Source organism: Culex pipiens, chromosome 2 (assembly GCF_016801865.2).
Source record: "Culex pipiens pallens isolate TS chromosome 2, TS_CPP_V2, whole genome shotgun sequence".
Taxonomy (NCBI): domain Eukaryota; kingdom Metazoa; phylum Arthropoda; class Insecta; order Diptera; family Culicidae; genus Culex; species Culex pipiens.
The window spans coordinates 27255409-27327497 of NC_068938.1; the positions used below are offsets into that span (position 1 = coordinate 27255409).

The 72089-nt window shown below is 36.4% G+C and overlaps 1 protein-coding gene and 3 non-coding genes across 4 annotated transcripts; 1 reads left to right on the forward strand and 3 right to left on the reverse strand.

Annotated features, from left to right (window-relative positions):
* Positions 1-22782: 22782 nt before the first annotated feature.
* On the forward strand, positions 22783-22865 carry Trnal-cag (transfer RNA leucine (anticodon CAG)). Its single transcript has one exon. It is a non-coding gene; the product is annotated as a tRNA-Leu (tRNA).
* A 102-nt stretch (positions 22866-22967) lies between these two features.
* Positions 22968-23040, reverse strand: Trnar-acg (transfer RNA arginine (anticodon ACG)). The gene has a single exon. It is a non-coding gene; the product is annotated as a tRNA-Arg (tRNA).
* A 488-nt stretch (positions 23041-23528) lies between these two features.
* Positions 23529-23600, reverse strand: Trnaq-cug (transfer RNA glutamine (anticodon CUG)). The gene has a single exon. It is a non-coding gene; the product is annotated as a tRNA-Gln (tRNA).
* A 113-nt stretch (positions 23601-23713) lies between these two features.
* Positions 23714-28691, reverse strand: LOC120421293 (uncharacterized). Its single transcript, XM_039584484.2, has 4 exons — positions 28000-28691; positions 24913-25038; positions 24336-24843; positions 23714-24280 (listed from the first exon to the last, which is right to left on the reverse strand). Exons 1-4 carry the CDS (start codon positions 28527-28529, stop codon positions 23834-23836), a joined length of 1611 nt encoding a protein of 536 aa, XP_039440418.1. The 5' UTR covers positions 28530-28691; the 3' UTR covers positions 23714-23833.
* Positions 28692-72089: the final 43398 nt, after the last annotated feature.

Below are 72089 nucleotides of genomic sequence, written 5' to 3' on the forward strand. Positions count from 1 at the left end.
AATATTGTTATTCTATCTAAAAAGGAAAGATACGTTTCAAATACAATCTAATCTGATGTGTCTTAGTGATAACAGTTCAATTGATAACAAATTAACATGTTGTTTCATGCATTGTACCTCTTGCCCCAACGGGTTGTTTGTCTTGCCCCACTAGTTGAGTAGAACGTACGGAAAATTTTAAAATCAATTTTTTACATTAAAACACAGGATTTTTTCAAAACTTGTTCTATCAAGGTCTTAGCCAAGACCTGGAATAAGATGATTATAAAAAAAAATCCGACAGATTTTTTAACGATTTTAACGGGTTTTAACGAGCATTTCCTTAGCTTGTTACACTTGCCCCACTTTCCCCTAGAAAACTTTTACTGAAATTGATTTCAGTTGGTTAGACTTTTATATGCATAAAAAATTAAAATTAAAATTATCTCTTTAACTTTTCAAGACAATTTTGAATGGAAAGAGGAGGAGGCGACATAAACATTGGAAAAGACTTGCGAAGGACTCATTACAAAAAAAATGTTTTAAAAAGCTTAACCACCTTAGATTTTTTCGATTTAAAATCAAAAAATATTTGGTTGAATTTTTTAACTAGGAGTACCTACCGTGTACATGGTAAAACCATTTTTATGTTTTTTTTTTCGCTGTTTTCGAAAAAAGTCCACTTTTCACTTTTTTAACTTTTCATCCTCTGCAATCTTGCTGAGATATGGTTTTCAAATAATTTAAATTAGAAAAATTATATCATACGAAACAGAATTTAAACAGTTTAAAAAGAATTAAGGTTTTTTTTGCCGATATTCATGTATGCAACCCCTTAATCAAAGCTTTTCATGCAAAAATAATTTGAATAAGAAATTAAACACATCATTTGAATTTCTGTAATACAACAATTTAAAACACAGTTTCAATCATTTATTATCAAATTTATCATGCTAAGGCTCAATTGAGAAAAAATATTGACGATGTACATTACACCAAAAAGATTTTTCCACGAAAAAATTCTATGTATAGATATGAGATACTGAAAAACACTGATTTCAAAATAAGCATTTTAAAACAAACTTTTCATCTTATTATTAAAATCATGGCTTGCAATTTGAATTTATTTATTTTTTATTTGGGCTGAGTTGAGGGGCATAAACATCAAAAAATTGTTGCCATTTTATTGAATAAAATGATTTCGGAAAAAATGTTAGCTCTCCTCCCCTATCCAATCATTTTCCAGCTGGTCGAACGCACAATTTTTCACAGCTGGGCCCGGCACGGCCCGACCAGCACGTGGGGACCAGCGGCAAGGGTCCCATTTTTTCCAGTTCAGCAAACGTACACAAAAGTGTCATTATTCACGCTTCATTACGCCGTGGCATCAAAATCACGCGCCAAACATGGTTTATTATAATAATTTTTCACATCACCATAAATCACGACGGAGCTTTTTTGCCCGGAAAAAATGGAGGCGTTGAAGTGTGCGAAAAATCGAATCGTTATAATTTGCTGTAGTCTGAAAATTGCACAGACTTTTGTCCACACCTTCTAGAAGGCCGACAACTGGAACTTGCAGTACCTCTTCCCATCGGATGTATATCTTAATGAGCGGGCAAATTTATGGAAGCTTGTATTTCTTTAATTTTATTGCTTTCACTATTATTTGGAACACATTTTAGTCCCGACCGGGAGCGGAAAACGAAAAGTGGAAAATTGTGGCTGCAATTTTGTTGTGACCTATAAAAAAAGATGCTGGTACTTGTGCAGTTTCCTCATTAGGAAAGTTTGAAGATTTTTAATTAAAATAAAAAAAAGTTTACAAATGTTAACCTGTCAAAACAACAAAGATGTTGAAGACTACATCGAAAAAAATTAAAAATTCAAGACAGTCCAAATATCACCCGAATGCAAATGTTACATCGCGAAAAACAACCAAATTTTCCATCCCCCCCAAACCAGCGGAACATTTCGTAATTATTTTGTTTCCATTTCCGTTCATTTACACTGCTGGGGCCTGGCACCAGACCAAACCGCGCCATGGGTTGCAATCTTACGACCGTCAGAGAGCGAGAGTCCCAAATGAAGTGCAATTTTTTGCTCCCGGTCCAAATTACGATTTTTCCGACACCCTTCTACACCTCTTTTCCTCCCCAAATAAGAGACTGTATGAACGCTGCAAACCAGAAAGCGAAAACCAATTTTTGGTGGGGAATTGAAATGAGCTTTTCTTTCCAGAATTTTGCAAACGGAAAAAAGAAAGCATTCGTCTGGTGGTTGGCAACACTTGCATAATGCATTTTTCTTCACTGCTGCAAATGATTTCTTTTTTTGCGGTGGAAAAAAAAACTATCTCTACTAATAAGTCATTATCTATTATCTGGTGTAGTAGTAGATTAAGAGTTGAGCATTTAGTGATATTGAATCAAAATATGTTAATATTTATCAAGAGCACAATTTTTTTTTGAAAACAATATAAAACTTTATTTGGTGCCGAATTAAAATCTGGTTCAAACTAATTTCCTGATATTTTTTTTCGGCGGGGCAGTTTTGAAAGATTAAAACAAACAAAAAATGTTCAAAGGCGATAAAGTGCTCCAAATTTAAATTATGGCTATAAGGGAGACATTGGCTATAATCCTATAAAAATCATCCAAACATAAAACAGTTATATTGTTTTAGAACCAGGATAATGTCAATCATCCATTGCAATTATATTTACATGGATATTATCACAAAAAAACGTATTTTATCTGTGTTTTGAAAATGCATTTTTTTCTCGAAAAATACTCAAAATTATTGCTACTGCAAATTAAAATAATAACACACATTTTTGAAAAAAATCAAAATTTTCACAAAACTATGTATTTTCGAAAATACTAAAACAAATCACAAAACAATGTATTTTCAGAAAAAAAAACAAAAATATAAGTTTTTCACAATATGGATATCAAATGATCGAGATTTTTTCAAATATTTCTTAATTTATTGCACAAATTTATGAAATATTCAAAAATTTAACAAAGCTACATGTTTTTGAAAAAATACTCAACATTTATTTGTTTTTCAATGTAGATATCAAATGAATATTTTCATATAATTCGATACTATTTTTTGTAAAATGCTTAACATTTTCCTCAAAACTATGGAATTTTGAAAAATACTATTTATTTTTTTGTTTTTTACCAAATGGGTATACAATGATTAGAAATTTTTCCATGCATTTCGATGGATGTTTTTTTTAATTACTCAAAATTTTCACAAAACTAGGTTTTTTTTTAAATAGTAAAAGTTCCAGTTCTAAGGCATCAAACTATGAGAATTTTTTTGTAAAAAAATTATGTATTTTTTTAATGCTTTGTTTTGTAAGCATTTTGTTTGCTTTCAAAAATTTGTATATATTTTTAGAAATGTATGAAAATTACCGATCATTTGATACCCATATTTAAAAAAAAAAACTGAAATTTTGAGTATATTTTTGCGAAAAACGTAGTTTTGTGAAATTTTTTGTAATTTCAAATATTTTGTTATTACTATATAAATTTTTAAGATAATCCCATGCTATGAAACCCGTATTGTTAAATCTTTAAATTTGGATTTTTTTTTAAATACGTAATTTTGTGAACAACATGGAGTGTTTTCAAAAATGATGGTATTTCTTCAAAATGTATAAAAAACTCCCAACCATTTAAGACTCATATTGTGAAATACTTTGTATTTTTTTTTTTGAAAAACATAACTTTTTCAAATTACAGGAAAAAAACGAATTTTAATTGTAATTGTTTTATTTGGCTACGATATCCTGTTAGTAAGACTTTTTATCAAGGCGTATTATTATATTACGTATATTTGTGAAAATTGTCATGAAAATAAATTGCAGTGGGTAGTTGACACTATCTCGATTCCAAAGGATTCAAAGGATACAAGAAACAACAAAATTGAATTTTGTTAAGTCTTATCCAAACATTCTCACATTTTCTAATACCAATATCTCAGCAACCACTGGTTTAATTTGCAATGATGAAAAATGAAAAATTCGCAAAATTTTGTGATCTTTTGAAAAAATAATCTTATGAAAATTGTGGAATCAAGACTAACATTTCAAATGGGCGTTATATTGAATCCTCGGCCCTTTTTTGACTGAAATTTCTATTTCTGCAAAAAAAAACACAATTAAAAAAAGATCCTGACTCGACAGCAAAGTTTTTGTCCCTTCCCTTGTATGGCTCAAATGTGGCATATTTTATCGCCTATAACATAGTAAAAAAATATTTTGGGGAATTGAGGTTTAGTGACAAAAATAATTTAAAAAATTCAATTTTTTCCGTGCACCTATTTTTTCTGATAGTCCTAATCAATACCTACAATTTTGCTCAAGATACCAAATCAACCAGAAAATTCCTTCAAAAGTTACACATTTTCGAATATTGACGTACCATTTTTGTATGGACAGCTGCCAAAATTGTATAGATGAACCAATGGCTTATTTTGCCATAAGGAAACATCCAACAAAGTTTGAATCAAATTAAAAAAATACAAATTAAATCAATTTCCGGTTCCACTTTCTCTCTCTCGCACAAATTCCACCCACTGGCAGTTGTACTCAAATATCTGGAAAGAAAAAGTTTGAAACAAATTTCACAGACACAATAACCCACTATTTTCAAGTAGAAAAGTTTAATTCTTGGCCTTATTTGCTTTTTATGTGATGATGCACGAATAGTTTCATGCGAATCATTTGGAAGGTTTCGTTCAAAATAAACCTTTGGTAATAATTAAATAGAATTATTGAAGTAATCGACTACCACCCAAAAATTCATGCAATCCTTTTTGCATGTCACCCAAAATCTTCATCAGTTAAAAAAAACTCGTTTTTCATTTGCCCCCTTCTGCATCCAGCGTGCAGTGCACTCTAGAAAAACTTAAACAGAAACTTAATTAGTTTTTGAAGACAATCAAGAGTCCTGCTCGGACCCCGGCCGTTGCTCTGCTCTGGACTTCCGAATTTCCTGTGAACGCCGGGTATCCCCGGTACACCACGACGACGCACAAGACAGCCCAATTCCGGGCAGAGTGTCACACTATTGTACAGCATAAAATGGGATTTTTCCGCATTTCTGACTTCTGTCCGGTTCGTTTTTCAATTTGCCACCACTCCGGAAGCTGGACCAGCTTCGCGTGGCGGCCTCGGCAGGGTTCCCAGATGGTTTGGTTTATTTTTTGTTCTGAAGTTTAACTTTTTTTTTCCCAATGACCTAACTCAAACCAATTTGGGGAAGTCTGGCGTGGGCTGGTGGTGGCGGTGGCACTCCGACAGAAATCCGAAGTGAACTTTCGGTCATCAATCTTGGCTGCGCGTCCCCAAAGTATAATCTATCCCGGACGAGTGTCGATAAATTTTGCTAGTTCGACTTTGGATTTGGAGCCCTCGCGCGGGCGGAATTTTCACCGGAGCGGAAAGCGCGCGGTGATGTTGAAGTTTGGGAGGCGCATTTGGTTGGAAAATCTGGAACCGGAACACGAAGTTGGTCATAAATCGCTTAGGCAGAAGATAGTTTGCGCTATTTTTCGAGTCAACATTTGTCGATTATTTCGAATATTTATTTAAAAATGTACATTCATCATTTTTTTTTTTTTTTTTGCTGTAGCTAATAAAAATATGGTAATTTTACAGATTCCCTGAGATTTCGGTCATTCGATTTTTTTTTGTATTTTTTAATCCGACTGAAACTTTTGTGATGCCTTCGGTATGCCCAAAGAAGCCAATTTACATCATTAGTTTGTCCATATAATTTTCCATACAAATTTGGGGAGCGGCCGTGGCTGACTGGTTACGGTGTTTGCTTTGCAAGCGAATGGTTCTGGGTTCGATTTCCATCTGCTCCCAACGAGAATGTTAAGAACACAGACATTTGAAATGATGAATATAAACGAAAAACCAAAGTCCGAGGCGGGGTTCGATCCCCCGTCCTTTGGATTGGTAAGCAAAAATGCTAACCACTAGGCCATGACGACTTGGTGAGTATAAACTGGAATTAGGAATACTGTTACATCCAACCCGCAACGCCTTTCGAGGTGTATCCTAGGGATTTACCTCTCCTACTAAGTCCAACACCTCCCTACAAACATCTATACCACTAAGGTGACGTAGGGGTCCTTGTGCACTTTAGATAGGTGTTTACTAACGATCCTTCTCATCCCTGAGGATAGCTTGGACCCGGCCAGAACCCCCTTATGCCCTGGGTTGTATTACACTCTCATCAAAAGATGAAGACATGGTATCTTCCGTGTTGGATTATTGTTCCGGATGAGGGTCTAACACAACAACACCCAACAGTGGGATAAACGTTGTGGAGCCTTCCGGTGGTGGGGCGTCCTCCAAATAAATGCTAATGCTAATGCTAATAATTTTCCATACAAATTTGGCAAAGGCCCATACAAAAATGATTCATCAAAATTCAAAAATCTGTATCTTTTGAAGGAATTCTTGATCGATTTGGTATTTTCGGCAAAGTTGTATGTATGGATAAGGACTTCACTAAAAAAAATGATACACGGTAACTTTTTTTGGTGATTTTAAATTTCTCTTATTGTCACTAAAAATAAAAAAAAAATTGCAAAAAAAACACTATCAAATACTAACTTTTCAGAAATTTCCATAACGTGCAAAAAATCTTTGACCGAGTTATAATTTTTTTAAACAATACCGATTTTTTTCAAAAATCTAAATGGCCGCAAAAATTTTTTAACTTAATTTTTCGATGCAAAATCAAATTTGCAATCAAAAAGTACTTCAGTGAAATTTTGATAAAGTGCACTGTTTTCAAGTTATAGCCATTTTTGGGTAAAATTTTTAAAAATAGTCGCAGTTTTCATTTCTTTTAAATAAGTGCCCATGTTGCCCACTTTTGAAAAAATATTTTTGAAAAGCTGAGAAAATTTTCTATATTTTGCTTTATGGAACTTTGTTGATACGACCCTTAGTTGCTTAGTTATTGCCATACAAAGATTTAAAAACAGGAAAATTGATGTTTTCTAAGTCTCACTCAAACAACCCACCATTTTTTAATGTCGATATATCAGCAACTAAAGGTCCGATTTACAATGTACAAATATGAAACATTCTTATAAATTCGATCCTTTCGAAAATAATATTTTCAAAATTTTGAAATCAAGTCTAACATTTTAAGAGGGCCAAACATTCAATATTGCGCCCTTTGAAATGTTAGTCTTGATTTCAATAGCTTCTCATAATTTTTTTTTAAATTGGGCAAACTTACCTGATAATGGCTAAAACTTAAAAACTTTGCACATCATCCAAATTTCACTGAAGTACTTTTGGATTGCAAATTCGGTTTTACATTGAAAAATGAAGTTGAAAAATGTTTACGACCAATATTACATTTTATTGTTTTTAAATCAGTGTTGATTCCAAAATTCAAAAGGCTGATTCAAATATTTTTTGAAGTTTATGTCCCTCGACTTTGACCAATGTCAAAGGGGTGGCAAAAAAAAAGTATGAAAATTGAAATACAGAGCCACGGTTTCAACATTTTGATGAAAAAAGTGTTTTATAATGCGTTATACGGCTGTCCAGTTGTTTTGCAATCATAAGTTTTCAAAAAATCAAAGTTTTGACGAAAATTTTATACTTTGTAAAAAAACAATTTAAACGAGCACAAACATCCTAAATATGATTATAATTGCAGATAGTTGCATTTTTGATTGTTTTCAGTTGATTACAATTCTATTTTATTGGAAATGTTGAAGTTTTTCGGATACGAAATATTTTTGCTCTTTTATTTTTCGGACTATTTTTGAAGAGGAGGGGGCACATAAAATTTTTAAAATATTTTCAACGGCCTAACTCGGTCAAAGATTTTTTGACCGTTCTAGAAATTTCTGAAAAGTTGGTTGCTTATCAAAATATGATTTCAATAAATAGTTATATAACAAATGGGTAATTCTCTACCAACTCACACGAAATCGGGAAAAGTTGCCCCGACCCCGCTTCGATTTGCGTAAAACTTTGTTCTAAGGGGTAACTTTTGTCCCTGATCACGAATCCGAGGTCCGTTTTTTTATATCTCGTGACGGAGGGGCGGTACGACCCCTTCCATTTTTGAACATGCGATAAAAGAGGTGCTTTTCAATAATTTGCTGCCTAAAACGGTGATGAGATAGACATTTGGTGTTCATCGAAAAAAACACTAAAAAAGTTTTAAAAATTCTCCCATTTTCGGTTACGACTGTAAAAAATTTTGGAACATGTTTTTTAATGGAAAATTTAATGTACTTTTCGAATTTACATTGACCCAGAAGGGTCATTTTTTCATTTAGAACAAAATTTTTCATTTTAAAATTTCGTGTTTTTTCTAACTTTTCAGGGTTATTTTTTAGAGTGTAACAATGTTCTACAAAGTTGTAGAGCAAACAATTACAAAAATTTTGATATATAGACATAAGGGGTTTGCTTATAAACATCACGAGTTATCGCGATTTTACAAAAAAAAAGTTTTCTGAAGACACCAAATCGATAAAAAAATTTCTTCAAAAGGTACAGATTTTTTAATTTTCATAAATCATTTTTGTATGGACAGCTGTCAAATTTGTATGGAAAATTATATGGACGAACTGATGATGCTAAATGGTTTTTTTGAGCGTAAAGAAGGTATCACAAAAGTTGCAGCTGGATTAACAAAAAACAAGTATTAAAATAAAAAAAACGATTTCGTAGCGAATTACTCCGATGAGAAATACCGGTTAAAATACCTTTATCGTACCCAAAAACACTATCCGCTAACCTTATGGTCACATGTGCAAAAAGATTCAACCGAATCTTTTTCCCCTTCAACTCACTTCCCTCCTCCACCAGAAACAGAAATCGATTCCCAAATTAAGTTGTAAAACTTTGTCTCGCGTGGAAAAACAACGCGAAAACGGTTCAACTTGAGCAATCCGGAAAACAAAGTTTGCATCCCCTTCTGTCATGACTTACCAAATCTGCAGAAAAAGGAAAAAGAAGGGAGGGAGCAGCGAGTTAAATCCAGTTTTTCCACCCGGTTACCACTTGTCGGATTTTCCAGGGGGCAGCTTTCCCCGCATTGGTTCTTTGAGCATGTGAGGATTTGAAAGTTTTTTTGCTCTCTTTCTGTTGGATGCTTTCCAACCAGAAGGTGCCCCCGCCAGCATCTTCCATAACTCACTGGCTCCATTCACCGTTGAAGCAGTTTAAAATAAATAAATTTTTCGCTTGTGAAGTGTGATTTTGTGTAGGAATTGAAAAAAAATGTTTGTTTTGACAAAAACTTCGTTTGAGATTAATTGAAGTTGCACAGAATTTAAATTTGTTAGTTAAAATTAAATTAAATTGAATCGAATGCTGGATACTGCCCAATACCTCCTATCTAAATGTGCCAAAATGTGCAAATGTGTAATTGGAAATGGCGAAAGTTGGCTACGAAAGTGTCGTAAGCTTACGATAGCGATTTATAACGAATGAATGCAGGGGAAATTTCTGTTTGAATTTAGATTACTGCAATAAGGTAAACTTTGCACACCTTGAATGTCAACGATTGCAGAAAAAAAAGTTATTTATAGCGCTACATGTAAAACAATGATAAAATTAAATTACGATTTTTTTACAATCTCTAGAAATCAACACACTTCTTTCAACGATGCAACGATTTATTATGATTTGAAACCACTTTCAAGAATTTTCCATTCAATTTGAGTTAATCCAACCAGATTGCCAAATAAGCAGCACCAATCAAAATATTTACCAAAAACACCATGCATCCAAAAGATTCACCCAAACATTCCTAGAAAAGCCTTTAATTACCACCATAAAACGAAGCTCGGAAAGAGAAAAAAATGCGCACACAAACACTTTGCCCCGGCATGAAAAGCGATCCAAATTAGTAGCACAAACAAAATGCCGGAGCAAATTCAGGGGGGTTTTCTTCTTCTTATTCCTCCCCATGCCATGACAACCGCCGTCACGACGAGCGAAAGCTTTCAAGCAAAAGTTTGCTTCCAGCCAGCGGGAAAACTTTTTCCGACTTTTCTTATCCGATTTCGCACCGCTTGCTGCTTGTTTCCGCTAATTTTTCCTCCTCGTCCTTTGTCATCGTCGTGACGAAAATGAGTAAAATAAACACAACTTGCACGCAACTGGTGAAGAAAGTGTGAAAAGGAGTGGAGGGTGGGGGGAAAAAGTGGAGCTAAATTGCCCCTGCCCAGATTTTTGGGACATGACCCACGCCAGTGGAAAAGTGAGGAGCAGGGTGGGGTTGAAAATGCATAAAATTACTATTATTTTTTTTTTGAATTAAAAATTAGTGTTACATCGAACGAATTTATTGAATTCTAAATCTAACAGTCTGGGTGTCAGATTGATAAAGATAATTTGATTTTTATACGGCATTTTGAGAGATTATTAAAGCTGTTTACTAATATTCTTTAAAAAAAATTATCTTCTCCTTAAATAAAAAAAAGTTTAATCAAGAAGCAAAATTTTGAAAAATCTAAATCATCAAATACATACAAATTATTATTTAAACCTTTAACAAAAACTCTATTCAAATTTAAGGCATGATTTTCTAAATATCGAAACAAAAAGTATCACAAAATGCTTTAAACATCATTACAGTTATGCATGTACAGTATACTGGCTCGTCGTTAAATGGAAAAATTAAAAAATGATCAAATCAAACCAGAACAATGTTTTTTTGATGCCTTTTGGGCCTTAAAACAACCCCCTAAAATTTGGGAGCGATTGGTTGCGTCCACACTTTGCGCATTGCACTTTAATTTTGTATGGGAATTTGTATAAAAAACCTTCTTTTTTACATAAATTTAGATTTTTATCATTTTTATTTTCCACTCAATTTTTCAAACCAACACAAAAGCGTTAAAATTGAGACGTGTTTATTCTCGGAAATCACGTTTTAGACCAGTTTTGAGCAGGCTTTATATTTTGACAGAAGCAAGATAGCACAATACTTTCTTCGGGAAAGTATTAGTGAATTTTCTCAATTTTAACGCTATTGCGTTAGTTTGAAAAATTTAGTACAAAATAAAAATGATAAAACTCAAAATGTAAAAAAGAGGGTTTTTCCATACTAATTCCCATACAAAATTGAAATGCAATGCGCACAGTGTGTACGCAATCAATCGCTTCAAAATTTTGGATAGTTGTTTAGGGGCCTAAAAAACAGAAAAAAAACATGTTCTGAGAAATCGACCATCCTGAGCCAGACTCGATTATCCAAAGTCCTGGCAAAATTTCACTTCGGATAATCGAATCACGAAAAAAATATGTAGCTTTATTATGACCCCCAAACAACTCTAAAGTGATTTATAATTTTTAAATCCAAGATGGCGGATAAAATGGTGGCGATAAAACATTGAAATGCATTTTTAATTTAATAGGCAATCAAACAGATAAATTTGACTGAAATGGGTTCACAGAACTCGAATTTTATGTTAAAAGTAAAAAAAAAAATAATAAAAATATGAAAAAAAATGTTCATGATTCCATTATCCGAAGTCCCATACAAACCTTCGGATAATCGAACTCCAGATAATCGAGTCTTGACTGTATCAAAAATTTGCAAAATTTCAATGAATTTATGGAAATATTATTAATTAGTTAATAGTAGTTTATGCAACAAGTTGCAAAAAGAGGATTTTGTTCAGCACGAGTCGTACATTTATCCAACGAGGTTTACCAAGTTGGATAAATACGAACAGTGCTGAAAAAATCAAGTTTTGCAACGAGTTCCATACAACATTTTTTGCAATTCCAAAAAACACACACTGAGTGAAATTTTATGTCAAATTTTCATGTATTCTGTCAATAAATCGTTCAAATCAAAAAAATTGTTGAAAAGTGTTACTTTTCTAAACAAGTGCTGAAAAGTGTTGCTATTCGATTCTGTTATTTTTGGTTCAGAAAAGTAGGCTATTTCGTCGTTCAATAATGACAGGAAAAGTAAGTAGTTTCACGACAGAATTGCAAAAAAAAGTCTTATATGATTCAAATTTCGTGAATAAACGATATGAGCATTTCGTACACGAAAAAAATGCCGATTTTTGAATTAACTTTTTTCACAGAACTTCAACTTCTTAGAATCTTTTCTTTTTAAGGGAACAAAAAACAGCATCTATTGAGCCATAGAAAAGTATGTTCAAAAATTGTTGCCAATTTTTTAACAAAATTGTATTTTTTTATTTTTTGAAAGTTTAATATTTTACTCGATTTTTATTTTAATTAAGTTTTCAATGTAAAATTAAATTATTGATCGAAATGTCATTAACAGATTTTTTGGTAAAGTGAACGTTTACGAGATAAAACCACAAAAAGTAAAACTTTCACTAAAAAAAATCAGTTTTTAAGTTTTTTTTAAAGTGTCCATGATTCTCCATGATCATGACTACATTTCAAATTAGCATAATATTAAATACTTGGCCCTTTTAACATGTTGATTCGAAAATTGGACCGTATGTACACTCAAAGTAAAAAGTATCCTTTTTTCAAGTTCTTCCGTCGTCACCCTTTAAAAGGGTATCGAAAATGTACTGATTTTGACGTACCCTTTTAAAAGGGTGACGCCGTGTGAACTTAAAAAAAAGATTGAAAGTATCCTTTTTGAGGATTGAAAGTACCCTTTTGAGGGATACTTCTGATTGTGAGTGTAGCTGAAATATTACCATTAGAAAATTGGGGGCTGTTTGGACGAGACCTAAAAAACATCAATTTTCTAGATTTCTTTCCTTTTATTCGCTGTATATCAGCAACCAGAGGTCCAATCATTAATATCTGTTGTGAAATTTTATACACAATATTTACAGAAATTGACAATTATGGACACAACATAAAAACATCAAAAACTGGATTGTTAAAGCTTAAATTAATATTTGAGTGGCTTTTTCTTGAACACCGTGCACTTTACCAAAAAATCTGTAAAAACATTTCAATTGCAAATTCGAGTTTACATTATAATGGGAAGTAAGAATAAATCGAGTAAACTTTATATTTTTTCAAAAAACAATGTATTCTAAATTGATAACAATCAATTTTACAAGATTTGTGGATAGGACAAAAACTTGAAATAAATTTTGCACTGGCCTACACAGAAAAAAAGTGAATTTACTCGAATCACATGTAAACTCAGTTGATGTTAACTTGAGATTCGACGTAAACGGTTGAATCACACGTAAAATCATGCTTTTACGTATAGATTTGCGTTGAAACAAACCTTGATTTCCTCAATTCCACAAAAAATCTTTTGTTGTTATGAAAAAGTTGCTTTAACGTTTAGCGTTAATTCAACAAAAATCTTGATTTTAAAATCAACAAAAAATTTTATTGAATCAAATATGCATTATTTTTATGCGTGTATATAAATGTTGAGACACATTTGATTTAGATCAAAAATTACTTCAGTGGCTTAAATAAAGCAACAACCGGCACATGCTGGTTCAATTTGGTGCAGAAATTCGTTTAATTGAATTTTGTACAAAATTTTTTAGAGTGTTGATCAATTATCTCCGAAAATGATCAAAATCATAATGCATCTGAAAAAAATCAGAGAAATATTGAAGTTGAAAAGTTTAAGATTATTGAAAAACACAGAATATTTCAATTTTCACAATTTCGAGGTTCGTTTTTTTTTATATTTCGTGACAGAAGGGTGGTACGACCCCTTCCAATTTGAACATGCGAAAAATACGTGTTTTTCAATAATTTGCAGCCTGAAATGGTGATGAGATGGAAATTTGGTATCAAAGAGACTTTTATGTAAAATTGGACGCCCGATTTTATGGCGTACCCAATTCTAAAAAACGTATATTCGAGAAAAACACTAAAAATGGTTGAAAACCACTGCCATTTTCCATTACATGATATTCTACAAGGTTTTAGAGCAGATAATTACAAAAAAATGATTAATAAACATTAGAAGTTTGCTTGTAATCATCACGAATTATCGCGAAGAATGTAATTTAAACCCACCCTGAACCTTGTTGGCCTCAAGTCTAGCCCAAACACCTCCCCTTCTTCCTACTTTCCCTCTTCAAATCTGTGCGTCTCCTCCCCCGCAAAAGGTGTCGGAATTAACTGTTGATCCCATTAAGCCGTATTTTTGTTTCACTTTTGCCTTATCGGATTACTGCTGCTTTGGTGAGTTTTGTTTTCGCGACCCTCCCTCGCCCCCTAAAAGAGGGTGGAAAATTCTCACCATGGTGGAAAATGATCCCCAAATTTGTCTAGAGATCATCGATTTGAAAGTTTGCCGTTTTTCGGAAATTCGGAAATATTTGCGGGAGGGAAGGGGAGAGGGTGAACTCAAGTGGCGTTATGATTTATGTTCAATTTGTACTTGGAATAATTTTCCGCGCCCGCGGCTCGCGCGAATCGAGTTGCACAAGCAGCTGTAAATTATTGCAAATTAAAATAAATTTTTAATTTTACGCTTTGCTGAGTTTTTGACAAGTTAGGGCGAAAGGGCGCCAGCGAACGAGTTGTGGGGCCCAAAAGGGGTTGGGGAGGGTTGGGTAAATTTGTCCGACAAAAAAGGGATAGCTTTTAATTATGAATTTCACATTTGATATGGTTTGCGAGCTGTGAGAGTCTGGGCACAGGTATTGCAGTTTCATGCAAAACTGACCACCGTAAATTGATGCAGTGATGCCAAATCAACTATTTTTCTTACTCTACCGATTGATGTTTATTAAAATTATTGAAGATTTTAAAATGGACGCGGTAATTGAAATTCGTACTATTTGAAACCTGTTGCTCCTACAAATTTGGCAACACTGTCAAAAAGGTGTTTAGCACTGGTGGCAAATATTTCGGCAAAAAACAGGAATCAACTGGCGGAAAGTTTATAAATAATAGAACACATGCATGGGAATGTTTCTATACGATTTGTAGCTTTCAACGTAAAATTGCCCCTAGTACACCATTAAATTGAACTGTTTACGCCAGAATGGCTACAATCAGAGCAGTTTGAAATATATGAATCAACTGCATCCCACTTTATTACACTATTTTTGTTTTCATCCAGTTGAGCTAATCAGACAACCCTCCACCGAAAATAGCTCAATTTCTCCACGTCCAATTATCCCCGATAAATCTCACCCACTTAAAGGGGAGTGGAGCCCTAATCAACCCCAATCAATCAGGTCGAGGGCCCCGGACTAAAAGCTTTGCATAGAGTACCTACTGTGAGTACATCGATGGTGCCAAAAATGAGCTTTCAATCTGGGAATAAAAAAAATATTCATCGTTGGGCAACATGGAACGTCGAAACTCGCCGCAGGACTCCGGGATTGATTAGTTATACATCACCCGGACCGTTCTATAGAAGGGAGGTGTTGTGGAATTTGGTTCGAACCCATTTTTTCTGTTTTGTTTACATCACCTGTCTGTAGTTGGCACCTGTGCAGAAGACACTGTGATGCAAATAAAAATCAATTCAACATTTGAAATTCTCCCAAAAAAAATCAAATGGAAAAAATCTAAAAATAAATAACTCAGTTCAGGGTTGTTAAAATATGCAAAGAACAGCTCTCAGCAATTACAATTGTCCCGCCTAAATATTCATGCCTCAAATACAACTGCTCTTCTCTCCTTATTGAAACTCTCAGCGCCGAAAATAGCCGAACACGTTTTCGTGTTTACACACTCGCGATTGACAAAATTCGCAAACGCAGTTTAACGGGACGTCTTGTGTGGTCGACTCCAAATCTCCATCTCGCATTTTCTCATTGCAGTTTTCGGAAAGATGGAAATACTCAGCGGTGAGAGCGCATTGTCGAGGAAAGGGGGAGGAGTGATAGAGAAAGAATGACATCGGAAACACGAGACACAAGAAGAGATCTCACAAGCTATTGTGACGGCCGCTATACTCTCGGATGTTTTTGGTGCAGAGATTATCAATTGATAGCTTTTCTATCACTCATTTGCAACACTGAATTTCAGTTACAAAAAAGCACAACAAATCCACAAATCGAAAAAGACGAAATATTTTAACAAATGCCTTGTAAATTTTCTGTTTTGCCAGACGCATGACTGTTGTGCTACTTGTTGCTATTTTTTAAATGAGCCTAACATTTAGAATTTTTGTCTATTTTGCTCATTTGAATTAATCCAGAGCCGTGGGAAAAAACTTCAATTTAAATTTATTTTGTGAAATTAAATAGCCTTACACTTGAGAAGGATATAGACATTTCAATTGTTTCAATGATAAAAAAAGATTTTTTTTTTTCAACGTCAATTCTATTTAAAAACTTTTTATTGCATCTGAGCGATTCCCTAAATTTTCGCAAATCTATTTTTCATTATTTTTTATACGGGTGGACACTGACCATCGATTCTTACACCCAAATAAGCAATTTTGCATCATTGGCTTTTCCATACAAGTCTCCATACTTAAGTGCTGGAAAAATGTTAAAAGCCCGTATCTTGAAAAGAGCCTTTCTGATCGATTTGGTATTGTTAGCAAAGTGGAAGTTAATGGTTAGGTAAGGACTTTTTAGATCAAGTTACCAAAGAGCAATTCCAGCTAAAATCAGGAATTTGTCTGGTACTTTTGTACCCGACCTTATCCGATTTCAAGTTAAAAATTACTGCATTTCGAAGTCGTTGCATCGTACCAAAAAGTGGTCAAAGGCAAACTTGTAGGAAATTGAACGGGCTTTCTGGAAAAAACACACAGAAATAAAAATACACGCCACTTTTATGTTTTTTTTTATTTTTAAGTTTAAAGGTGAAATTTAAAGGTGATGTCACGATTTTTTTCGTTCAAATTTTTTGAGGAAATAGCCTATGATGTTGCAAAAAGACTCACAAAATATGCAGGATGGTATGTCTCTCCTAAAAAATACAAAAATCATTTACTAAAACTTTTTTTTTTCGAAAAGTGGTCTAAACGTCATTTTTTTTTAAATCGATAGTGGGAATCGATTCCCCAGACAATTTTACATAAAAGACTCCATATTGACCATTGTCCTATGTCCAATCCTTGCGTGTTAAAAATAAAAATGTCGAAAAAATAGGATTTTTTTGTAGTTTTTGGCAATTTCTATGTGACAGACTTGATTTATCAGTCTCGTAAAATTGTATCCACACAAGGGTTGGACATAGGACAATGGTAAATATGGAGTATTTTATGTAAAATTGTCTTGGGAATCGATTCCCACTATCGGTCTTAACAAAAATTACGTTTGGACCAATTTTCAAAAAAAAAACATTTTTAGTAAAAGATTTTTGTATTTTTTTAGAAAAGACATACCATCCTGCATTTTTCGTCAGTCTTTTTGTAACATTATAGGCAATTTCCTTAAAAAAAATTTGAACGAATAAAAATCGTGACATCACCTTTGAACTTAAAAATCAAAAAATCTCATAGAAGTGGCGTGTATTTTTATTACAGTGTCTTTTTTTCAGAAAGCCCGTCCAATTTCTCACAAGTTTGTCTTTGACCAATTTTTGATATGATGCAACGGCTTCGAGTTACAGTAATTTTACAAGTAAAATTGCAGGGTCAAAAATTTTTACAGTCGAGTAACGGAAAATGGGGGGATTTTTAAAACTTTTTTAGTGTTTTTTTCGATGAAAAATACGTTTTTTTCGGAATTCTGAGTACGCCATCAAATCGGGCGTCTAATTTTACATAAAAGTCCCTTTGATTCCAAATTTTTATCTCATCACCGTTTCAGGCTGCAAATTACTGAAAAACACCTCTTTTTTCGCATGTTCAAAAATGGAAGGGGTTTTACCGCCCCTCCGTCACTAGATATCAAAAAACGGACCTCGGATTCGTGATCAGGAACAAAAGTTACCCCTTAGGACAAAGTTTCACGCAAATCGAAGAGGGGTCGGGGCAACTTTTCCCGATTTCGTGTGAGTTGGTAGAGAATTACCCAAAATCATTTGAAATACCAGGAATTCGATCTGAAGTTTTGATCTTAATTCAGCACAGAAAAAGGCTAATACAAGATTCATTAAAATATTTTCATAAACAGCATAATACGTAACATGGTGTTAGACCTACACACTTGCACCCACAATGTATTATTCGAATATTGAACCCAACCAGAGATAAATCGCTCCAGGAGAGTGGTTGATCGGAAAAACTCTCTGCTCATCGATGGTAAAATTCGCCAGAAGAACTCACTATATGTTGGAGGATTTTGGGAATAATTTGACCTTGCGATTGATATATATCTTGAACTCCATCTATTTTTTTTTAATTATTTTTTTTGATATTGTTTTCTATAAGCCATCGAATCCGGGTGAACAAGGTCAAACTCAAACTAGTTATCCGAAAGAAATTCCTCACCATAACTACCCGAGTAGAATAAATCACATTTGCTTATCACGCCATGTGCCACGTGGGGTGGAAAAAATCGAGCTTCCAAATGACGAACTCCCGTCGTCATCGTCGTCCTTGCAAGTGGACGGCAAAAAATGGTGAAAATGAAGTGAGCACATGCATTAGTCCGAGATTGATGATTTCCATATTCGGCACACATCCATCAGCACGGAGGGAAAAATCCCTGAACATCAGCCATCATCGTTGGAGTTGGGATTTTTTCTTCCAATGCTGAAAGGTGAGAGGAAAAAATGCTAGTTAGCATGCTGCTCTTTTGCTGCACGGTGGCAATCACTCTCGTCTCGTCATCGATTCGATTGATGGAGTCCCGCTGGCACTGCACTAGCTGGGTCTTCAACTTTGTCTGGCAGGTTCGTGGCTGCACCCCGAGTTCTTCGGAACTATACCCTGATTAGGTTTGGTCTGGCGGGATGTGTGCCTTGAATACTGAAAAGGACGACTAGACATGTGGAGATTTTCTGGGTGGAATGATGACCTCATATTTTCAAATTCATGTGAATGAAATTCAGCAAAGTTCCAACATTATAATCCAATCTATTAAAAAAAATTGTTCACGTGTCTTCATCAAAACCATCAGCTTTTCAATCAGTCGGCCACTTGAGAATCCACCAAATCTGACCCGATTTCCTGCCAAAAAAAAAGCTCAACACTGACAAATTTGACAAAGCTGACGAAACCCCGCAGACAGTCAGTGTCACAATTTTCGCACTCCCTTAAACGCAGCATCCGCGAACGACCCGCGCTGGCGACGACTCTTCAACGAATTGACGAAGGATTTGCGAAAATCCTCGCCGCGTGTTGAGGCTTCCAAGGATTTAGGAGTGATTTCCGCAAAGATTACGAGCCCACCATAAAGCAGGTCGTACGATTTTCTTCCCAAACGAAGAGATCACGCCCAATAAATTCTAATTTGTTGCACTTTGGCTGTTTCAGTTGATAAGGCTAAATTTTCAAACAACACCAATAAAAACTCACTCGACCGGAATAAGGCAGTCGAACCAAACTTGCAATAACAGCAACTTTTGTCCGGAGCGAAACAACTATTTCTCGCTCGATGAATTTCGCCAGCCAGCTTTTTTCTTCAACCCTCGGAGAAGTACTTTTCCTGATTCCATCGCTCGAGCAGTGCAACTGTGCTTCTTGTATGCAAACACAACATCACTTCAGAGGACTTTTCCCGAAGAGTAGAGAATAACATACACACACATACCTACCTCCTCACCCCGCAACACATGAGTTCATGTTTGTTTTCCGGTTTACCCAAGGATCGGGTATTTTCATGAAGAAGAAGGGGAAATTCTCTGGGAAAACAACATGCTTCTAATTTTATAATGTTTTTAATGTTTTGGCACTATTTTATTTAATTAACTAGTAAGCATGTAGCTTGCAATTCGTAAAATGATGAACACGATCAAAATGATCAAAATGATCAAAATGATCAAAATGATCAAAATGATCAAAATGATCAAAATGATCGAAATTACCAAACTGACTGAAATGACCAAAATTACCAAATTGACCAAATTGACCAAAGTGACCAAAATTACCAAAATTATCAAAATTAACAAAATTACCAAAAATTACCAAAATTACCAACATTACCAAAATTACCAAAATTACCAAAATTACCAAAATTACCAAAATTACCAAAATTACCAAAATTACCAAAATTACCAAAATTACCAAAATTACCAAAATTACCAAAATTACCAAAATTACCAAAATTACCAAAATTACCAAAATGACAAAAATGACCAAAATTACCAAAATTACCAAAATTACCAAAATTACCAAAATTACCATAATGACCAAAATGACCAAAAAGACCAAAATGACCAAAATTACTAAAATAACTAAAATGATTGAAATGACCAAAATGATTAAAATGACCAAAATGATCAAAATGACCAAAATGACCAAAATGACCAAAATGACCAAAATGACCAAAATGACCAAAAAGACCAAAATGACCTAAATGACCAAAATTACTAAAATAACTGAAATGATTGAATTGTCCAAAATGATTAAAATGAACAAAATGAACAAAATGACCAAAATGACCAAAATGAGCAAAATGACTAAAATGACCAAAATGACCAAATTGACCAAAATGACCAAAATGACCAAAATGACCAAAATGACCAAAATTACCAAAATTACCAAATGACCTAAATCATCAAAACCATCAAAATTACTAAATTGGTCAAAAGGATCATAATGATCAAAATTTACAAAATTACCAATTTCAACAAAATTTACAAAATTTACAAAATTTACAAAATTTACAAAATTTACAAAATTTACAAAATTTACAAAATTTACAAAATTTACAAAATTTACAAAATTTACAAAATTTACAAAATTTACAAAATTTACAAAATTTACAAAATTTACAAAATTTACAAAATTTACAAAATTTACAAAATTTACAAAATTTACAAAATTTACAAAATTTACAAAATTTACAAAATTTACAAAATTTACAAAATTTACAAAATTTACAAAATTTACAAAATTTACAAAATTTACAAAATTTACAAAATTTACAAAATTTACAAAATTTACAAAATTTACAAAATTTACAAAATTTACAAAATTTACAAAATTTACAAAATTTACAAAATTTACAAAATTTACAAAATTTACAAAATTTACAAAATTTACAAAATTTACAAAATTTACAAAATTTACAAAATTTACAAAATTTACAAAATTTACAAAATTTACAAAATTTACAAAATTTACAAAATTTACAAAATTTACAAAATTTACAAAATTTACAAAATTTACAAAATTTACAAAATTTACAAAATTTACAAAGTTTACAAAATTTACAAAATTTACAAAATTTACAAAATTTACAAAATTTACAAAATTTACAAAATTTACAAAATTTACAAAATTTACAAAATTTACAAAATTTACAATATTTTCAAAATTATCAAAATTTACAATATTTACAAAATTATCAAAATTTACAAAATTGACAAAATTACTTCAATTACCAAAATTACCATCCATCCATCCTTGGCCAATACATAAATTCATTTGGCTCGGTTGAAGATGACTTACTGCAGTTTGAACCATTAAAAAAATACATTTTTGTTCTTGCAAAAAATACCTTTTTTCAAATATCTATCTACGGTTCTAGATTTACATGGGCAAAATTTTTTAATCGCTCTAAAATTTGAATATGGAAACGGTGAACATCAACAAATCAACTTTTTGGAAAGCCAAAAATTTGGTCCACTCTCGGTTTCTCTTTCCTTTAAACTTAAAACAGTGTTTGCACATTTCTAATTAAACTTTTCAATTTGTTACTGATAGACACACTTTTTGAGTACATCTATGAGTCAAAAAAAGGTATTTTTTTCAACTTTATAAGGGAGTAAAATTATATTTGTCTATTTTTCTACAAATATTAAGAAATAATAAAAACCGAAAAATACACAATTAACACTTACTTTGAAACGATGATTCGTAAGATTTAGATTTATTTTATAAATCATACATGTTTTTCCAAAAGAATTACTTCCAGGCGGACAAAAGTGCAATGCAAGTTGTTTTACTCTTTCTGGATGGCATCGAGCAAGAGAGGGGAAGTTGCGGATTTAGTTATTTGCCTTGTAGCGTGACGGGGTCGAGAGGGGAAGGCGGAAGAAGTTCTTCCTACATGCAAGCAAAGAATGTGGGTGGGAGGAAATCCTACTCCTGATGTGCTGTGGGTGGCTGTTTTTCTCTCGATGTGTGTAACTCTGGTAGTTGTTGCAGTTGCAGTAAGTTGATATGCTTGCTTGCCTTCCAGTTTGTTGTGGAGAGGGGAAGGGGGGAATTGTGCAGATTTACGTACATTCATTGGTTTTATGTTGATACAGTTCGATGTTTGCAAATGATCCGGTACATGTATCGGAGATTATTGCAAAACTTTTCTATATTTGCCGGTATTGAATGATGGAAACAACGTTTTTATTAAATTGGAAATTTATCAATCCATTTAATTTTGCTGAACGCTTATTTTAATTTTTAATATTTGATGAAAAAAAAACAGATTTTAAATAAGTCCGAAATGAATTCAAATTTGTTTATAATTTGTTTTTGTTCGATCTTTTCTTGTTGGAATAGCACTGATTCTTGGTTGTTCATCGTTAGGGGTCATTCACATATTACGTAACACATTTGAGAGGGAGGATGAGTTAACAACTGTTTTACAGTTTATATACAATTTGTACTTTGTGTTGATTTTTTTTCTGTCGAGCTTCCCGAAATTCCACAAAATAACCCAATTTATGTCACGTAATTTTCGAACGCACTAAAATTCAGTGTAAATGTAGTAAAATTTGAAAATGTAAAATTTACATAAATTTCCACGTCTTTTAAATTCTTCACCGTTTATCAAGTCAGGATGGCCGAGCGGTCTAAGGCGCTACGTTCAGGTCGTAGTCTACTCTGTAGGCGTGGGTTCGAATCCCACTTCTGACAATGACTTTTTTTCGTGTTGTTTATTTTATTTTCTATATCACTGACCACGTGATGTTAAAGCAGGCTATTACGTGCGAAAAAAAAATGCAGTATAAAAAAGATCGATCCTGCCAGGAGTCGAACCTGGAATCTTCTGATCCGTAGTCAGACGCGTTATCCATTGCGCCACAGGACCCCATGTCAAATATGGGTGAACTTTGTAGTAAGTGCCTGTTTGTAGTTGATTGATTGATTATGATCATGATGAAGATCATGATAAATATCTATTTCTATAAATGTTTTGATAAAACGCTGCATAATTTACATTTTGTAACACATTTTCATATTTTTTGCATACAAAGCACTCAGTTGTAGTATAAATCGTGTTTTTCCTACCACTCTAAATTAAAACTAATGAGAATTACGTAGATTTCCCCATGACAAAGTGCCATCCACAAATGACGTAGCATTTCGAGGTAGAGGGAGGAGGCATAAAGTTCCGTGACGATCCATATGATATTATTGTGTGAAGAAAATGATGCAAAGAGGGAGAGAATCCTTAATCTCCATAAAATGGTACGTAATTTGTGGATTTCCCCCAATTTACTACTAATCTGACACATAAGTCCCCTGTCCATAGTCATGGAAAGTTCTACTTAACTTGTTCAATGTAAATAAAAAGGCAGGTTCCACCGAGATTTGAACTCGGGTCGCAGGATTCAGAGTCCTGAGTGCTAACCGCTACACCATGGAACCCTTGGTGTTAAATCGATTTTACTATGCAACCAGCAGCTTCACAAGCGATTTATTCTGCGCTATATTTCTGATTTTATAAGTTTGAATATCAAATTAGAAGTAAAAAACACTCCTTTAGATAATATTCCTTTTTTATTTCGTAAACAATTACAATCTATTATGACCAGTACATGATTTTCACAAAATTAGTATTACAAAATGAATGACCTAATGACCTTTCACCTTACTCTACCCTAATTAATGACACCGTCCAGCAACATCTGCCGAACCTTCCTTCTAATGATCTTCCCATTCGTGGTCATTGGAAACTCCTCCACGAAGAACACACCCCCTCGCAGGTGCTTCGGATCGCTCAAATGCTTGGCCACGTGGTCGATCACCTCGGCGGCCGTCAACTGTGGACCGGCGGGTTCCCGCTGAATGACCGCCGTCACCAGGTCGGACGTTTTGTCCTCGTTGGGCAGTCCGGTGACGCACACGTGCTGCACTCCCGGAAGTTTTTCAATAACCGCTTCCACCTCCGACGGAGACACCTGGTTGCCCATGTACTTGAAGATGTCCTTCTTGCGATCCACCAAATACAGGTACTGCTCCTCGTCAAAGTATCCGATGTCACCGGTGCGGAACCAACCCTCCTTGTCCAGGGCTTCCCGGGAGGCTTCCTCGTTTTTGTAGTAACCCTACGGAGATCAGAAACTGAGTTCAAGTTCTTAGATCAACCCCCCATCTACCCACCAAAAACTTGATCCCCAGCGACTGCACCACAACCTCGCCCTGCTCCCCCACCCCCAGCGGATTCCCGTCCTCGTCCAGTATCCGGACCTGCATGTTCGTCCCGACCTTCCCCACGGCGTTCGGTTTCCGCTTGAAGAAATCCGCCGCCAAAAATCCACTCTCCGACGTGCCGTAAAAGTTGTACGACCTCCCGTGCCCCTTCACCAGCTCGTCCACCGTGTCACGGATGCTCTCCGATACGTTGGACGCGCCCAGCGCCCAAAACTTAATACTGGTCAGATCGGTGCCGGCCACCCGGGGATCACTGGCGATGGCCGCGGCGTACGAAGCCGGCGTGTACAGAAACCGTATCTTGTACTTCCGGATCAACTCGAAGAACAGATCCGTCGAGAAGGGGCGCCGCGTGATGAGCCGCGTCGAGTTGTTCATGACGGCCATGTTGAGCACGTACACGCCGGTGCCCCAGTAGAGGGTGCTGAAGTTGAGGCAGATGCCGTCGTCGAAGTTGCTGTTGGTGGGAGAAGAACGTAGAGGTTAAGGTTGAGGAATCTTTACACAATAAGATTAGATATCTTACGCCACTTTGCAGAACCCGGCGATCGTCTGGGCGTGGGAGTAGCAGACACCTTTGGGAAGGCCGGTCGTTCCGGATGAGCAGGTGATGTTGGCGATCAGGTTGTATGAGTCGCCTAAGTACTTTGGGCTGAAAAAAAACCAACAATTAGGCAACGAAAATCAAACTCAGTGCAATATTGACACTCTTCATAAATAAATAACACATTTATTTTCATAGAAGAAATCCTCAAATTCTAGCAACCAACAAACCCACAACAAACGTTATTCTTAAAAATACGTAAAAAATACACCATTGAGTTTTTGAGCAAAGTTACAAAAATCATTAAATTTTAAACTGTAAATTTTAGTTTTAAATAAAAAAATGCGTCTCTTGTTGTAGCAGATGCGAAAAAAGCATTAAATATCCCAAAAAATTACATGTATCTCAATTTTTTACAGTTTAGTAAAGGGTAATGGTAGTGATATGAAAACCATTTATATTTTTTTAACTGTAAAAACGTGTTTTCGAAAATTGGCGTACGCCATGAAGTTGTCCGTCCAACTTTACAAAAAAATTCATTTGGAACCAAATTTCAATCTCTCCGAGCTTCAAACTACTGAAGCGTTTCTTAGTAAAAATCCAGAATAATAAAAGGGGTCGTACCGTCACAAGATATCGAAAATAGACAAGTTTCACGGAAATCGAAGAGGGGACGAGACGTAGAGGAGATTTACCCTTAAATTTAAAATAAATTAAATGTATATTAAAAATTTTGCCAATCAAAAAGTCATTTTCAAAATTTAATCAAACATTTACAACTTAAAAGGGCATCTGTATGCGGTAACTATGATGATTTTAAAATTCCGTCTCCGGTTTTTTTATTGAATAAATTTATTTTTTATTGGTGAAAATCTTCTACAAATTGATACATCTTGAAATCATTAATTTACAATCCGGATAGGCTCAAAATTATCAAAGTTTAAAGAATCGATCATTTGAATAGTTGTTCTTTTGGAAATTTAGGAAAAAAATCTAAAAAGGGTTATTTTAAATAATTTCTTTGATAATTTTGATACAATGACTAATAAGAACTAATTTTGAAATTCTAAGAGTTAAAATGAAAAAAATGTCCTGTCATTTACTTTGGAATACATTATAGTTTAATTTCACTCAAATATAAACATTAAATTCCGTTGTTAACCAAATTAAAAGAGGTACATTTTGACTCGAATTTAGTAACAAGTAATGGCAGCAACATAATGTTTAATATCTGAAATAATAAATATTATACCGAAAAAAAATCTGATCTAAAATAAATGAAACTAAAAAAAAGCAAATCGCTACTATTACTTTTTTAACTATTTTTTTCACAAATATTAAAATTACAAAAAAAAATCTTTAAATTTTGTATTATTTTTCAGAAGATCAAAAAAGTATTGTTCAAGCCATAGAGAAAAAAGAATCTTTACAGCGATTGAATTTTGGGAAAAATCGTGAAGTGATATCCCTTTTTTGAGGGTAATTTTAGATTCTTTTATATTTTTGAGGTAGTTTTCATAATGAGTAATTCTCCGCCAACTCACACAGCAGTTGCCCCACTTTTTTTCGTAAAATCGCGATAACTCGTGATGTTTATAAGCAAACCCCTTATGTCTACATATCAATTTTTTTGTAATTGTCTGCTCTACAACTTTGTAGAACATTGTTACACTCTAAAAAATAACCCTGCAAAGTTAGAAAAAACACGAAATTTTAAAATGAAAATGTTTGTTCTAAATGAAAAAATGACCCTTCTGGGACAATGTAGATTCGAAAAGTACATTAAATTTCCATAAAATGACATGTTCCAAAATTTTTTACAGTCGAGTAACGGAAAATTGGAGAATTTTTAAAACTTTTTTAGTGTTTTTTTCGATGAAAAATACGTTTTTTCGGAATTCTGAGTACGCCATCAAATCGGGCGTCTAATTTTACACAAAAGTCCCTTTGACACCAAATTTCTATCTCATCACCGTTTCAGGCTGCAAATTATTGAAAAACACCTCTTTTTTCGCATGTTCAAAAATGGAAGGGGTCGTACCGCCCCTCCGTCACGAGATATCAAAAAACGGACCTCGGATTCGTGATCAGGGACAAAAGTTACCCCTTAGGACAAAGTTTCACGCAAATCGAAGAGGGGTCGGGGCAACTTTTCCCGATTTCGTGTGAGTTGGTAGAGAATTACCCTAATACAATGTCCAACCATTAAAAAATTTCAATAAGGCTGACATAAATCTTTACAATTTTGATTTATTGTTTTCCCTTGAAAGTCGCAAAAATAGTGCAAAGAATTTAAACTGAGAAAATTAAATTTTCAAAGTATTCAAATCAAAATCAAGCATAAAATTTCAAAAGGGAAAAAGTTTGAAATTGAAGGGTTGTTTCCATAAAATCAGTTTACCTATAATATTTGTTGAGTGTAACATTGTTTTCTTCTAAATTATCCTCACCTTCACGAAATGGTAAGTTTCAACAAATTTGCTTGATGACTTCCAATTTTATTAAGTAATGCCTTAAAATATTGCATATTATGACATCAATACCGACAACAGTATTTCATTATATGAACGAAATTTCAACACATAGACAGTAAACGAGCTCATAGATGAAGTACTTCCAGAGAATAAAGTTGATTCTCTTTGAAGCTCATGCAAAGATTTGCGAGATTATTGGCGGTTAGCTTGGCGTATAAAATTTAGAAGCTTAAGTTCCTCAACAAACCACGGCCCTGATTTGTTATTTGCTCACAAACACTCGCTTCGTAACGGCCCACCACAAACAGGGATTATTTTTTTCCAATCACGCTTTTTTTCGTTATCTCTTGAAAGTTCCCCTCACCTCCTCGCCGCGCGGTACGTTTGCTAAAACCCACAAAACTTCCTCTCCCCACTATAGTTTAACAAATCATGCACATTCTCTAAACTTGCGTCACACGTCGTTGACGGTCGTTACTCAGCAATGTCACGTCCATCCATCACCATTCGACCACACCTTGCTTGTTTTTTTCTAACACCAAAACTCTTCAAAAAACAAAAACATTTCACGACCTGCAACGCTCTCAACACTCACTAGAACACATGCTCCATGCCGGTCGTCCGAAACAGCTGATCCACCGCGCACTCCTCGTTTGGCGCGTTCTCCATCACGAAGATCCGGCCGCCGAAGCCGACCTTCCGTGTGGCCACCTGAACCGTGTCGTAGTTGTCCGCGTCGCAGAACACCAACTTAGACTCCGTCTGGCGCATCATGTGGGCCATTTCGTCGGCGTCGAAGCTGGGCGCGAGCGCGTTGAACCCGACGCCGATGACCTGCAGGGCCAGAACCAGTGGCGCCAGGTTTTCCGAGTTGACCGCCACCACCGACGCGATGTCTCCGACGCCGTAGCCAAGTTTGGTTAGATTCTGAGCGGCCCGGACAATCCGCAGCCGCATCTCGGCCCGCGTCATGGTTGCGCCGGTGTCCCCGTCGATCTGGATCACCTTGTCCGGCGATCGCTCCAGCAGGTTCATCACGATCTGGCCATAGTTGCACTCCGGGTTGAACACGCACGGCTGCCGCGGGCCGCTCCAAATGCGTCGATCTCGATCGTACGAAGTCATGGCGAAGACTGAGCGGACAGCGTGCGTCGCTCAGCCAACTCGGCTACCGCGTACAAGACGACGACAACACTCTTGGTCACTGTGGTATGGGTAGCTCCACCAGCTGTTGTGGTAGTGTGGCGGTACCGCTCTGTTTACACGCGTGGTTAACGTTACGTGAATTCGGTGAATTCCCACGAACGACTGACTGACTTTTGTCTACTGTTGGCTTAAGTGGACGCGCCAAGACAAGTCGTGACAGGTCGATGTATCCACGGCTGTGGGCATTCCGCGCGGTGTATGATGGTGGTAGCGCTGCAATTGACGCGTGATTGGAAGTGGACCTGAGGGCACACCACGATCAATACCATTTCAGAATAATAAAAAAAACGGCAATTATCGTTATCAACGTACGCGAGTTAGGTCATTATTATTGTATCATGATGGCTTGAACCGACGAATGCAACGCAGTGGTCACCAAACTGTTGATTGATATTGTCTTCTCTACTGAGCAAAGGGTCAAAATCACAGTTTTTTGTTTTTAGTTTTTAGTTTTTAGTTTTTAGTTTTTAGTTTTTAGTTTTTAGTTTTTAGTTTTTAGTTTTTAGTTTTTAGTTTTTAGTTTTTAGTTTTTAGTTTTTAGTTTTTAGTTTTTAGTTTTTAGTTTTTAGTTTTTAGTTTTTAGTTTTTAGTTTTTAGTTTTTAGTTTTTAGTTTTTAGTTTTTAGTTTTTAGTTTTTAGTTTTTAGTTTTTAGTTTTTAGTTTTTAGTTTTTAGTTTTTAGTTTTTAGTTTTTAGTTTTTAGTTTTTAGTTTTTAGTTTTAAGTTTTTAGTTTTAGTTTTTAGTTTTTAGTTTTTAGTTTTTAGTTTTTAGTTTTTAGTTTTTAGTTTTTAGTTTTTAGTTTTTAGTTTTTAGTTTTTAGTTTTTAGTTTTTAGTTTTTAGTTTTTAGTTTTTAGTTTTTAGTTTTTAGTTTTTAGTTTTTAGTTTTTAGTTTTTAGTTTTAGTTTTTAGTTTTTTAGTTTTTAGTTTTTAGTTTTTTAGTTTTTAGTTTTTAGTTTTTAGTTTTTAGTTTTTAGTTTTTAGTTTTTAGTTTTTAGTTTTTAGTTTTTAGTTTTTAGTTTTTAGTTTTTAGTTTTTAGTTTTTAGTTTTTAGTTTTTAGTTTTTAGTTTTTAGTTTTTAGTTTTTAGTTTTTAGTTTTTAGTTTTTAGTTTTTAGTTTTTAGTTTTTAGTTTTTTAGTTTTTAGTTTTTAGTTTTTAGTTTTTAGTTTTTAGTTTTTATTTTTTAGTTTTTATTTTTTAGTTTTTAGTTTTTAGTTTTTAGTTTTTAGTTTTTAGTTTTTAGTTTTTAGTTTTTAGTTTTTAGTTTTTAGTTTTTAGTTTTTAGTTTTTAGTTTTTAGTTTTTAGTTTTTAGTTTTTAGTTTTTAGTTTTTAGTTTTTAGTTTTTAGTTTTTAGTTTTTAGTTTTTAGTTTTTAGTTTTTAGTTTTTAGTTTTTAGTTTTAAGTTTTTAGTTTTAAGTTTTTAGTTTTTAGTTTTTAGTTTTTAGTTTTTAGTTTTTAGTTTTATATTGAATTTTGTTTTTTCAAAGATATTTTCTTAAAATTTAAAAATGTTTGCAATGATCAAAGAAAAATAACGACTGTATTGATGCGACTGAAGACCACTGACTCTAAACGCAGTTGACATGACATGTGATGAATATTTACTTCGTTTCATGTCAGGGGTGTCTATTTTTTCAAAGGTTTGGATTATGACACCAGATATGTGGGCCACATTTAGCTTTGTATTTTCAATATAATTTGTTTCCATCTTTTGTGATATTTTTAGCAAACATTCGAACATACAACAACACTTAGTTAAAAAGCTATCCCAAAGATTCCAAGAATTTCAACCTCCTGCCCAGACCACCCACAATTTCTCAGCAAATCCAATACATCCGAGTGGCGCTCTGTTTACATCGCGCAATTTGTTCAAATGCTATTTCTTGGAAAGCATTTGCCGCGGTGGGTGTTTGTTGTTCTTTTTTTTCCTTAGGAGTGAGCGCAAAACCGTGCGCGCAATCTTCATTGAGGAGAATTGCGCGTTGTCTCGACGCGCGCACTCGCGCATTTTTACGACCTTTGTCTAATTATCGCGTGTGCGATTTAGTAGATTAGATTACGCAGTACACTGCGTCGCGATAGCGTGAGGAAATGGCACCCAAGGTTAATTGAGAGGAAAGGGGTTAAAAATAGAAGTAGAGAAAAGGAGTTGGTAAACCTTTTAGTGGCCAAATGTTTCTAAACTGGCTTTGTTAAATTTAGTTTTTGTGTTATTATAAAAAATTATTGGGAACTCTACAAAACAGTCATGCATAATTCAAGTTTTCAACATAGTCATCCAACCTTTTTTAATTGTGCAAATAAAACAACCTGGACGTCAAAGGGTTATAAAAACCCGTTATCTTTAAATCAGCAAAACGTTGAATGATGTTTCAGTTTTGTTTTGATACCTTTATGATATGAATTGGGAAGTGACTAAGTTTTGTGGAATCTTATCTTATTTGAAGAAATAATACAACGCACGGAGATATTACACAGGATGTGTGCAAAATTACGTCAGCTGAATGACAATCAAAGACATGGGTTTACCTGAGGTATTATTCTGTCATGACCTGAATGTCTTGATTGATACAGCACGTCCTGTTTGAACAAAATGTTTCAACCAGTTCAAAAGGAAACAATTGGGTATTTTCCTTTGATGAATTTCACAATAAGCTATCGTTAGTATCTTGCTTCTGAAATGTTCCCAGAGTCAATATGACCTTCCGAGGAAAACAATGCAACCAACGGCATCATTTCGATTGAAAGATTTCCGGTGTTTATTTGAATAACACTCTCTTCCAAAGTGTCTCTGGGGATTTTCGATTTACAACGCCAACACCAATATGTCAACCAATTTGTTCAGTCGCGTTTTAGGAGATATTTCTAAAGTTAAACTTTAAAAGTGAAAACCTTCGAATAGGTTTTGGTTTCTGCTTTTACGTTTTAGTATTGCCCTTTTCATGCATGAATAGAAGAAAATAAGATTTTTTTATGTACATAACAATTATTACCTTAAACCGAGGAGTCATTGATATGATTTTTTTTTTCAAATATAAATACCGTAAACTGGGTTCAATTGGGACACATGGGGCGAATTGAGACAGCAGTTTTAACCATGTTGGAGCACAATATTTAGATTTTTCTGGTTAGTTTCGGTTAGAACAGACTCAGGCCAACAAAATGTGTACATCCATTTCCAAATTTAAAAGCTTTAAGTGCTCTAAAAACTTCTGTCCCTATTCAGACTGTAGTCATGACTCACCCCAGATTACGGTAATAATATTGAATTTTTGGCCCTTTTGAAATGTAAGTCTTGATTTAAAATTTTTGAAAAAAATGTTTTCGAATAGAACGGAAAATTTCACATATGTTTCATATTTTAACATTGAAAATCGGACCATACGTTGCTGAGATATCGACATTAGAAAATGGTGGATTTTTTGGGTAAGACTTAAAAAACAATCAATTTCCCTGTTTTTAAGCCTTTGCATGGCAATATCTCAGCAACTAAGAGTCGTTTTAACAAACATCAAAAAGCAAAATATAAAAAATTTTCTCAGCTTTAAAAAAAATAATTTTTAAAGTGGGCAAACATGTGCACTAATTTAAAAAAATGAAAAACTGTTACTAGTTTCATAAATGTTACCTAAAAATTGCCATAACTTGAAAACTGTGCACTTTCCCGGGCAGACGGTAATAACAAAATTCAAATAACAAATAACAATAACAAATACTGTTAAAATAACAAAAAGCGTTATGAAATATTCTTGCAAAATCCATTTTCGCATAAGAGTTTAATAACAGTTTATGTTATTATAACAAAATTTGTTATTGGTCTGATATTGGTTGAAAGCCAAAACAACTTTGAAATAACATTTTTTGTTAAGGAAAAATAACTCCAACTGTTATTGGGATGATCGGATTGATTGTTAAAATAACAAAAAAGAATAACAAAGATTTGTTCGAAAAATAACTCAAAATGTTATTAATTTGTTATTACAATAACAATCCAATAACAAAAAAAATCATAACGGCGAATAACAAATCATGTTATAAATAACAAATAATGTTATTGACCTAGTATTTTCTAATATCAAAAAATGTTATTCCCAAGTTATTTCCGTCTGCTCGGGTTATCAATATTTCACTGAAGTACTTTTTGATTGAAAATTCGATTTTTCATCTAAAAATGAAGTTGAAAATTTTTTGCGACCGGTATTTCGATTTTTAGAAAAAAAAACAGTATTCATAACTCGGTCAAAGATATTTTGCACAACCTGTAAATTTCTGAAAAATATAAAAAATATAAAAATATAAAATATAAAAAAAAGATGGTGATTTTTGCAAATCAAGTGTCACTAAAACAAGATAAATAAAAAAACACCAACAACATTTTTAACGTGTATCATTTATTTTTCAGTGTAGTCCGTGTAGCCAGCCGGATTAAAAAATAGAAAAATTAAAATTAAAAAAAAAACGATTTTGTAGAGAACTTCTATTTTATATGTTGACTAAGTAAAAAATATAAATATTGAAATCCCAAACAGACGGTACAGACTAAATTCATACCATTTCAATAACAAAACAGTTAAAATAACAGAAAGTGTTATGGAATATTTTTGAAAAATCCAGAGTTCAATAACAGTTTATGTTATCATAACAAAATTTGTTATTTGATTGATATTGGTTGAAATCAAAAATAACTTTGGAATAACTTTTTGTTATGGAAGAATACCGCCAACTGTTATTGGGATGATTGGTTTAGTTGTTACAATAACAAAAAAATAATAAGAAAGATTTGTTCGAAGAATAACGTAAAATGTTATTACTCTGTTATTGCAATAACAATCCAATAACAAAAAATATATAACGTTGAATAACAAATCTTGTTATAAATAACATAAAATGTTATTGGCCTAGTATTTTCAAATAACAAAAAAATGTTATTCCCAAAATATTTCCGTCTGCTCGGGATAACAAGCCATATTTTCAACATGGAAAAAGTGTTTTCAAATGTATTTAACACTAGTTCAGTTGTTTTGCAATCATTAGGCCGATGCAAATATTTAAAAAAGTTTTTGTCCCTCGGCCCTGGCCGAGGTCAAGGGGGGGGGGGCAAAAAAATAAAAAAATATAAAAATTTAAATAACAAGCCATAGTCTACACATTTAAATGAAAAATGTGTTTTAAAATGCATTTTACACTTGTTCAGTTGTTTTGCAATCATTAGTTTTCAAAAAATCTAAGATCTGACAAAAACAAAAATTGTATCGAAAAAAAAGATTTTGCATCGAAAATTTTCAAAAAATCTTAAGATTTTTTAATAAACCCAAACATGCTAAAAATGATTTAAAACGCAGAAGAATGTATTTCAATTTGATTTCAGCTGGTTGCACTTGAATTTTCATTGAAATTTTGAAGTTTATTGTAAAAATATTTTTTTTGCCCCCTGATTTTTCGGGCCAATTTTGAAGGGGGGGGTGACAAAAACTTTTAAAAATATTTGTACCAGCCTTAGTTATCAAAAAAAAAGTAATATTTTATGAAAACAAAAAAAAATAGCGAAAAAAAACATTTTGCGATATTAAACATCGCACATTTTCAAACATACAAAAAAAATCATCCCAAACATGCATAAAAATCATTCTAAACGCAGGGGAATATATTTTAAATTGATTTCAGCTGATTGCACTTAAATATGCATTGATATTTTGAAGTTTTTAGAATTTTGTTGCCCCCTGATTTTTCGGGCCATTTTTGAAGGGGCGGGGGACAAAAACTTCCCGGGCAGACTGTAATAACAGAATTCATGCCATTTCAATAACAAATACTGTTAAAATGACAGAAAATATTATGGAATCTTCTTGAAAAATCCATTTTTGCATAAGAGTTTAATAACAGTTTATGATATCATAACAAAATTTGTTATTATCAGGCCAATGGTTGAAAGTCAAAACAAACTTTAGAATAACATTTTTTGTTATGGAAGAATACCTCCAACTGTTATTGGGATGATCGGATTAGTTGTTAAAATAACAAAAAATAATAACAAAGATTTGTTCTAAGAATAACTAAAAATAACAAAAAACAATCATAACGACGAATAACAAATCTTGTTATACATAATTGATGTTATTGACCTAGTATTTTCAAATATCAAAAAATGTAATTCCCAAGTTATTTCCGTCTGCTCGGGTTTAAATAAAATTTGTACCAGCCTAATCAGAGTTAACTAAATTTAGAAACTTTTCCAAAATATGTTTGAAACTACTTTTTAAGATTCTTCAAAGACTTCTCTACCAAGCTCAATATGATTCCATACCATTCTGTTTGTATTTATTTCGTATTTTTCATTTTCAAAAAAAAAATCTTCATCATATCAGGTTTACGGTACTCGGAACCCAGAAGGCTTCTAGATCATAAAAAAATCATTCATTCGAAGGGTTATTCATGAACAGTAATTTTTAATAGTAATAGATAGCTCAATTTAAAAAAAAAGCTGATTTAGTAACAATATCCTGTTAATAACTTATTTTTAGGGCAGCTGAAATATGTATGACCCAATCAAACCCAATGTCCCTCATGACGGGACCAAAATTTACAATTTTATTTATTGGCAGAGAATTCACTAAAATTCAATTCTGCCGATTGAAGCGAGTTCAGGGAGCCTAAATCTACCAAACCTTGACGAAAATGAAGCGTTTACATCATGTTCATAGATGTCGAGCTGTGTTATTTGACTTTATAAGTAAAAAATAAACATATTTGGAGTTTTTTTTTAAAAGGTCCAATAAACCAAATTTCCAGTTTTTGCTTTTTGGGTGTTTTTGAAACCGCCTTGAGTCAGGGGTATTAAAAAACATCCAAAAAGCAAAAACTGAAAAACTGGTCCTTTTCAAAAAAAACTCCAGATATCTCAAATAACACCCTCACGACGCATCTGCCCCTAAAGTCACACATTAGCCAAGAAATAACAAGCCAAATGAAATCGTGCCAAGTGCAAACATTGCCCCGGAACATGCTCTCCGGAAGCCATTATTCCACATACACACACACCACCAGTAGGTGCATCTCTTGTTGTTTTGTGGCACTTTCCGGCTGATGACACCCAACATGACTTGATTCGTGTTTGCTTTTAGCTGCTGCTGAAGTTGTCTCACCCAATAATGAGGACTCTGAGGTGTTGCTAGAATTTACAGTGCAGAGCTTCCACAATAAAATACTGTATCACACCGTCGGTTCATGGTTTCAAAGTCAGGGGGGAATTCACAAATAACGTAATATTAACAGTTTAGTTAAAAAATTATTTCAAATTATGTAGAGAAATCTTTAAATAATATTGACCAGAATAAATATAATTTAAAATTTATAAAACAAAATCGCGTTGTTTACAAATGACCCCCCAACCTCCAATCGTCACGTACACCGCCGGCGCCGCCGGTGGCCGGATGAATTGTTCAAATTCCTTAGATTTCGATTGACGTAATTGTTTTTAAATATATGTCCGAGCGTCCCATTTCGGGCAACCCATCCGTCCGGCATGACTTATGAGGTGTGATTACTAAGTATTTTTTTATTACTAACTCCACCCCCCAAAACCAATTGAGTGATCAATCACCGTTGCAAACAAGAAGAAGTCACGCCGCCGTTGACCTTTTTCGAGGGGTGTGTGCCCGTTTTTGTTTGCACAACTGTGACGTACGGGGGGACCGCCAACGGCTTGGCCCGGACGTTCACTAGGGTAACCGGTCAATTAGTGTGTCGCCAAGGTTGTGAATTGACGTCACGGCGAACCTTTCGATTTGATTTGATTTGGTTATTTTATGTCATTGAAAACTGGCTATCAAGGGAATGACGGCATGAAAGCGTTTTTTACGCGTCGGTAGTATTTGTTTTTATTCTTTGACAATGACTTGCAAAATCTTTTTTTTTCAATTTTTAAGTTTTGTTTTGTTTTTTTCTTCACTGACTCTGTGCCCGGTCAAATTACCGACATTTTTTCCGGTCGTAAAAACTGGTACGTGCTGTTTTTTTTTGCGGTTTCGCATTTGCTCTTACTGAATTGTATCCAAAATTAAGACGTGAAGTAGAGGATAACGTGTGCTGTCACCGCGGCACCGACAAAGATCGGCTGAGCTGATTGTAATTAAGTGGGGGCAGTTCTCCAAAGAAGTGGCCGACACCCCCCCTTCCCCCCACCCTTCTTTGAGCGTCTGTTCCCCAGGTTAGGGGCGGCTCAAAGAAACCGGTGTCCTGCTCTATCGTCGAGGTAAGCGTCTGTTCTCCAGGTTAGGGGCGGCTTACAGCAGATAGAGTTCGGACCCCCCACCCCCTCCCCCCATCGAGCGTCTGTTCCCCAGGTTAGGGGCGGCTCGAAACAGCGTCTGTACCCCAGGTTAGGGGCGGCTGAGTAAAAGTCCTTGTGTCGGCGTGGGACTGTAAACAGTACCGGCACGATGGTCCTCCGGCGAGACAGGGGGTTGGTGCAGGCCACACGAACCCGCCGTAAAACACCAGTGCAGGAAGCACACGATGCGAGCCGGACCAATCGGCACGGAACTGGACATCATATGAGGTCCCACGATTGGAAGCTCGGGACGTGGAATTGCAGGTCTCTCAAATTTGACGGGAGTATCCGCATACTTTCCGACATATTGAGGGTCCGCAAGTTCAGCATCGTAGCGCTGCAGGAGGTTGGCTGGATAGGCGCGGAAGAGGTACAAGCGTACCCAAGGATTGGCTGTACAATCTACCAGAGCCGCGGCGAAAACAAGAGGCTGGGGACAGCCTTTATAGTGCTGGGCGAAATGCGCGATCGCGTGATTGGGTGGACCCCGCTCACCGACCGAATGTGCGTGCTGAGGATTAAAGGCCGTTTCTTCAACATTAGCATCATAAACGTGCACAGCCCGCACTCAGGAAGCGAAGATGACGACAAGGACGCATTTTACGAGCAGCTGAACTGGACGTACAACAGCTGCCCAAAACATGACGTCAAAATCGTCATCGGAGATTTTAACGCTCAGGTTGGCCAGGAGGAGGAATTCAGACCGGTGATAGGAAAGTTCAGCGCCCACGTACGCACGAACGAAAACGGCCTGCGACTGATCGACTTCGCCACCTCCAAAAACATGGCCGTACGAAGTACCTGCTTCCAGCACAACCTCCGAGACAAGTACACCTGGAGATCACCGCAAGGAACGGAATCACAAATCGACCACGTCGTAATCGACGGTAGACACTTTTCCGACATCATCGACGTCAGGACCTATCGCGGCGCCAACGTCGACTCGGACCACTATCTGGTGATGGTGAAAATGCGCCAACGACTTTCCCTGGCGAAAAGCGTTCGGTACCGCCGCCCTCCGCGGTTGGATCTGGAGCGGCTTAAGTTACCGGAAGTCGCATCCCGGTACGCGCATTCGCTGGAGGCTGCGTTGCCAGGGGAGGGTGAGCTGTTGGAAGCTCCCCTCGAGGACTGCTGGAGGAGCGTCAAGGCAGCCATCACCAACGCAGCGGAAAGCACCATCGGATTTGTGGAACGAGGACGACGGAACGATTGGTTCGACGAGGAGTGTCGAGCGATTTTGGAGGAGAAGAATGCAGCACGGAGGGCAATGCTGCAGTACAATCTCCGTGATTACGAGGAGGCGTATGGACAGAAGCGAAGGCAGCAGCACCAGCTCTTCCGAGCAAAAGTGCGCCACCAGGAAGAGTTGGAGTTTGAGGACATGGAGCAGCTGCATCGCTCAAACGAAACGCGCAAGTTCTACAAGAAGCTCAACGGATCCCGAAACGGCTTCACGCCGCGAGTCGAAATGTGCCGGGATAAAAATGGAGCTATCTTGACGAACGAGCGTGAGGTGATTGACAGGTGGAAGCAGCACTTCGATGAACACCTGAATGGCGCAGAAGCAGAGGCAGGGGTCCAAGGCGGCAGGAGAGAGGACTTCATCGGTACAGCGGGAGAAGGAGAGGAGCCAGTTCCCACGATGAGGGAAGTTAAGGATGCCATCAAGAAGCTGAAGAACAACAAAGCAGCGGGTAAGGATGGTATCGGTGCTGAACTCATCAAGATGGGCCCGGAGAAGCTGGCGTCCTGTCTGCACCGACTGATAGTCAGGGTCTGGGAGTCAGAACAGCTACCGGAGGAGTGGAAAGAGGGAGTAATATGCCCGATCTACAAGAAGGGGGACAAGTTAGATTGTGAGAACTACCGTGCCATCACAATCCTCAACGCGGCCTACAAAGTGTTCTCCCAGATCCTCTTCAGCCGCCTATCGCCAATAGCGGAAGGTTTTGTTGGAAGTTATCAAGCCGGATTCGTCATGGGGAGATCAACAACCGACCAAATCTTCACTGTGCGACAAATCCTCCAAAAGTGTCGCGAGTACCAAGTCCCCACGCACCACCTTTTCATCGACTTCAAAGCCGCGTACGACTCAGTCGATCGCGAAGAGCTATGGAAAATTATGGACGAGAACGGTTTTCCCGGGAAGCTGATCAGACTGATCAAGATGACGATGGATGGGGCTAGGTGTTGTGTGAAGATATCGGGTGCGGAATCGGACTCGTTTACTTCACTTGGGGGGCTTCGGCAAGGCGATGGGATCTCTTGTCTTTGTTTCAATGTCGTGCTAGAAGGTGTTATGAGACGAGCGGGCTTCAATATGCGGGGCACGATCTTCAGCAAGTCCAACCAGTTCATCTGCTTCGCCGACGACATGGACATTGTTGGCAGAACGTTCAAGGCGGTTGCGGATGCGTACACCGACTTGAAGCGGGAAGCAGAGAAGGTTGGGCTAAGGGTGAATGTGGCGAAGACAAAGTACCTGCTGGCAGGAGGAACCGAGTCCCTTAGGGCTCGCATTGGGCCAAGCGTTACAATCGACGGGGACGAATTCGAGGTAGTGGAGGAGTTTGTATACCTCGGATCGTTGGTGACGTCGGACAACAGCTGCAGCAGGGAAATTCGGAGGCGCATCATCGCTGGAAGTCGTGCCTATTTCGGTCTTCACAAGAGCCTAAGGTCCCGGAAATTCTCCCTACATACGAAGTGTTCCATCTACAAGTCGCTGATAAGACCGGTCGTCCTCTACGGGCACGAGACGTGGACAATGCTCGAAGAGGACTTACGAGCGCTAAGCGTCTTCGAACGTCGAGTGCTAAGGACCATCTTTGGCGGCGTATATGAGAACGACGGATGGCGGCGGAGAATGAACCACGAACTTGCACAACTCTACAACGAACCAAGCATCCGGAAAGTCGCGAAGGCTGGACGGTTGCAGTGGGCGGGTCATGTTGCAAGGATGCCGGAACGAGCCGACCACTTGAGCCAACGGAACCAGAAGATCAATCCTGCGAAGTTGGTGTTTGTGTCGGAGCCGGTAGGAACAAGACGTAGGGGGGTGCAACGTGCGAGGTGGGTGGACCAAGTGGAGAGCGATTTAGAAAGTGTGGGTGCGCCGCGAAATTGGAGAAATGCAGCCATGGACCGAGCTTGTTGGCGGAGAATCGTGCAGCAGGCCAAGCTAATGGTGTAGCGCCAATAAAAGTAAAGTAAGTAAGTAAGTTCTCCAAAATTAGATTTGGCAACGTTTCAAGATAATGAAAGGTAACTTGTGCAAAAAAAAACTTTAGTTAATTGTTAGACCTACGTTTCTTGGTATTAAGTTATAAGAAGTGAAGTGAATATTATAATACCAATAAGCTGAATTAGAATAAGTCAAGTTTGATACAAATTATCGTTTTGGGATTTTTAAAATTAATTTTTAATGTACTGGTGAAGCGAAATCTACAAATTGGTTGTAGATCACTCATCATTATTGTTGGAATATTTTTTAACAACTCTTGTTCTAAGAAAAAATAATTCTTCTTTTATACATTTTTCTTATTTGCAGTCGTTTTTTATTAAGCTTCAAGCAATTATTCTGATACTACTCAACATATTCTAAAATCTACTTATTTTGTCCATAGTGTGTGTTTTCTGAGATCTGAACAGAAAATTCTATTCCTGGATACTTGACATAGGACAAGTTGACAAGAAAAATTCTTCTATTCAATTGATATTTGGCAAATGTTTTGATCCTTCTATTAAAAATATTACTAACATTTAAAAATGGCTCAAGAAGTAAAATAAGGCCCTTTCCACTGAGTTTAAAATTTTGAAATTAAAAATCGGAAAGTTCATATAATTTAACGCATGTTAACAAATTTGAAATTTGAAAATTGAGTGCTATTGAGGTGTTAACTAGGCTTATAGTAATTTTTCACCCTAAAAAAACTGCAATTTTGACAGGGACCAAAATTTCAAAACATAAAATTTCATGGAACGCAAAAACAAAAATGTTAATTCAATGCTTCAATAACAGAATTAAATTTTCAAACCTTTTATTTTCAATGGGCTATAATTTTTTTTCATCATTTTCGCCAATCTTCTCTATGAAAGTTAAAAAAAATTAAGAAGCTGCTTTTTTTTTGGTGTCATCCAGTATCCTAAGAAACGAACTTGATTTTCAATAAATGTGAATTGAAGATTATTTTTTAACTTTCATTTTTTAAAGGGTTGAAAATAACCATTTTTTGCATGTTTCTATAGTGAAATTGTCACAGAAATACGAATATGATAAAATTATCACCAGAAAATGGGATCTGAGGGGTCCCCCCAGCAAAAATTTACAATCAAAATATTCACTAAAAGTAAAAGTGTCTATTAAATGTATTAAACTGCCTTACCTAAATCGTTCTCAGTCTCAGATTGTAGTCCCAGATGTCCCCTACAAGCTGCGCGTCGAACCGAGTTGATACCTGGATGGAACACTTTTTTATTTGAGTTTGAAAATTATGCTAGTTTTTCACTAAAATGTCAATAACTTCTTTTTGATTTTACCAATTGAAATGCTTCTTCCTGCATTTTGTTGCATTTTTTATGCCCTTTTATTTTTATAGCCTTTTTCACTTGAAATCAATTTAAAATGCATTTCCCTGCGTTTAGAATCATTTTGAGAGAGTTTGAGTTAATTAGTTTGAAATTTTTGAAAGTTTTCGATGTTTAGTACCGCAAAAAGGTTTTTTTTTTCTCTAAAATTTTTATTTTCGTCAAATCTTACATTTTTTGATCGCAAAACAACTAAACTAGTGTAAAATTCATATTATAACATTTTCTTCATTCAAATGTTGAAACTATGGCTTGTTATTTGAATTACTATATTCATCTTATTTTTTCACCGCAGAAATTAAAATAATGTTTTGTTGAATAATAAGTGCAATAATCCTTCCCTTTTCTAACTTGATGACCCTAAAAATATTTTCTTTTAAAATGAATGACTTATTCTCATTTTTTGTTTCTGTATTTAACAGGTCAAATCAGGATTATTAGACAAATTTAAAGAAAATATTCTGAACTTTAATATAAATATTTTCAAGTTTGGACAACCTAGAGCAATTTTGCAAAAACACCCCAAAATTGCAAAAAATCTTTCTTTAGGTGGATTTAGCTTAAAAACTTGAGTAACATTTCTGAAAAGTACTTATTGATTTATAATCCGATATTGAGCAATTCCAGCCCAAAACAGGATTTTTTTAGGTACTTTTTTCTCGACCCTCTCCGATTTCAATGAAACTTTGTAGACATGTTATCCTAGGCCTATAAAAGCCATTTTTGTATATATGGAGCCAGTTACACTCGATAATGACATTTGAGAAGGGCGTAAGTGTTTTTAATATTTTTGTTTTTCGTAATTTAAATATTGCTGTATCTCGAAGCCGTTGCATCGTATCAAAAAGTGGTCAAAGACAAACTTGTAGGAAATTTGACGGGATTTCCGAAAAAATACAACAAAAAAAGAAAAAAAAACAATTAAACAGCAATTTTACATAAAAGTCTCCATATTGACCATTGTCCTATGTCCAATCCTTGTGAAGTTACAGTGGTTTTAAAAATAAAAATGTTGAAAAATAGGGTTTTTAATGGTTTTTGGCAATTTCTATATGACAGACTTGATTTTTCAGTCTCGAAAATATTTTTACCGGAAAGCTCGTTTAATTTTCTATAAGTTTGTCTTTGACCCCATTTCAATTGGATGCATGGGCTTGCAGATATAAGTTAATTTACTATCCAGGTTACTACACTACACTGAAAAAATATTATGTTTTCAGTCAAGAGCAATGTAACTAGCTTATATCTGTAAGCCCATACATCCAATTGAAATGTGTTCAAACACAAACTTATGGGAAATTTGACGTTGAACATATTTTCGAGACTGAAAAATTAAGTCTGTCATATAGAAATTGCCAAAAACCATCAAAAAACCTATTTTTTCAACATTTTTATTTTTAAAACCACTGTAACTTCACAAGGATTGGACTTAGGACAATGGTCAATATGAAGACTTTAAGGCTATTTAGCATAGCATAGCATAGCATAGCATAGGTGCCCACCCGCAGTTGCTACTCCGTTATTGACCAGGACCTCCAGAAGTTACATCCACGAGCCGTGGAAGATAAGTGGGTGCTATCTTTCCTCGCTTCGCAACTTCTCAAAGGCCCCTATCATGCTGATCAATACCGGCGCCGGCCACGACCAGTGGTAGGGTCACGGGGAAGTGGATGGGAATGTTAGTCCGATACTTGAATGATAGAGACCGCCCAATCGACTGCTTCTCCGACAAAGTATCACATGAGTTTTGAGGGGGTTAGTAGATGGGTATGAGGTCAGGATTCACGAGTGGCAGTGATGTGACCATGAGCATTTTGTTTATCGGTTGAAATTTTAAATCTTAGGCAGCCGGCTGCGGAAAGATAAATAATTGATTATTTAAAAAGTTTGTTTTAATCGAACGCGTGCCAACCGAGCAGTAGGGCTATGGGCTGGACTTATCAGTATATTTTTACTGTTGGTACAATTAAGATAACGCGAGCAAATGTCAAAAATAGTAGATGAGTTAATACTAAAGATGCCAGTTGGAATAAATTATTACGATCAACGAATATAAACGAAAAGAAAACAAGACACCACGTAACCGATTGTAATGAAATTAAAACAATAACTTAAACGAACTTAACCGGCGGCGTGCCTTCCTATCAACGATGATAAAAGAAGGACTTATAAATTTAAAATATAAAAAGACTCCAAAAAACACGTTGCATAGTAACCGCGAAGTCCCGCTACTCACAATCGAATCCGAAAGATAGCTATCTAGAATTTTAAATATAGTATTAATTCGACCGCGATCCTCCAGAAATTCTTCGTCGGCGTGCCTTCCGATCAACGGTGATGTAAGAAGGGCTTTATTCATTAAAATGATTTTATATCATAAGCCTTAAAACATATTCGTCGGCGTGCCTTCCGATCATCGATGATATAGAAAGGACTTAATCCAGCAATACGACTTGCTTGTCTCGAAAAAAAAGAATTCGGATCGTTTCTATCGAAAACTATGTAAAGAGAACAAAAAAAAACTCATTGGCCAACGAACGCGCGAACTAAAAATAAAGAAAAAAAGAAGAAGAAGAAGACCAATCACCCCATGCACACAAACAGCGACACAAAAGAGATGGAAAATAACACGAAAAAACAGGACTGCGCGTCCACACAGGCACCGCACTACTGATGCCATTATTTATTTATAATGACCAATCACCCCATGCACTCGAACAGCGACACAAAAGAGACGGAAAATAACACGAAAAAAAAAACAGGACTGCGCGTCCACACAGGCACCGCACTACTGATGCCATTATTTATTTATAATGAACAATCACCCCATGCACTCGAACAGCGACACAAAAGAGACGGAAAATAACACGAAAAAACAGGACTGCGCGTCCACACAGGCACCGCACTACTGATGCCATTATTTAATTATAATGACCAATCACCCCATGCACTCGAACAGCGACATAAAAGAGACGGAAAATAACACGAAAAAAAAAAACAGGACTGCGCGTCCACACAGGCACCGCACTACTGATGCCATTATTTAATTATAATGACCAATCACCCCATGCACTCGAACAGCGACATAAAAGAGACGGAAAATAACACGAAAAAACAGGACTGAGCGTCCACACAGGCACCGCACTACTGATGCCATTATTTAATTATAATGACCAATCACCCCATGCACTCGAACAGCGACATAAAAGAGACGGAAAATAACACGAAAAAAACAGGACTGCGCGTCCACACAGGCACCGCACTACTGATGCCATTATTTAATTATAATGACCAATCACCCCATGCACTCGAACAGCGACATAAAAGAGACGGAAAATAACACGAAAAAAAACAGGACTGCGCGTCCACACAGGCACCGCACTACTGATGCCATTATTTAATTATAATGACCAATCACCCCATGCACTCGAACAGCGACATAAAAGAGACGGAAAATAACACGAAAAAAACAGGACTGCGCGTCCACACAGGCACCGCACTACTGATGCCATTATTTAATTATAATGACCAATCACCCCATGCACTCGAACAGCGACATAAAAGAGACGGAAAATAACACGAAAAAAACAGGACTGCGCGTCCACACAGGCACCGCACTACTGATGCCATTATTTAATTATAATGACCAATCACCCCATGCACTCGAACAGCGACATAAAAGAGACGGAAAATAACACGAAAAAAACAGGACTGCGCGTCCACACAGGCACCGCACTACTGATGCCATTATTTAATTATAATGACCAATCACCCCATGCACTCGAACAGCGACATAAAAGAGACGGAAAATAACACGAAAAAAAACAGGACTGCGCGTCCACACAGGCACCGCACTACTGATGCCATTATTTATTTATAATGAACAATCACCCCATGCACTCGAACAGCGACACAAAAGAGACGGAAAATAACACGAAAAAACAGGACTGCGCGTCCACACAGGCACCGCACTACTGATGCCATTATTTAATTATAATGACCAATCACCCCATGCACTCGAACAGCGACATAAAAGAGACGGAAAATAACACGAAAAAAAAAACAGGACTGCGCGTCCACACAGGCACCGTACTACTGATGCCATTATTTAATTATAATGACCAATCACCCCATGCACTCGAACAGCGACATAAAAGAGACGGAAAATAACACGAAAAAAAACAGGACTGCGCGTCCACACAGGCACCGCACTACTGATGCCATTATTTAATTATAATGACCAATCACCCCATGCACTCGAACAGCGACATAAAAGAGACGGAAAATAACACGAAAAAAACAGGACTGCGCGTCCACACAGGCACCGCACTACTGATGCCATTATTTAATTATAATGACCAATCACCCCATGCACTCGAACAGCGACATAAAAGAGACGGAAAATAACACGAAAAAAACAGGACTGCGCGTCCACACAGGCACCGCACTACTGATGCCATTATTTAATTATAATGACCAATCACCCCATGCACTCGAACAGCGACATAAAAGAGACGGAAAATAACACGAAAAAAAACAGGACTGCGCGTCCACACAGGCACCGCACTACTGATGCCATTATTTAATTATAATGACCAATCACCCCATGCACTCGAACAGCGACATAAAAGAGACGGAAAATAACACGAAAAAAACAGGACTGCGCGTCCACACAGGCACCGCACTACTGATGCCATTATTTAATTATAATGACCAATCACCCCATGCACTCGAACAGCGACATAAAAGAGACGGAAAATAACACGAAAAAAACAGGACTGCGCGTCCACACAGGCACCGCACTACTGATGCCATTATTTAATTATAATGACCAATCACCCCATGCACTCGAACAGCGACATAAAAGAGACGGAAAATAACACGAAAAAACAGGACTGCGCGTCCACACAGGCACCGCACTACTGATGCCATTATTTAATTATAATGACCAATCACCCCATGCACTCGAACAGCGACATAAAAGAGACGGAAAATAACACGAAAAAAACAGGACTGCGCGTCCACACAGGCACCGCACTACTGATGCCATTATTTAATTATAATGACCAATCACCCCATGCACTCGAACAGCGACATAAAAGAGACGGAAAATAACACGAAAAAAAACAGGACTGCGCGTCCACACAGGCACCGCACTACTGATGCCATTATTTAATTATAATGACCAATCACCCCATGCACTCGAACAGCGACATAAAAGAGACGGAAAATAACACGAAAAAAACAGGACTGCGCGTCCACACAGGCACCGCACTACTGATGCCATTATTTAATTATAATGACCAATCACCCCATGCACTCGAACAGCGACATAAAAGAGACGGAAAATAACACGAAAAAAAACAGGACTGCGCGTCCACACAGGCACCGCACTACTGATGCCATTATTTATTTATAATGAACAATCACCCCATGCACTCGAACAGCGACACAAAAGAGACGGAAAATAACACGAAAAAACAGGACTGCGCGTCCACACAGGCACCGCACTACTGATGCCATTATTTAATTATAATGACCAATCACCCCATGCACTCGAACAGCGACATAAAAGAGACGGAAAATAACACGAAAAAACAGGACTGCGCGTCCACACAGGCACCGTACTACTGATGCCATTATTTAATTATAATGACCAATCACCCCATGCACTCGAACAGCGACATAAAAGAGACGGAAAATAACACGAAAAAAAACAGGACTGCGCGTCCACACAGGCACCGCACTACTGATGCCATTATTTAATTATAATGACCAATCACCCCATGCACTCGAACAGCGACATAAAAGAGACGGAAAATAACACGAAAAAAACAGGACTGCGCGTCCACACAGGCACCGCACTACTGATGCCATTATTTAATTATAATGACCAATCACCCCATGCACTCGAACAGCGACATAAAAGAGACGGAAAATAACACGAAAAAAACAGGACTGCGCGTCCACACAGGCACCGCACTACTGATGCCATTATTTAATTATAATGACCAATCACCCCATGCACTCGAACAGCGACATAAAAGAGACGGAAAATAACACGAAAAAAAACAGGACTGCGCGTCCACACAGGCACCGCACTACTGATGCCATTATTTAATTATAATGACCAATCACCCCATGCACTCGAACAGCGACATAAAAGAGACGGAAAATAACACGAAAAAACAGGACTGCGCGTCCACACAGGCACCGCACTACTGATGCCATTATTTAATTATAATGACCAATCACCCCATGCACACAAACAGCGACACAAAAGAGATGGAAAATAACACGAAAAAACAGGACTGCGCGTCCACACAGGCACCGCACTACTGATGCCATTATTTATTTATAATGACCAATCACCCCATGCACTTGAACAGCGACACAAAAGAGACGGAAAATAACACGAAAAAAAAACAGGACTGCACGTCCACACAGGCACCGCACTACTGATGCCATTATTTATTTATAATGACCAATCACCCCATGCACTCGAACAGCGACACAAAAGAGACGGAAAATAACACGAAAAAACAGGACTGCGCGTCCACACAGGCACCGCACTACTGATGCCATTATTTAATTATAATGACCAATCACCCCATGCACTCGAACAGCGACATAAAAGAGACGGAAAATAACACGAAAAAAAAAAACAGGACTGCGCGTCCACACAGGCACCGCACTACTGATGCCATTATTTAATTATAATGACCAATCACCCCATGCACTCGAACAGCGACATAAAAGAGACGGAAAATAACACGAAAAAACAGGACTGAGCGTCCACACAGGCACCGCACTACTGATGCCATTATTTAATTATAATGACCAATCACCCCATGCACTCGAACAGCGACATAAAAGAGACGGAAAATAACACGAAAAAAACAGGACTGCGCGTCCACACAGGCACCGCACTACTGATGCCATTATTTAATTATAATGACCAATCACCCCATGCACTCGAACAGCGACATAAAAGAGACGGAAAATAACACGAAAAAAAACAGGACTGCGCGTCCACACAGGCACCGCACTACTGATGCCATTATTTAATTATAATGACCAATCACCCCATGCACTCGAACAGCGACATAAAAGAGACGGAAAATAACACGAAAAAAACAGGACTGCGCGTCCACACAGGCACCGCACTACTGATGCCATTATTTAATTATAATGACCAATCACCCCATGCACTCGAACAGCGACATAAAAGAGACGGAAAATAACACGAAAAAAAACAGGACTGCGCGTCCACACAGGCACCGCACTACTGATGCCATTATTTATTTATAATGAACAATCACCCCATGCACTCGAACAGCGACACAAAAGAGACGGAAAATAACACGAAAAAACAGGACTGCGCGTCCACACAGGCACCGCACTACTGATGCCATTATTTAATTATAATGACCAATCACCCCATGCACTCGAACAGCGACATAAAAGAGACGGAAAATAACACGAAAAAAAACAGGACTGCGCGTCCACACAGGCACCGCACTACTGATGCCATTATTTAATTATAATGACCAATCACCCCATGCACTCGAACAGCGACATAAAAGAGACGGAAAATAACACGAAAAAAACAGGACTGCGCGTCCACACAGGCACCGCACTACTGATGCCATTATTTAATTATAATGACCAATCACCCCATGCACTCGAACAGCGACATAAAAGAGACGGAAAATAACACGAAAAAAACAGGACTGCGCGTCCACACAGGCACCGCACTACTGATGCCATTATTTAATTATAATGACCAATCACCCCATGCACTCGAACAGCGACATAAAAGAGACGGAAAATAACACGAAAAAAACAGGACTGCGCGTCCACACAGGCACCGCACTACTGATGCCATTATTTAATTATAATGACCAATCACCCCATGCACTCGAACAGCGACATAAAAGAGACGGAAAATAACACGAAAAAAAACAGGACTGCGCGTCCACACAGGCACCGCACTACTGATGCCATTATTTATTTATAATGACCAATCACCCCATGCACTCGAACAGCGACACAAAAGAGACGGAAAATAACACGAAAAAACAGGACTGCGCGTCCACACAGGCACCGCACTACTGATGCCATTATTTAATTATAATGACCAATCACCCCATGCACTCGAACAGCGACATAAAAGAGACGGAAAATAACACGAAAAAAACAGGACTGCGCGTCCACACAGGCACCGCACTACTGATGCCATTATTTAATTATAATGACCAATCACCCCATGCACTCGAACAGCGACATAAAAGAGACGGAAAATAACACGAAAAAAACAGGACTGCGCGTCCACACAGGCACCGCACTACTGATGCCATTATTTAATTATAATGACCAATCACCCCATGCACTCGAACAGCGACATAAAAGAGACGGAAAATAACACGAAAAAAAACAGGACTGCGCGTCCACACAGGCACCGCACTACTGATGCCATTATTTAATTATAATGACCAATCACCCCATGCACTCGAACAGCGACATAAAAGAGACGGAAAATAACACGAAAAAAACAGGACTGCGCGTCCACACAGGCACCGCACTACTGATGCCATTATTTAATTATAATGACCAATCACCCCATGCACTCGAACAGCGACATAAAAGAGACGGAAAATAACACGAAAAAAACAGGACTGCGCGTCCACACAGGCACCGCACTACTGATGCCATTATTTAATTATAATGACCAATCACCCCATGCACTCGAACAGCGACATAAAAGAGACGGAAAATAACACGAAAAAAACAGGACTGCGCGTCCACACAGGCACCGCACTACTGATGCCATTATTTAATTATAATGACCAATCACCCCATGCACTCGAACAGCGACATAAAAGAGACGGAAAATAACACGAAAAAAACAGGACTGCGCGTCCACACAGGCACCGCACTACTGATGCCATTATTTAATTATAATGACCAATCACCCCATGCACTCGAACAGCGACATAAAAGAGACGGAAAATAACACGAAAAAAAACAGGACTGCGCGTCCACACAGGCACCGCACTACTGATGCCATTATTTAATTATAATGACCAATCACCCCATGCACTCGAACAGCGACATAAAAGAGACGGAAAATAACACGAAAAAAAAACAGGACTGCGCGTCCACACAGGCACCGCACTACTGATGCCATTATTTAATTATAATGACCAATCACCCCATGCACTCGAACAGCGACATAAAAGAGACGGAAAATAACACGAAAAAAAACAGGACTGCGCGTCCACACAGGCACCGCACTACTGATGCCATTATTTAATTATAATGACCAATCACCCCATGCACTCGAACAGCGACATAAAAGAGACGGAAAATAACACGAAAAAAACAGGACTGCGCGTCCACACAGGCACCGCACTACTGATGCCATTATTTAATTATAATGACCAATCACCCCATGCACTCGAACAGCGACATAAAAGAGACGGAAAATAACACGAAAAAAACAGGACTGCGCGTCCACACAGGCACCGCACTACTGATGCCATTATTTAATTATAATGACCAATCACCCCATGCACTCGAACAGCGACATAAAAGAGACGGAAAATAACACGAAAAAAAACAGGACTGCGCGTCCACACAGGCACCGCACTACTGATGCCATTATTTAATTATAATGACCAATCACCCCATGCACTCGAACAGCGACATAAAAGAGACGGAAAATAACACGAAAAAAACAGGACTGCGCGTCCACACAGGCACCGCACTACTGATGCCATTATTTAATTATAATGACCAATCACCCCATGCACTCGAACAGCGACATAAAAGAGACGGAAAATAACACGAAAAAAACAGGACTGCGCGTCCACACAGGCACCGCACTACTGATGCCATTATTTAATTATAATGACCAATCACCCCATGCACTCGAACAGCGACATAAAAGAGACGGAAAATAACACGAAAAAAACAGGACTGCGCGTCCACACAGGCACCGCACTACTGATGCCATTATTTAATTATAATGACCAATCACCCCATGCACTCGAACAGCGACATAAAAGAGACGGAAAATAACACGAAAAAAACAGGACTGCGCGTCCACACAGGCACCGCACTACTGATGCCATTATTTAATTATAATGACCAATCACCCCATGCACTCGAACAGCGACATAAAAGAGACGGAAAATAACACGAAAAAAAACAGGACTGCGCGTCCACACAGGCACCGCACTACTGATGCCATTATTTAATTATAATGACCAATCACCCCATGCACTCGAACAGCGACATAAAAGAGACGGAAAATAACACGAAAAAAACAGGACTGCGCGTCCACACAGGCACCGCACTACTGATGCCATTATTTAATTATAATGACCAATCACCCCATGCACTCGAACAGCGACATAAAAGAGACGGAAAATAACACGAAAAAAAACAGGACTGCGCGTCCACACAGGCACCGCACTACTGATGCCATTATTTAATTATAATGACCAATCACCCCATGCACTCGAACAGCGACATAAAAGAGACGGAAAATAACACGAAAAAAAAAACAGGACTGCGCGTCCACACAGGCACCGCACTACTGATGCCATTATTTAATTATAATGACCAATCACCCCATGCACTCGAACAGCGACATAAAAGAGACGGAAAATAACACGAAAAAACAGGACTGAGCGTCCACACAGGCACCGCACTACTGATGCCATTATTTAATTATAATGACCAATCACCCCATGCACTCGAACAGCGACATAAAAGAGACGGAAAATAACACGAAAAAAACAGGACTGCGCGTCCACACAGGCACCGCACTACTGATGCCATTATTTAATTATAATGACCAATCACCCCATGCACTCGAACAGCGACATAAAAGAGACGGAAAATAACACGAAAAAAAACAGGACTGCGCGTCCACACAGGCACCGCACTACTGATGCCATTATTTAATTATAATGACCAATCACCCCATGCACTCGAACAGCGACATAAAAGAGACGGAAAATAACACGAAAAAAACAGGACTGCGCGTCCACACAGGCACCGCACTACTGATGCCATTATTTAATTATAATGACCAATCACCCCATGCACTCGAACAGCGACATAAAAGAGACGGAAAATAACACGAAAAAAACAGGACTGCGCGTCCACACAGGCACCGCACTACTGATGCCATTATTTAATTATAATGACCAATCACCCCATGCACTCGAACAGCGACATAAAAGAGACGGAAAATAACACGAAAAAAAACAGGACTGCGCGTCCACACAGGCACCGCACTACTGATGCCATTATTTAATTATAATGACCAATCACCCCATGCACTCGAACAGCGACATAAAAGAGACGGAAAATAACACGAAAAAAACAGGACTGCGCGTCCACACAGGCACCGCACTACTGATGCCATTATTTAATTATAATGACCAATCACCCCATGCACTCGAACAGCGACACAAAAGAGACGGAAAATAACACGAAAAAAACAGGACTGCGCGTCCACACAGGCACCGCACTACTGATGCCATTATTTAATTATAATGACCAATCACCCCATGCACTCGAACAGCGACATAAAAGAGACGGAAAATAACACGAAAAAAAAAAACAGGACTGCGCGTCCACACAGGCACCGTACTACTGATGCCATTATTTAATTATAATGACCAATCACCCCATGCACTCGAACAGCGACATAAAAGAGACGGAAAATAACACGAAAAAAAACAGGACTGCGCGTCCACACAGGCACCGCACTACTGATGCCATTATTTAATTATAATGACCAATCACCCCATGCACTCGAACAGCGACATAAAAGAGACGGAAAATAACACGAAAAAAAACAGGACTGCGCGTCCACACAGGCACCGCACTACTGATGCCATTATTTAATTATAATGACCAATCACCCCATGCACTCGAACAGCGACATAAAAGAGACGGAAAATAACACGAAAAAAAACAGGACTGCGCGTCCACACAGGCACCGCACTACTGATGCCATTATTTAATTATAATGACCAATCACCCCATGCACTCGAACAGCGACATAAAAGAGACGGAAAATAACACGAAAAAAACAGGACTGCGCGTCCACACAGGCACCGCACTACTGATGCCATTATTTAATTATAATGACCAATCACCCCATGCACTCGAACAGCGACATAAAAGAGACGGAAAATAACACGAAAAAAAACAGGACTGCGCGTCCACACAGGCACCGCACTACTGATGCCATTATTTAATTATAATGACCAATCACCCCATGCACTCGAACAGCGACACAAAAGAGACGGAAAATAACACGAAAAAAAACAGGACTGAGCGTCCACACAGGCACCGCACTACTGATGCCATTATTTAATTATAATGACCAATCACCCCATGCACTCGAACAGCGACATAAAAGAGACGGAAAATAACACGAAAAAAACAGGACTGCGCGTCCACACAGGCACCGCACTACTGATGCCATTATTTAATTATAATGACCAATCACCCCATGCACTCGAACAGCGACATAAAAGAGACGGAAAATAACACGAAAAAACAGGACTGCGCGTCCACACAGGCACCGCACTACTGATGCCATTATTTAATTATAATGAACAATCACCCCATGCACTCGAACAGCGACACAAAAGAGACGGAAAATAACACGAAAAAACAGGACTGCGCGTCCACACAGGCACCGCACTACTGATGCCATTATTTAATTATAATGACCAATCACCCCATGCACTCGAACAGCGACATAAAAGAGACGGAAAATAACACGAAAAAAAACAGGACTGCGCGTCCACACAGGCACCGCACTACTGATGCCATTATTTAATTATAATGACCAATCACCCCATGCACTCGAACAGCGACATAAAAGAGACGGAAAATAACACGAAAAAAAACAGGACTGCGCGTCCACACAGGCACCGCACTACTGATGCCATTATTTAATTATAATGACCAATCACCCCATGCACTCGAACAGCGACATAAAAGAGACGGAAAATAACACGAAAAAAAACAGGACTGCGCGTCCACACAGGCACCGCACTACTGATGCCATTATTTAATTATAATGACCAATCACCCCATGCACTCGAACAGCGACATAAAAGAGACGGAAAATAACACGAAAAAACAGGACTGAGCGTCCACACAGGCACCGCACTACTGATGCCATTATTTAATTATAATGACCAATCACCCCATGCACTCGAACAGCGACATAAAAGCGACGGAAAATAACACGAAAAAAACAGGACTGCGCGTCCACACAGGCACCGCACTACTGATGCCATTATTTAATTATAATGACCAATCACCCCATGCACTCGAACAGCGACATAAAAGAGACGGAAAATAACACGAAAAAAAACAGGACTGCGCGTCCACACAGGCACCGCACTACTGATGCCATTATTTAATTATAATGACCAATCACCCCATGCACTCGAACAGCGACATAAAAGAGACGGAAAATAACACGAAAAAAAACAGGACTGCGCGTCCACACAGGCACCGCACTACTGATGCCATTATTTAATTATAATGACCAATCACCCCATGCACTCGAACAGCGACATAAAAGAGACGGAAAATAACACGAAAAAACAGGACTGAGCGTCCACACAGGCACCGCACTACTGATGCCATTATTTAATTATAATGACCAATCACCCCATGCACTCGAACAGCGACATAAAAGCGACGGAAAATAACACGAAAAAAAAACAGGACTGCGCGTCCACACAGGCACCGCACTACTGATGCCATTATTTAATTATAATGACCAATCACCCCATGCACTCGAACAGCGACATAAAAGAGACGGAAAATAACACGAAAAAACAGGACTGCGCGTCCACACAGGCACCGCACTACTGATGCCATTATTTAATTATAATGACCAATCACCCCATGCACTCGAACAGCGACATAAAAGAGACGGAAAATAACACGAAAAAAACAGGACTGCGCGTCCACACAGGCACCGCACTCAATATGAAGACTTTAAGGCTATTTTCACAAAAATTTTGAACGTAAAAAATCGTAGGCTCACCTTCAAATTTGACTTTTAAATTTAAAAATCAAAAAATCTCATAAAAGTGGAGTGCTTTTTTCTTTCAGTGTATTTTTTTCGAAAAAGGTTTGAAAATTTAATAAAAAAAATAAGAATTTAAAATATAGCATTTTTTCGCCAATTCCTTGCCAGTTTCGATCTCAAGATACAGGTTCCAGAATATTTAGATACAATTTTTCATAGACAAGTGACAAATGTGTATGGAAACTTGTATGGACAAAACATGTTTCAAAAGGGCTTGTTGGTAAAAAAAGCCCCAGCAATGTAGATGGCAATAAACACAAATACAAAAAAATATTTCTTGTTTATTTCTTGAAAAAAAATCTTGATTTATAGGATTTATTACGAAATTTTTTTCTTTCAAATGTTGATTTCATGGCTTGCGATTTGATTTTTTTTTATCAGCTAATAAAAAAAGAAACTTTTTATGAAACCCGCTGATTAAATCCTTTTTTTATATCATAAAAACTATTTAAAAACATATTCTTAAAATATAACAAAACATTCTTAAAATATAACAAAATGAGATGTAAAAAAATCAATTTAATATATTACAACGAGTAAAAAGTTATTCAAATTGAACGTTTTTGTTCTTGTCTAATTCAGTTCATACATTACATTGAAGCTGAAAAATCTATCATCATCAAACGCAGTTGGACCGTGCACAAATTACCAAAAATAAACACTCAAATTACTCGCGCAAACAAATCCCCAAACACACCCAACTTTATCCAACAAATCAGCTTCGAGTGATTGATGCTTCACCGCCTTTGCCCGAATTGGATCCCCCCTCCAAAATCCCCTCCCCAAATGCGAAAGCTTGTTTGGGGTTGTGATAAAGTTCAAGCTTTTAGCGCGCCAGCAATCTTGTTTGCATTCCTCACATTTTTTTTTTGTTTTTGCTTGCTGATAACTGGTGCAACGTTCAATTTTGAAGAAGGTGTTAATTTGATCAGCTCTCTATTCAAACATGGTCGAAATGGCGTTTTGACTCGTTGCTCAAACTCTCCTGGGGGCCAAGTTGTAAACAAATTGTATTTTAATGAACTTCGGTCCCAGACTGCGGGAGCGCTCCAAACAGCTGTTTGTACACCTGCAAATTAATCCAATCAAGGTGTGCCGTCGTCGTCGTCTGCTGGCTGGGTCGATAAATAACTTACAGAGGGACTCACAAAAGGGAAAATCTTGCAAGTAGATTTTCCACCTCCCAAGGGGTCGTAATTGAGCAAATCGATTTAGCACCAGCTGCTAAAGTGTCTCCTCAGTCTGGATTGGGGTGGGAAGGTCGATTCTCCCCCATCGTTGAGACTAAAGCTAAATACTTGTCATTGCATTCCAATCACTTTTGGGGGTTGGCAAAATCTGCTTAAGCTCAGCTCTTTCTCCTCGCTCGACTCCTCGACATTGTTTTCATTCGAAAAACCCCTTACTTTTGTATTCCGAGCATGCACCGATTGGGGACTAAAGTGATTCTGCTGGATTTTTTCATTCCCTCCCTTGAAAATAAAATTTCGCTTTGTTTCGAAACCCAAAATCTGCCTTTTCAGTTCATCTGTTCGCGCTAAAATCCCGCGCGCGCTGAAATCAACGCGCGAACACTTTCTCTAGACTGTCCCAGAGGGAGCAGCCAAACTAACATCCCGTATACTATCTGCTCTCGGTGCACCCTGGATGGTGTAAACCAAGATAACTCGCAAACGGCGAAGATGAGAACGACGGTGACGGCTTCCGGCTGTTTCCGTTGCATGGAAATGCTGCCTTGCCAAGATGGAGAGCTCTGGCTGGGAAAATCCAAGGGAAATTGCAAAAAAAAAACGATTTTAAAGATTTATTATTATTCGTTTTTGCCATTTGTAAAAAATGAGTTTAAGGCTTCACTTTAAAGCTTTTCTACATAAAAAATAAGTCAATTTATGAAAATATATTTAAAAAAAACAAAACAATCCGAAAGTTACCAAATTTGAATGAAATGTTCAATTAAGGTAACTTATCAAAACCCGAGCAGACGGTAATAAGTTGGGAATAACATTTTCTGATATTTGAAAATACTAGGCCAATAACATTTTATGTTATTCATAACAAGATTTGTTATTCGTCGTTATGATTTTTTTGTTATTGGATTGTTATTGTAATAACAGACTAATAACATTTTTAGTTATTCTTCGAACAAATCTTTGTTATTATTTTTTGTTATTTTAACAACTAATTCGATCATCCCAATAACAATTGGAGGTATTCTTCCATAACAAAAAATGTTATTCCAAAGTTGTTTTGGCTTTCAATCAATATCAGACCAATAACAAATTTTGTTATGATAACATAAACTGTTATTACACCCTTATGCAAAAATGGATTTTTCAGGAAGATTCCATAACACTTTTTGTTATTTTAACAGAATTTGTTATTGAAATGGCATGAATTTTGTTGTTACCGTCTGCCCGGGAAGGATGTCCATCCATGAAACGCCTAAGAGTGATTCACTACGATTTTGCAAATCGACTTTTCTGTCTATTTGAAATTCTATATCTTGCGAAGGGATTTTCTGATCGATTTGGTGTATTCGACAAAGTTGTAAGTTATAATTAGGATTTTTCAGAAAAAATAAGCACATAGAAAACAAATTTATTTATTTAACTTTCTATCGCTCAACCCTTTGCTATCCAAATAACCAAAATTCGACAAATAACCATTTTTCAACAAATTTTTGATGTTAAACAAGCATTGAAAAAGTTTTTTTTAAAAGAAAATGAACTGTTTGGAAATTGGATTTGTTTTATGTGACTTTGCCAAAGTTTTTAAAAAAGTCATTTTATCTGGAGTCAACATTTCCTCTACATAATGTGAAATTGAGAAATTAATTTTTAGGACAAAGTTTGCTCAAAATAACCTGAAGTATTAAAAATTTTACAAAAAAAAAAAATTGGGCAGTAGAGTGTTACAGTATAATTCCAAAAATACTTATTTTTTTATTTTTATATTTTTTGATTTGTTTTCGGAGAATGAAAAGGTCATCCTCTGAGCCATAGTGCGTGATGGTGCAAAATCTTGTCTAGGAGATATACTTTTTTGAAAAAATCGAAAATAGAAGCAAAATCAAATTTACAGATTCAAAAGTTCCTCTCATTTTTTTTTTTTTTGATAAGGTTAACCGTATTTAATTTATAGCTACTTTTGGACATAATCGAATTTTTTTCGTTATTTTGGAATTTTAAAAAACTTCTTGAAAGGAGAGCACCCTAGAAATTTTCCTACAAAAATTTCTTTCCAAGACTTAGAGAATCGGGCAATAAGTTTCTGATATAGAGCTTCACCAAAAAATCAAATTGATAGACACGATTTTTTCAAAGTTTTGCCTAATTAGCTTGTGGTTTTAAACTAACAATATCTCTGAAAGTATTGCCCGATTTTAAATGTTAAAAAATGAAACTTTTGTGAAATTATGTGATCTTTTCAAAAACAATATCAGAATTTAATAATCAAGCTTAATTTATGAAAAGATCTACAAATAAATAATTTTCTCATTTTCACAGTTCAGATTAAATTACATATATTTTTTAATATTTTTATGAAAAAAAATCGATTTCCCAAAAATTAAATTTCTTTAACATTGAAAATAGTCTTATAGTTTCCAAGATATCGTCAGTTAAAAATTATTGTTAATTTAGGTAGCGGAAAAAGTGAAAAAAATAGTGATTTTTTTGTGAATTATAATATTCTATATCTACATGAATTTTAACAGCTGCAAAATAAGTCAGACTTTAAAATACATTAAAAAATATATGTTCTAACAATCAAAATAGTATTTTTCTGTGAGTTTTTTATTCATTCAAACATGAGCAGTTTTTTTTTTTCAAAATCTGAGTTTTAAAATATTTTGAGGAATTTTTCATTTTTAACACATTTTTCGTGAAACAAATTTTATTATTTTAATAAGTTTTTTTTCTATTTTGAATGATAAGTATTGAAAACAAAAGTCTAAGTTTTTCAAAAATATTGTTTGTTTTTTTTATGAACAATCTATGTTGTTATACTTTTAGTAATATGAGAATTGTAGGATTTCAGAATTTAGAGTGTTTTATTCCTTCTAATAAAAGCAGTTTTTTTTAAAAAAGGCTAGTTCCTAACATATTTTGAGATTTTTACCATTCTCTAAAATGAATAAGCTATTTAAGACTATCGTAACATTTTTATAAGTTTTTTCATTCTATCAAACTCAAGCAGTACTTCAAAAAAGGTCTAATTCTTTTGTGAGGTTTTTAAAAAATAAAATATTAAAAATATATCTGAAATTATTAAAATAACAAAAAAAGCATTTTCATTGCGGATTTTCAATATTTTGCATTTTGGTTTATATTTTTAGTAGTAGAAAAATTGTAGCTATTGGCCGTTCAACGTTTTGTTGATTCGACCTATATAGTCGTTTTGATAAAACATGGTAGACTAGTGAAAATATTGTTTTCGAAAAGATCGGAAAATTTCACGTATGTTTCATATTTTAACATTGTAAATCGGCCCGTTATTTGCATAGATATCGACATTAGAAAATGGTGGGTTGTTTTGGTGAGACTTACAAAACATCAATTTTCCTGTTTGTTAACCTTTGCATGGCAATAACTAAGCAACTAAGGGTCGTATCAACATAGTTCAAAAAAGCAAAATAAAGAGAATATTCTCAGCTTTTCAAAAATATTTTTTTGGGCAAACATGTGCACTAATTTTAAAAAATGAATAACTGCGATTATTTTGAAAAAAAATACCTAAAAATGGCTATAACTTGAAAACGGTGCACTTTATCAAAATTTTACTATAGTACTTTTTGATTGCAAATTCGATTTTATATCGAAAAAATGAAGTTGAAAAATTTTGATTTTTGAAAAAATCTGTATTGTTTAAAAAAAATCATAACTCAGTCAAAGATTTTTTGCCCATTCCGGATATTTCTGAAAAGCTGGCATTTGATGTCCTCTAAAGCATATCAGAAAAAATAAAAATAGTGTTTTTTTGCAAATCAAGTTTTAGTGACAAAAAGTGATATTAAAAATCACAAAAAAAAATTTTTATCGTGTATCATTTTTTCAGTGTAGTCCATATTCATACCTACAACTTGGCCGAAGACAACAAATCGATCAAAACATTCCTTCAAAAGATACAGATTTTTGAATTTTCACATATCATCAAGCTGAAAATTATATGAACGAACAAATGATGCAAAATGGCTTCTTTGGGCATACCAAAGGCACCAAAAAAGTTTCAGCCGGGTTAAAAAATACAAAAATTAAAATTAAAGAAAAACCGACCGATTCCGTAAAGAACTGCTCTCATGAAAATTTCAATACTGCAATCCGACATTTCAATATGTTTAAAAGGTCACTTCAAATTTAAGTTATTCAAAATTGAATCAAAATTTATAAATCGTTATTGACAATGTTAGCAAGTACGTTATTTGTTCTAAATCCATTTCAAATTTATTTTCCCGGTTTTTTAAAAAAAAGCTTTCAACAAATATTAGCTTTGACTACGCCCATAACTTTTCAATATTCTCAACAAATTTCTGTTGAACATTTACAACAACAAAAAACATCAGTTCCAAAAAATCCAAATTTATTTTAAATTTAGTTCCAAATTACTCAGCTACAAATTACCATCAAGACATGCCGTCCTTTCCCATGGAACCATTCGCGCACTACAAGACGTTCGTCCTTGGACCTACTACACTCCACACTTACAGCATGGGTGAAATTTAAAATGGTAAAATCTTGGAAATATAATTTGCATATTTTATAGGGCTGATATTTATTCAAATTGAAGTTTAAAAGATAATACAAAACGACATTTCGCCGCCGCCGTTGCTTCCTGTGTGTCACTGAAAAGAAGCAGCTTTTTCGCGTCGCGTCCGTCGCCAAAAGATGAGGTTCGCAAGCCAGGAAGCCGGGAAAACGCGCTTTTCCCATGGGTGGTAGTTTTTCGCTCTATCTAGCGTGTGCGCCAAGCTGTTAAAAGTTACGTTTTTTTCCGCTTCTCGTAGTTTGATAGTGTGACAGGGCCAGTGTTGCCAGCGCTGTCAAGTGAGTGGGGACAAAACGGTGCAAACGAATTACATTCTGATTAACTTTCGACAAACGAATCACGGGAGTTCGCTGGGGGTAATATAGTGTTGTCCTCTCTCGGTTGTTGTGTTGTTGTGATCCCCGTGCTGGGACTTTCGTGAATTGATGGAAGTTGAGGATGGAAAAGATGTTCTGGGAAGCTTACAACGAACGGGTTGCAGCTCAATAATGTCACAAGTGGGAATTTGTTTATTGCACTCGTTATGGAGTAAATTACCCGGAACTTTCATTATTATGGCTGTAACAAAACCAAGCTTTTAAAAATCATTCAGTTTTGAAACCAAACTATTCGTTCTAAATATTTAAAAACAATCTTAAATCTAGCTTGCCAAACCATCTCAAAGTACCCTCTGAAAGCAAGTACGTTAATCTTATCCTTCTCGATGACAACTTGAAAAAATACCATAATAAATCGAGCAAACACACGCTCACACCCGGCAGATGAGTTATTAAACTTTCGTTGATGAATAATTTAGCACTCGCGAGTCGGGGTGTGAAAAGTTGCATGGAGAGTTATTCGCCACACCGGTACCGTTTCGTTGCACACAATGCCATTCCGTAGCAAGTCTCGTTATGTACACACTGAAAAAAATATAACTTTTAATTGATTTTAGAATCATTGACAATCTAGAAACAATTAAAGATAATTTCTATTAAACTCATCTTTGCAAAAAAAAACATTTTCCCATGTGATCGTGGACATTTCCCAGCCTCTTCCTGCTTCGGGTCGTGGTGGTTTCTTGTGGGGTCCTTCTCGAACGTCACAAAATGTATGTCGCTGCTCACGGAAAGCTGTTACTCGCGCCATCTGGAACAGCTGTGTCCTAGATTGCTTCCCCGATTCTGGCGGGCGTCGGAACGCGTATATTTTCCCGGTGAGAAGTTTTAGTAGTAAAGTTTGTGACTTTTTTTTAAGGGGAGTGAAGCTACTGCCCCGAACGGTTAAATTATAGCCATGTCTGATGGTCGTGGATATGCAACTCGGACTGTGCAGTGTGACATCAAATCAAAATCAAAATCAAATTATTCGCTCTACAGCATTGCCTTGGCGTACTCGATTGCGAGATTCCTACTCGAAACTAGGTGTCCGAAGGCTTGATTGTTGAGGCAATTGCAAACCTCTTTTTACACCTCTTAGTTTCCATCCACCCCGGGATTCGAACTGACGACCTTTGGATTGTGAGTCCAACTGCCTACCAGTGACTCCACCAGGACAGGAACCCAGGGAGACGACTCCTACACCTGGACTGAGCTAACGACCTAACCTTTTTAGGTTAGTCCGGGGCCAACATTTACTTCCCGTCCGACGGAAGGCGTGATCAGACAAATCTCGTCTCACAATTTGCCACCAGGACCTTCTGGGAACGAACCCAAGCCGACTGGGTGAGAGGCAATCACGCTTACCCCTACACCACGGTCCCGGAAGCAGTGTGACATATAAGTTTAAATATTTTGCTTATATCAATCATCGTTGATGATACTTGCTGTTCTGCGAGCGAATTTAGTTTTTTTTGACAGCTTGGAGGTACTTTTCAGCTTGAATGCTATTATAGGAAGTTATCCAATGGAATGCAATTTTGTGATCTTCTGTTGCTGATTATGGTACTGCGATAGTTGATGCAATGGTATTGATTTTTTTAAGTATTGGGCCTAACTATATTTTGGTATGTACTATCAGAATTCGATTAACATGAACTCAAACCATAGGTGAAGTTATGAAAATATTTAGATACGTAATATTAAATAAACAGTAAAGGTCTCAAAAGTTTTTTACGGTAGTTTATGAAACAATGTGCAAAAAAAGTAGTTTGTGCATTAAGTTGCAAATAGAAGAATATTTCAGCACAGTCATACAATAAAAAGCGATGAGTGATAAAAATCATGTTTTAAATACTGCTGCAATCAACATTTTTTGCAAGTCCGAAAAAATACCTGAAACAAATGCATCGTTTAAAATAAAAGTATTCTGCCGTGGTTTTTGGATGGTCCCCTATAAAAAAAAACTAGGCACAGAAATGAGCGTAGAAACACACTTGGTATCACTGAAAAGTATTACCTTTCGATACAAGTGCTGAAAAGGTTAACTTTTCTACACTCATTTCTGTGCCTAGTTATTTTTTTATAGGGGACCATCCAAAAACCACGGCCCCACTCAAGGACAATTGGACAACCGCCATTCCCCCCTCCCTCATCTAAACTGTACATGTGGTTTATGGATGGCCCCAAACAAGTTTCGCTGCAGGTTGCATAATTTTTCATGCAATTTAAAAAAAATACCCATTTAATGAAATTTAAAGTAAAATCATCATTTGTTTGGTAAATTTACGGTTCAAATCAAACACTATTAAAAAGTATTGATAACAATATAAAAAATAAACAACAAACCATGCTCTCAACATTTGAATGAAAAAAGGGGTTTTCAAAACACTTTTATCACTAGTTCAGTTAATTTGCAATAACAAAAACTGTTTTGCATTTCTGTTCATCGAAAATTTTCAAAAATTCGACAGATTTTTGAATTATATTAAAAATGATTTATAATTGATTTCAGCTGATTGCACATGAAGCATTGCACTTTTGAAGTTTTTTGATAATAACATTTTTTGACCCCTGATTTTTTGGACCAATTTTAAAAAGGGGGAGTGACAAAAACTTTTACAATACTTTAACAATACCAGCCTATCCCGGGCAGACGGTAATAACAATATTCATGCCATTTCAATAACAAATACTGTTAAAATAACAGAATGTGTTATGGAATCTTCTTGAAAAATCCATTTTTGCATAAGGGTTTAATAACGGTTTTTGTTATCATAACAAATTTTTTATTGGTCTGATATTGTGTGAAAGCCAAAACAACTTTAGAATAACATTTTTTGTTAAAGAAAAATAACTCCAACTGTGATTGGGATGATCGAATTAGTTGATAAAATAACAAAAAATAATAACAAAGATTTGTTCGAATAATAACTAAAAAAATTATTAGTCTGTTATTTCATAAACGATTCAATAACAAAAAAAATCATAACGACGAATAACAAATCTTGTTATTGATAACATAAAATGTTATTGGCCTAGTATTTTCAAATATCAAAAAATGTTATTCCCAAGTTATTTCCGTCTGCTCGGGATAGTGTTTTGCCTTCCTCACCTCACTGAGGCAAGGCTATAAAATCACTCAGAAATTGAACTTTTTAAATAAGCCTCCAAGATATACCTTTACGTATACATATCGGCTCAGAATCAAATTCTGAGCAAATGTCTGTGCGTGTGGATGGACGTAGAATTTTTTTTCTCACTCACTTTTCTCGGAACTGGCTCGACCGATTTTGTCCGGATCTATGTTTTTGGATTCATTTTCAGGTTCTTTAAGTCTTTTCAATTTCATCCGGTTTGGCGCAGTACTTTAAAAGTTATGTTCGAAAAACTGTTTTGGTTGATACAAATAAGGGTCATTATTTACATAATTTGAGAGCTCCGTCGGATAGCTGTCGGAATTTTCCGCTCAGTGCATGCACACAAACACTTCAGCGCTTTCAAATGGTTCAATAAATTTATCATAGATGGCGGCACTCAGATGTATAGTGTCTTTACTAAGTAAGCGTTAGCCAAAGCTTCCGTATTGTGTGGTTGCAAGGCTTTTAGGAGGAAGGCAGCAACCACCTTCTGGTGGATTAAGTAACGTTTTATCTGTATCTGGAAGAGTTTTAATCTGTATCTTGAGAACGGATTTTTTTACCAATTTTGTCTCTTTGGCAAACTTGTAGGTATTGCTTAGGACCTTTCTGAAAAAAAATGTTGCACTCTCAAAAAAATTACTAATTTTTTTTTGTTCTTTTAGCAAAAAACATTTTTTTAGAACTTAATTTTTGAATTTGATTCTGATGAAAAAAATATTTTTTTAAGATATTTCACAGTATGGTCAAATTTCATTGGGCAGATCTACAAACTTTTGAAAAAAATACGTATTTATTAAACAGTTGAAAAAATAAAAAAAGCCCACACAAAACCTTATCGAATGCAATGGTTTTTGCCTTCCTCACTTTACTGAGGAAAGGCTATAAAATCACTCGAAAAACGAACTTTTTAGTTAGACCTCCTAGACCTACCTTCATTTGTACATATCGACTCTGAGCAAGCAAATGTCTGTGTGTTTGGCTGTATGTAGACATGTGTACCAAATCAATGTCACTGGAATATCTTGTCACAGGCTCAACCGATTTTGGCCGGAATTGTTTTAATCGATCCGTCTTAACGTCCTCTAAGTTGTTATTTAAATTCATGCAGTTTAATCATGTATTTAAAAAGTTCTGTTTAAAAAACTGTTTCATATTTAATTAAAATTATGGTAAAAAGGGTGGTTTTTTTCATAAAACCCTCACATGTTATATATTTTTAGAAAGCATATGAGAAGACCTTTTAGGTGGAGTAAGAATTTTCAAGATCTGACTTACCTATCTTAAATTACAAGCAGTTTAAAAAATGGTCTGAATTTACATAACCTCAAATGGTCCCGTCTGATCGCCACGTAAAAAGCCTTGTAGAGGGATGCCATTTTCCTGAAAGGCGGTGTCTGTATAATCTTGACAAAAAGTCTGTAGGAAGTCTATTTTTTTTTACTCGTCATTTATTTTTATTAGGACCACTTAGGTGCTGCGATCACGTTAGGGGAGATCCATAAACCATGTGAACATTTTAGGGGATTTTTATCACTCTATAAATGAGAGGAAGGCACCAACCACCTAAAGGTGGATTAAGTAACGTTTTTTTTTTAATTTTCAATATTTTTTCGAAGGAAAGGAAAGTTATAAGATGGTTTCATTTATGATATGAAAAATTAAACGGATATTTGCTGAGTTATTGTCACTCAAAAAAATCGATGCTATTAGGGTGTTGCATAAAAACCATATTTTTTCTCTGCTTGCTTAAATGGTCCAACTTTCTGATATTTTTGCGAAAAAAATATTTTCAGATCTCGGTCATGACTTTCACAGGTAAAAAAGTCACTTTTAAACGCAAAAATACTGTTAAGAAAATATGACTTGAAAACGGTGAGTGATGTAAAATTTTATGAAAAGTATTTTATGATTGCAAATTTAATCTTAGAAAAATTTCGACGTTTTTTCAACATTTAAATAAATTGGCAACACTGCAAAGTTATTTTGGCCATCTTTTGCCTAAGCTCAAAAGATGCCTTTTTTTGTCATCTTAAACGTATCAAAAAATGAGATTTATCAAAAATGGTTATTTTCCTCGATATCTTTTTCCCGAACAGACGGTAATAGCTTAATTCATGCCATGTCTATAACAAATACTGTTAAATTAACAGCAAGTGTTATGAATTCTTTTTGAAAATTCATTTTTTGCATAAGAGCTGAATAACAGTTTATGTAATCATAACAACATGTGTTGTTGGTCTGATATTTTTTGAAAGCCAAAACAACTTTGGAATTACATTTTTTGTTATGGAATAAAACCTACAATTGTTATTGGGATGATTGGATTAATTGTTAAAATAACAAAAAAAAAATAACATAGATTTGTTCAAAAAATAACTGAAAAAGTTATAAGTCTGTTATTACAAAAACAATCCAATAACAAAAAAGTTCATAACAACGAATAACAAATCTTGTTATAAATAACATAAAATGTTATTGGCCTAGTATTATCAAATATCAAAAAAAATTATTCCCAAGTCATTTCTGTCTGCTCGGGTTGTGTGAAAACAATAGTTTTTTTTTTTTGAGAAATTGGCAACACTATTGAATGATTTTTAATGAACTTAATTTGCCTAAGCTCAAAAGATGCCTTTAAAAATAATTATTTTCCTCATGAAATGTATGAATTTTATGTTTCTTTTAAATTGACAGCACTGCCAAATGATTTTTAACTCATTTATGCCAAAGCTAAAATGTGCATTTTTTCATTTTTAACGTATCCAAAAATGAGATTTATCAAACAAATATTTTCCGCAATATTTTTTTATGGTCTCAAAAATTTGAAATTCAAAAACGGGTAATTTATTATTAAAAGTAATTTTTTTTCTGATGAGTCCTAAGCATTATCTAAAACTTTGCTCAAGACACAAAACTGATAAGAGAGTAGGTTCTCAAGATACAGATATTTCATTGATCATAAATAAGTTTCAAACAAAGTTTCATCCTATTCATAATTAATAAGAAATTATTGTTGAAGTGACAGAGCTTTTCGCAGAAATGGTTTATTTTTTTAAGCAGAATTGCAACTCTTACTAAAATCCTCCGATTTTTTAAAGGAAATGTGAAAAACAGATTGACAAACTTATTAACAAAAATCTAAATATTTGATCAATAACTCTAATTAAAGCTGGTAAATGTATCTCTCTAGTATCGCCACTAAATCCACAATCTAGGCACTGCATTATGCTGCAGATTAGGAAAAATCGTTCATTCACTTCAACGGAGCGTCGTCACCCGTCCAATATCGCTTTTTGGTGCCCGTGCAACTAAAGCCATTAGTGGTACCCGGGTGATGATCATTGGTGGTTGGTCGGACCCAAACCCGGTGCAGCATGGAACTGCAAATGGCCGCATACGAGATAGTGAGGTGCTCGCAAAATGTATATTTCTGATGATGGTGTGACTAAATTGTCATCGCACTCAATTAGTGCTGGAAGCTTCGCCGATTCGGGCTTTGCCGAAATTTCGGCTCTGGGTAATTCTCCGCCAACTCACACAGCAGTTGCCCCGACCCCTCTTCGATTTGCGTGAAACTTTGTCCTAAGGGGTAACTTTTGTCCCTGATCACGAATCCGAGGTCCGTTTTTTGATATCTCGTGACGGAGGGGCGGTACGACCCCTTCCATTTTTGAACATGTGAAAAAAGAGGTGTTTTTCAATAATTTGCAGCCTGAAACGGTGATGAGATAGAAATTTGGTGTCAAAGGGACTTTTATGTAAAATTAGACGCCCGATTTGATGGCGTACTCAGAATTCCGAAAAAACGTATTTTTCATCGAAAAAAACACTAAAAAAGTTTTAAAAATTCTCCCATTTTCCGTTACTCGACTGTAAAAAATTTTGGAACATGTCATTTTATGGGAAATTTAATGTACTTTTCGAATCTACATTGTCCCAGAAGGGTCATTTTTTCATTTAGAACAAAATTTTTCATTTTAAAATTTCGTGTTTTTTCTAACTTTGCAGGGTTATTTTTTAGAGTGTAACAATGTTCTACAAAGTTGTAGAGCAGACAATTACAAATAAATTGATATATAGACATAAGGGGTTTGCTAATAAACATCACGAGTTATCGCGATTCTACGAAAAAAAGTTTTGAAAAAGTTGGTCGTCATCGATCATGGCCGTTCATGGTCACCCGCGACAGACACGGACGACGAAACAAAGAGAAACGCAAAAAGTAACTTTTTCAAAACTTTTTTTCGTAAAATCGCGATAACTCGTGATGTTTATTAGCAAACCCCTTATGTCTATATATCAAAATTTTTGTAATTGTCTGCTCTACAACTTTGTAAAACATTGTTACACTCTAAAAAATAACCCTGCAAAGTTAGAAAAAACACGAAATTTTAAAATGAAAAATTTTGTTCTAAATGAAAAAATGACCCTTCTGGGACAATGTAGATTCGAAAAGTACATTAAATTTCCCATAAAATGACATGTTCCAAAATTTTTTACAGTCGAGTAACGGAAAATGGGAGAATTTTTAAAACTTTTTTAGTGTTTTTTTCGATGAAAAATACGTTTTTTCGGAATTCTGAGTACGCCATCAAATCGGGCGTCTAATTTTACATAAAAGTCCCTTTGACACCACATTTCTATCTCATCACCGTTTCAGGCTGCAAATTATTGAAAAACACCTCATTTTTCGCATGTTCAAAAATGGAAGGGGTCGTACCGCCCCTCCGTCACGAGATATCAAAAAACGGACCTCGGTTTCGTGATCAGGGACAAAAGTTACCCCTTAGGACAAAGTTTCACGCAAATCGAAGAGGGGTCGGGGCAACTTTTCCCGATTTCGTGTGAGTTGGTAGAGAATTACCCCTCTTCAACTGAATTTTCGTTCATTTCAGTGTCGAGGGTAGTTTGGAGTTAAATCAGCAAATTTTCATAACTTTCTAAATTAGATTCTGAATAATTAATTTTTAACATGCAAAATTGTTAAAAAATAGTCTTTTTGAGAATAGTCTCAAATGATTACAAAAAAACTGTAAGAAATAGCAGATAACATAATTAAACAATTTTTGGAGTTGAAAAACAAGTTTATTCACTTTTTTGCATAATTTGATTAGCAAAAAAAAACAGTCTTCATCACTTTACCCTACCAAAAAGCACAAACCCATCGGACCACTAGCTCGAACATTGCTGCTAACAAATTTGGATAATTAAGGCAGGTACCACCACCACCACCAATTCCGATATACCGACGCCGTTGATGAAGCTGAGTGGCCTCGCTCCAATGGACAGGCCCAAAAACAGATTATTTTGGTCACCATCAGTCCCAGCGACGGACCAACAACTCCGATCCGAGGCCCCGACACTCTCTGCTCTGCACCACTAATGACACGAGATATCGATGTTAATCAAATTCTAAAATGACTCGACACTGGTCTCCTCTATCTCTCTCCCGAGGGAAACACGTCCGAATTAAGTTAATGATTGATGCGAGTAATTAGCTGCACTGCCAGGACAAAATTGATCCCCTAAATAAGCCTAGTCGAATCGAAGTCCGTGGTAACGTGGTTGGTCACTCCGGACTCCCGGAACCCCAGCTCGTAATTCAATCTTTGACCCATTAATAAGCATGTGGAAAAGGAGATAAATGGATCAAATCTGCAACGGTCATTTATCTACGAACGCTCTTGATTTGGCCGAAATTGTTCCGTCCCCCCCACTAAACTCGACAATCTCATCAGAAAATCCTGCCCGCGTGAAAAGCTTTGCCAATCAAATCGGAAAAATCACCATTACCATTTTCAATTTCCATCCCCCCACTCTGCCCAAACATTTGTGCGATGGGGCCAGAAATCCATCAACGTTTCCAGTAATCAGCCGCACTTTTCCCAAATCGGATTAACCTTCGGCACTCTCTCTCGCTCTTCAGGGAGGAAAAGTGCTTGCTGCCATAGTTGCAAAATTGAATTCCATCAATAACACGCCATTAAATGGAAATATACATAAACGAAATAACATCCATCGTCGACGTCGACACCATTCAACCACAACACAGCAGCAGAAGTAGAGTTTAGCAGAGAGAGAGCTTTGGCATTCAGGAGACTTTATTATGCGGGAAAAGAGCTTTTTTTCCCCCAACTCTAGTGTATGGTTCTCTAATCAATCATACGATAAATGCAAATGAGCAGCGTATCGAGCAACACAAACACACACACATGCCGGAAGAGTAGGGTTCTGGATGAAATATTGAATTTCCGGATGTTGAGCAGATGGAAAAGAGATCGGTTCAAATAGTGAACCTATCATATAAAATTTAGACTTATGTTTTCATCGACTTAAAATGAGTGTTTGGCAAATTTTAATTAAAAACTAACTTTATCCACCTATGAAGGCACCATCACTCTTTATCAACAATAGGTTTGTACACAAATTTAATCTAGTTTTCTTAAAATCCGCAATAAAAAAGAACAAATATGTCACCTAAGTGGTCATAACTTGAGACAGGGTTGCCTGATCTTCAATGTCTTGGACTCGTTAGAAAGGTTGATGACCATACCAACGATGTATAACATGATGGTATTTGAGTCGATTTCAAGTCATTGATTTTTATGCAACTGGTTTGACCAAAATCGGTTAAACCAGTGCTGAGAAAAATCAGTGAGAAGTTTGGTCACATACACGCACACACAGACATTTGCTCAGTTTGCGATTCTGAGCCGATAGATGTACCTGAAGGTGGGTCTACGAGCTTTCTGTAAAAAGTTTATTTTGAGAGCAGGATTATAGCCTTACCTCAGTGAGGAAGGCAAAACTGGAAAAAATATATCTCGTGACGGAGGGGCGGTACAACCCCTTCCATTTTTGAACATGCGAAAAAAGACCTATGGGCAATTCTTTACGAAATCGGTCTTTTTTTTAGAATTTTATTTTTTTATATTTTTTAATTCGACTGAAGCTTTTTTAATGCCTTCGGTATGCCCAAAGAAGCCATTTTGCATCATTGATTTGACCATATAATTTTCCATACAAATTTGGCAGCTGTCCATACAAAAATGATACATGAAAATTCAATAATTTGTATCTTTTGAATGAATTTTTTGATCGATTTGGTGTCTTCGGCAAAGTTGTAGGTATGGATATGGACTATACTGAAAAAAATGA

Coding starts and splice junctions, on each gene's coding strand:
- LOC120421293 (XM_039584484.2), bottom strand. CDS start 28,529: ATGACTTCGTACGATCGAGATCGACGCATTTGGAGCGGCCCGCGGCAG. Junction 24,844..24,912: donor GCCGGGTTCTGCAAAGTGGC/GTAAGATATCTA, acceptor TCCCACCAACAG/CAACTTCGACGACGGCATCT. Junction 24,281..24,335: donor CGCTGGGGATCAAGTTTTTG/GTGGGTAGATGG, acceptor TGATCTCCGTAG/GGTTACTACAAAAACGAGGA.